This window comes from Hevea brasiliensis, chromosome 10 (genome assembly GCF_030052815.1).
Source record: "Hevea brasiliensis isolate MT/VB/25A 57/8 chromosome 10, ASM3005281v1, whole genome shotgun sequence".
Taxonomy (NCBI): domain Eukaryota; kingdom Viridiplantae; phylum Streptophyta; class Magnoliopsida; order Malpighiales; family Euphorbiaceae; genus Hevea; species Hevea brasiliensis.
The window spans coordinates 10,324,161-10,396,249 of record NC_079502.1 but is presented as its reverse complement, the minus strand read 5'-3'; the positions used below and the strand labels follow the sequence as shown (position 1 = coordinate 10,396,249).

Genomic DNA, 72,089 nt, shown 5'->3' with positions numbered 1-72,089 from the left:
TGTGATGATTTGATGATTTTTACTATCCCAATCCTCAAGACGGTCAGCAAATTTTACATCAGTTTCATCGTTCTCTTTTGTCGGTATAGTGATATCTTCGGTAACAATACGCCAAAGCTTGCGACCTATCAAAACACTTTTCATGCCTTTAACCCAAAGATTATAGTTGGAACCAGTCAGAATCGTTGTAATAGGTTTTGAAATATCATATTTCTCCATTGGTTTTCTAGTTTGTAGCAGAGTGTAGATTGATAACAAGATGAGGAGAAAAAGTCGTATAATAACAGGAATGAAAGAATGAACCAGAACAGGTTGTAGAGAGAGAAGAGAGACCCAAAAAACTAGAAATAAAAGCCTTAAGGCTCTGATACCATATTAGCAGAAAGAATACAAGTGATGATGAAAAAGATTGTGTATATGTATGCTATCTTATTTACAGAGATATTAGATCTATTTATACATGAGAATATGAGCTAATTTTGACAAGAATAATAATTGTTGTAATTATGCTAAACTAATATCCTATAATCATGTTAATTGCTGTAATTATGCTAAATAAATCTCATATAATCATGTAAAGACAGATTTTCCTGTAATCATGCTAACAATCTTATTATAAATCATGCTCGGAAATTGTTTAGCAAAATATGAGGATAGTTTATCAAAGGAGCATGCAAATTCCCAGGGTCATAAATATGTTCGATGGTCTGCTCCTGCTATTGATGCATTTAAAATTAATATTTGTGGTCTTGGAATGGTGGTTCATGGCCACAATGGATAGGTTTTGATGGCTGGGGTGGTCTCTCTTTCAATAGCCATTTTTGTTGATGAAACTAAAATTGAAACAACAATATTTGAATTGGATTAGGCTACTACTATAGGTTTTTATTGGGTCATTCTTGAATTTGATTCATTAATTTTGGTTTGAATGGCTTTGGTTTCTTATTTGTATTTGGTACTCACTTGCACAACCTACGCATGGAGATTCATAAATGTTTTTTTTCATTGTGTGTCCATGCTTTTGGAGAAGCTAACTAAATGGTTCACTCCTTAGCTAAGTTTGCCCTCACTCATCATTCTGCCGAGGCTACTTTGCTGGAGGATGTTCCTATTTTTATTTAGTCTGTTCTAAACTCTGATTTGTCTTCTCTTTGAGTTTCAATAAAACTTCTTTAGTTCTTAAAAAAATGATATGGAATTTCTTTGTAATGTCATAATTCTCATGTGGGTTATCAACAAAATTGTAACATCCTCACTTTACGTAGTCCGTATGTTCCACTATTTCGACGGCTAATGTCTGCCCCAAAAAGTTAGAATGTCTGGAACTACACTTAATTAACAGTGAGGAAGCATAAAATAATGAAATATGTGATGAGAAAAATTAAGAAAAAATAAAAGAGATGAAATATGATTAAATTAATTGAGCCGAAACCCTAGCGATGGGTGACTGCACCGGAAAGTTACGGCGAGGACTGTTGACTAGCCTTGGACCGCGGGGAACTCAAGGAAATATTTTCAAAACCTAATTAAAGGTCTACTGAGGTGTAATTGACATTGAAAATGTTAAAGAAAAATTAGTAAGTCAGTATAAATGAAAATGAAAATTTGAGAAATCGGCGGTATAATGAATTAATCGGTAATACCGAAAAATTCAAAATACAACCCGAAGAGGGGCATTTTGATTAATTGACATCTAGAGTTGACTTTTGACCTCAATTTCCATTAAAAATAAGTGGTATTACAGTTTGAAAATGTCATGAAAAATAAAAATGTGGTACATTATATGAATAGTGGAAGAATGGAGGCAAATGTGCAATTTATGAAACTTTGAATAATTAAACATTAAAATTCACTTAAGTGCTCCACTAATTCAGAAACTTGGACACCTATATAAGCCTTGGGACAGCATAATACTCATCTTCAACCTTGCTCCATAACCAGCCGAATCCTGCATGAAAGAAACCACCATGGCCGAATGAGTTCCATCACCATGCACCATTGATTTAGCAATTATTTTCACTTGGTTTCTTTATTAAAGTTTGCACACTCACCTTGAGGAAGCTATGGGCAGCAAGAAGGAGAGGATTTGGTGAAGATTTACAAGCTAGGGAAGCCCTTGGTTAAAGGTTAGTGCTAGTTTTCTCTTTCTTTCTTAGCTACACTTTGAATTGAGGATGTGATGAGTTGAAATGAAGTGAAATTTGAAGAAAAATATATAAGGAAGAATGAAATTCCAATTTGGCAGCCATGATAATTTGGCGATTTGATTTATTTCATGTGTGAAAATGGTGATTAGTAATGTTAAGTAAGGTAATTACATGAATTAGGATATAATTATATGTGGGTGTTGAGGTTTTATCATGAATTAGGGTTTTGAAGTGATTAAGGGAGACTTGTGCAATTGTTAAAATTTGGCAGCCCCTATTTCCTTGATAATTTGATGAATTTTCTATTTATAATGATGTTTAGGAATGTTGTTTAAGGTGATCATGGGTATTAGGCCTTCATGGCATGTGTATAATTAAAGTTGATAATGTAAATTAGGGTTTGAGTTAATTATTGGAGACTTTGTGTGTAATTACTTGAATTTGGTAAGATTTGTGAAATTATTAAATTTTAGGCCACCTTGGGAAGCAAGAGAGTGTGATCAATTTATACATATAAATAGAAATTAGGGATGTTGATGGATAGGCAATTGAAGTTACATGCACTAGCAAATTATTTCTATGTGTATAATGTTGACTTGATAGTTGACTTAGAGTTTTGAATTACTCAATTGGAAATTTGTGTAACAGCTAGAAATGGATTATATTGAGGTTTGATTGATGATATTAGAAGTACTATGAATGCATACTTGTAGTTTGGGAGTTGGAGAATAAAGATTTGGAAGTGCAATTTTCTGTGCAGGTTTAGTTGTTGAAAACAGTGTATAAATTAGGCCATAACTGATTTTGTGTGATCCCAATTGGTATGATGCTAATTGAAGGTAAAACTAGACCTAAAATAGACAAACTTTCATGTAGAAAACTTGCTAGAATTCTATCCGAAAAATGACCTTAAATTTGAACTAATTCGGAATTGATCATGTGCAAACTTAGATTTTTGACCATATGAATAGTAGTTAATCAAATGGCCATAACTCACTCAAAACAGGTCCAAATGACCTAAAATTTATACCGTTGGAAAGCTTAGACATAGGGCTACAACTTTGGTAAACACCATAGAATCCAGAAATGCCATTTACTAAGTCAAATTGATTGCCCAAGTTGGGTTACAAAAACTGCCAGAATTGAAATTGACCTAAAAGTGACCCAGAATTTGCAATATAAGTGCAACTTGACCAGCATTAGTAAAATGACCATAACTTGGTCCATAGAATCCCAAATGACATGAAATCAGTGCCAAAATTTTAATAAGACATAGACCTACAATATTGGTAATTTGACCAAAACTAAAAAATCAAGGGAACTAGGTCAATTAAATTGATTAAGTTGGCACACCAAATCTGGAAATGGTACAATTGACCATTAAATCCAGCAAATTCAACTAAGCATATCTCCATTAGAAGTTTTCAATTGTAATGAGCCATACCAATCTAGAAAACTAAGAAAGAGACCTAAAACTTTATTTTAGGCAACTTTCCCAAATTATAAATGTATGAAGCCAAATTTTAAGGTCAAAACTACTTACCTAAATAGGAAGCATGTTAATAAGGACCCTTGAGTCCAGCCCAATAATGTGACTATAATTAACTCTACAAGACATGAAAAATTGTAACTAAAAGTTTTGAGTGACCTTGAGACATAGGATAACAAATCCTATGAAGAATGCTAAGCCTAAATATTACTACAAACTGTCCAATTAAATTAGTCAGATTTAGTATCAAATCTGCCTATTAAGGAAACCATAATTCAGATTTGACCTAGTTATGGTTAATTGACCATAACTTGAGTTATATAACTCCAAATGGAGTTATTCAAGAAGAGAATTAAAGAAGACACGATAAGAAACATAATGACTCAATAAATCACATGAATGTGTGAATAGGACATTAGTCATCATCATCAGAGACAGAAAAAATGCTTTGAGTACAATAGTACTTCTGAACAATTGATGTGAAATTTGATCTGTCTGATGATATACTGAATAATTGTGACTCAGAAATCTATTTTCCCACTAGGAACAGAATCAAGTGCGACAACCTGTAATTAAAACTTATAATTAAATAATGACAATGTAATACCTATTAATGTTTAATTGTACTTATGTGCCCATGTATTGTCTAGACACGTGTGTCAGATTGGATAGGTTGACATGCCAATAGGATAATGTTTGAGTAGTACTGCGTAACGCTTTATGCGTAGGGCTTTATGCCTATATTTCACACTTTATGCGTAAGGCTTTATGCCTATATTTCATGCTTTATGCGTAGGGCTTTATACCTGTATTACTGAGGCTTGTATGCCGATTATCTGATTATCTGTCTGATGGCTTTTTAGCCGTATTGTTTGTATCTATTATTATGGCTTTAGCCATAGTGATTACTTACGTCATTGACATTTTGGTGGCTTCTTAGCCATAGTTAACATTATCCAGTTTAGTCAGACTGTCATAAGTTACTTGGGCAGTATAATTTATTGAAATAAATTAAGAATATTAGCAATTAAAAACATTGGAAAGTATTGAATGTAACGAGAAAAAGATTAGCAATGGAAACACAATTATTACTATAAAATTGTAAACCCGGCATTTCCAAAGGGGTGCAAATTAGCATATAAAATGGTTAATACTAGAAACATTCCAGTAAATCAAATTGATTATTGAATATTTAAATTATGCTCTATCCTTTCTTTATTTGTATATATTATTTCTTGTTATATTATTACACCACTAAGCAGAAATGCTTAACGCGATGGAATTGTTTTTCTCACGCAGGTACTTCGATTGAGATTTTAGAGTCCAGATCTGCAGAAGTGTTAGAAGAGTTCAAGATTGTCACCTCCTCAGCAATGCATGTAGATAGAGCTCACATTAAGCATATTATGTATTTTGTATATTTTAATTATTTCTTATATTGTAATTCAAATTAAGAAATTGCATTGAGTAAGTTTGTGATGTAATTAATTTGTATAATATGTAAACTGTGAACTAATGTAATTAGTTGACAAATTATGTTACTTAATGGAATTGAACATTTTGATATATGAGTTGATTTTGAATATGAATAAGATTGAAATTGTGACTATGGAGAATATGTGATATTTACTACACTAGTCAGATTTAATAAACAATGTTAGTGCCTAAACCATTTTTGAATAAATATATCAAGAACTGTAATAAAATAAGATAAAATTAAGTGTTTCGGCACTCCGTGTGACACGCCTTGCTCGGTTACACTGTAGACAGATGAGGGGTGTTACAAAAATGCATGAATATTTACTTAATAATCAAGAGATCAACCCTAAATTTTAAATTTTATCTAATTAAATCAATTAGGAAATTTATATTTTAAATTAGAATGGAAACAAATTAGAAGCGGTAAGAAATTAGATATTAAAGAAATTATAGCTTTTTTTATAGCAAATATTGTGCATAGTTTATTGAGATATACTTATGAAGGATTCAACCCTTCAAAAGATGCCTCATTTCTAGAAATACATCCAAGAACAGGAGAAATTATAGGACTTGTCGGTGGCTTCTTGCCTTCCCGACGACCTATTTTGGCCTTCTTTACCAGGCCACTACCTGGGCATATTAGGAAGCTACAACTAGATGAATGGAAAAATAAAGATGAAGATGTTCAAGTTTATGAGCAACTACCTAAGGTTGATGTGAAAAAAAAAAAGGGGTTCTGCCTATGCCTTAGTTGGATATGAAGTGGCAAGCCCAAGAATTGTGGAAGCCAAGTATATAGAATGTGTTCCTATGCTGATTTCAGATGGTTATTGTTATTTTTATATGGCGTGGATTTTAGATATATCTTCATGGATTCGAATTATGACCTAATCCGACCCAAAAGTTTCGTACTGCTATCCGATTGGAATAAGTGAGGTTTGTGGTGATAGTGAATAGAAGATTTATAATATTGTAATATTGTACTTTTTGTAATAGATTTGTGAGATACTTGAAAAACATAATGCAGTTAGGATTTAAGAATTATAAGTGATTGTATCTTGTTTTTTTTTATCATAGTGGAACTTCTTCTTCTGTCTTTTCCATGGATGTAGATCTTACAGTTGAATCACGTAAATCTTGTGTTATTCTTTTTCTATTTTCTATATTGTGTGATTGTATGATTATGTATCTTAGATTTGCATGTTTTATATAACAGTTATGTACAAACTTTGACGCTTTGACTCTTTGTTTGGATTAAGGGAAATGGAGAGAATAGAATAAAAAAAATTATGATTTTTAAAATTTTTTTATTTGGATAGCAACTAAATGAAAGAAACGATGAAAGATGAAGAGAAATTATATTTCTCAATTTTCCTTCATTAGCTCAAAATATTTCTCTTTAATTGAAATAAAGTGAAAGGAAATTGAAAAAATTTAATACTATTTATATTAAAATTATTTATATATCACTAACATTATATAATAATAAAATCACAAACTTATAACAATTAATTAATATATTAGGAGAGAAATTCCATATATTCAAACAATAGAAAAGACATTAAACTTCTTTTCTTTTCTTCTCATTTTTCCTCATCCAAACAAACATGAATTGGAAGGCATTTTCTGTGCATGTGGAAGTGAAAATTAAGGAGACACTAGCTAATGGCCATATCTCAATGGCAATACTTGAGACTGCAGAGAATAGTAAATTATTAAACCAGGTTTAGATACATTTTCTAGTCATTAATAATGGACCTCCCAAGATTCATCTCATTAATTCAGTAATTAAAATTAACAAATTTTATTAATTTATTAACTTTTTTTTCTTTCTCATCCACATATAATAATTGAAGCATAGTATGAATTGACGACCTATTCATTTAGCAGAATATATAAGAAAAAAAATTATTATCTAAATTCAATTCATCATAAATTTATAATATAATTATATAAAATTCATGTATTTAATAGATAAATTATAGTGTTTAATTCATAGTGAACTGAGTCATATAGAAAAAAGAAAGATGAAAAACATATGCAATACAAAGTCTAGGAAATTTACCTTTTGATTAGTGAAAGAGAAGGATAAGAAAAAGTTTAGCATAAACGATGATCGTATTCAATGAATTTGATTGACTAACATTTACTATTTTTAATTTAAGAATCTGTTTAATATTACTGTGTTATTAAAAAAATATTATTTTAGAAATTATTTATTATATTTTTAAAATTTTATTTTAAATAAAATTAATATATTTTATTTATAAAATTTTAAATTAACTAAATAAATTTTTAAAAATATTTAAAATATTTTTTTAAAAAATAAATTTAACTTTAATTTTAAACAGACTCTAAATATATTATTTAATAAAGGGTTAAAAAGTAAAAATTAATATGTAGGACTTGATATGATGTGATTATATACATTTGTTTAATTCTATATAAGATATAAAAATCTTCATGTCGTTACAAAAATAATTTGTTTTCTTCTCATACTTGGTTTTTTTTTTCTACTGAATATATATATAAATTTATCATATTTATCATATTAAAAATTAACTTTTTATTTAAATATTTTTAATTTCAATTGCTAAAATCTTATCTTATACTTAAAAAAATTATTATAAAAAATATTTATTAATTAAATTTTCAACTAGATTAGAAAAAGGTGAATTATTTTTTTAAAAATTATATTAATATATATATATATATATAATTATTCACTAAAATTATTTTTGAAATTTAAGCATTCATTTTTAAAAATATTTCTTTAAGAATTTTAATAATGATAATTTAAAAATTACCATATGATATATGTGCTTTTTTTATTTTATTTATCATTTTATTGATATATTACAATTAATTTAAAAAATAAAAGAAAATAATCCATTACTAAACTTATTTCAAATTTAAAATTAAATGACTTGTTATCAAATAAAAAATTATATCAATTATACGGAAGCATTAAAGAATAATGCGTTATTTTTTTAAAAATAATTTTTTAAAAAATAATTGATCCATGCATATGAGAGTGAGAGAGTATGTGCTAAAGAAGCACTAAATAATTCCCTAAGAAAAAAAAAAGAAAATATGTAAAAAAAATATGAAAAAGAAAAAAATAATAATAATACTCATTAAAGGTTGATTGAGTGATAACGTACATTTATACTTTGCACTTAGATTTAAATTTAAGTAGTAGAGTTATTATTCATGAAAAGAATTTTAACCTAATCACTCCGATTGAAAGGGATTAATTATTTATCCCAATAAAATAGAAGGTGAAGGATATCTTGAATATTTTTAAATAATAATGATGATGATGAGTCTGTTTCTCATGACAATTGACAATGATACAATTGACAATGAATGAGTAAATTAATATTAGATTAAAAAAAATTAATATTAAAGTGGGGTAGTGATGCTTTGGAAGAAAAATATGGATGAGATCATGCATTAGCATTGCTAGCTTTTAAAACAATGGGCGGTTCAGAGTAAGTCTACGTCCTCGTGCCTCTTGAAGATGACGTCTGAGTAAGAGGAAAATTTTTACACGGATCCTATCAATTGATCGATGCATAATTCCTTTCTTCAGGAGATATTTATTAATCTTTTCTTTTCCTTTGAAAACACAACTTAAGGCCATTATTTTGACAACGGTGTATATGAGTCCAGCCTTTAGAAAACCCTTTTTTTTTTTTAAGTAGATGATGGAGAGGTGACTGAATTTATTGAGTAATATGCATGTATTTAATCATTAAATAAAATCAGCTAGACTTTTAAAGAACGTTAATAGAGAATAAAATTACACAAATAATAAGAAAAATAATATATACAAAATTGCATATTAAATTGTATGGTTTAGAATAGTTAAAGATGGGATATTGATGATAAGAAATTAGATTAAATTCCTGATGGCAACTGAAATTGATAAGACCAATTGAATTATTCAAGTTAAATGGAAACTAACATCAAATCCATTTCAAATTACTTTGACTAAAATTACAAAAAAAAAAAATCGATATTTAAAACCCCATTGAATCCAATTATATAAAAGAAAAAAAATTGCCCATCAAAAAAGGCATAACAGAAGCTGTCAGCCATGTCTACCATGGGGTGAAGGTCGGGAAGAGAGAATAACACCCTTTTCTCTTAGCAGAAAGAGAGGGGGGCCTTTAGGATTTTGTACAAGCGTGGCCACGCCGTGTTCACTGTTCACAACCGGACATCATTAGGCCAATGAACACTGAGGATTGGTACAAGCGTGGCCAAGCCGTGTTCCCTGTTTGTCTACTTTCGCTTCTACAAGCTATATAATTTGTCGAATGATCATCATTGATTGGATTTAATTTTTAACTTTTAATTTTTTATATTGGTATATATTAGGCAAAAATTATTAAGAAAAAGAAAGAAAAACAATGGAGAAAGAAGGTAGGAAGTAGGAGATATGAATAGTTTTGGGTTAAGAATTTTACGATTTGTAAGATAAATTGTAATTAAAAAAATTAATTGATTAAATGATAAAAATTAAAATTTAAACGTTGAATTATAAAATTTTTAAAAAATTTAACACTATATTGATATAATTATCGTAATTTATAAATATAAATTCAAAAATTTTAATTAATTATTCTGAAATTAATTAATGATTTTTTTTTTATCATAAATGAAAAGGTAAATTATAGAAACCCCTTCACATATTGCATCCTCGCTAGTAAGAAAGTAAAAATTTAACACATTTCAAAATTTGAAAAAAAAAATTGTTTTATATAATATTGGAAAGGCAGCTGTTAGCTGCCACTTATTTTGCATTTATTTAGGGCATTTGTTTAGAAATTTTTGTGTGCATATCTGTTCTTGCCTTTTGTTGTATGATTCTGATATAATTTTGGTAGTTTAACTTGAGTAGGAACCTATTTGTTAGTAGTAATTTTTTATATATATCTTTGATTTTTGGGACAATAAACATCAAAATTCTTATTCCAAAATTTCTTAGTTCTTTTACATGGTGTCAGAGCCATGGCTGATGAAAAGAAAAATGAGAGTTCTAGATCAGGGAAGAAAACTTCTAATTCTTACACACTGAATTCGAATGACAACCCAGGTAACTTGATTACCCAAGTTTAGTTGAAGGGCGAGAATTACGAAGAATGGGGGCGAGCTATGTGGACTACATTGAGGGCCAAAAAGAAATATGATTTTATTGATGGATCTGTTAAGCAACCAGCAGATGACTAACTGGAACTCGAAGATTGGTGGACGGTTAACTCTATGCTGGTTTCTTGAGTGTTTAACACCATTGAACCGACGCTTCGCTTGACCATCTCTTACATGGAGAACGTAAAGGATCTGTGGGAGGATATTAAACAGAGGTTCTCGATTGGGAATGGTCCACGAATGCAGCAACTGAGATCGGATCTGGCGAATTGTAGGCAGGAAGGTCAACCGATCGTGTCCTATTTCGGAAGACTCAATACGTTATGGGATGAAATAAACAACTATGATCAGATAACAATGTGTATCTGTGAAGGCTGCAGATGCAATTTTACCATTGAATTGGAAAGAAAGCGTGAAGAAGAGAGAGTTCATCAGTTTTTGATGGGCTTGGATGAAGAAGGATACGGAATAGTGCGCTCTAATATTTTGAGCACTGAACCCTTGCCCAATTTGAATCGTGCCTATGCTATGGTTGTTCAGCAAGAGCGGGTGCGAACTATGACACAAACCAAAGAAGAAAGAGGCAATCCTATGAGTTTTGCAATTCGAGCAGGAAGTCGAAATTCAGGGAGGGATAAAGACAAATCCTCAATTTGTTCTAATTGCAACCGAGAGAGACATGATGCTGAAAGTTGTTTCCAGCTGATATGTTATCTAGAATGGTGGGGTAATAGACCATGTGGAACTTCTGCTAGACGAGGAGGTGGTCAAAAGCGTGGCAATGGAGCAGGACGTAGCAACGGAGGAGTTGCTCGTGCCAACGCCACACAAGCAACTGGAGTTGATGGCGGGCGTGGAATTGTGACAGATTCAGATCAAAAGGGTCTTAGTGGATTAAATGAAGAGCAGTGGGTTGCTTTGCTGGGCATATTGAATTCTTGTCAGAATGGTGGCAATGAGAGGCTGACAGGTATGCAGAGGATATTTCCTTGGATTATTGACACAGGAGCTTCCCATCATATGACAGGAACGTTGGCATTTTTTAGTGAATTGCATGACATTGTGCCATGCTCAGTCGGGTTACCTAATGGAGAAAAGACCTTGGAGGTGAAAGAAGGAACTGTGTTGCTTGGAGCAGACTTGAAATTGCAATGAGTCCTTTATATGCTATATAGGACCTAAATTCGAGGAACCTGATTGGAGCGGGTGAGCAACGCGAGGGGCTATACTTTCTCAAGGGAGTGACATCAGTACATGCTTGCAAGGTAACTGATGTGGGGTCTTTTGAACTTTGGCATAAGAGAATGGGGCATCCTTCTTATAAGGTGGTAGAGTTAATTCCAGAAGCTGGTAGCATAGTTAGGAAAACTAATAAAACTTGTGAAGTTTGTTTTAGAGTAAAGCAAACAAAAGAGATTTTCTTTTCTAGTGACAATAAAGCTGATGGTTGTTTTGAATTGATACATTATGATTTGTGGGGAACTTATAGAGTCCCAACTTCTTGTGGAGCAATTTACTTCTTAATAATTGTTGATGATTACTCTCGTGCTATTTGGATATATTTGCTGAATGGAAAACAAGAAGTAACTTGTGTTCTTAAGAAATTTATTGTGATGGTTAAACGCCAATTTAAAAAAAATGTGAAAATTGTCAGAAGTGATAACGGACTTGAATTTATGTGCTTGAAAGAATATTTTGATGAACAAGGGATGTTGCATCAGACTTCCTGTGTAGGAACACCTCAACAAAATGGCCGAGTGGAAAGAAAACATCTCCATATTCTTAATATGGCAAGAGCCTTGCGTTTTCAAGCAAATTTACCAATAGAATTTTGGGGAGAATGTGTACTTGCAGCCGTGTATTTGATTAATAGGACTCCATCTATGTTATTAAATGGTAAAACCCCATATGAGATGCTCTTTGGGAAAGTACCTTCTTAAAAACACGTTCGGGTTTTCGGTTGTTTGTGCTATGCGCATAATCTAAATCGGGATAAAGATAAATTTGGTAGTAGAAGTCGTAGGTGTGTTTTTGTTGGGTATCCATTTGAAAAGAAGGGATGGAGATTGTATGATTTGGAAACTAAAGAATACTTTGTATCAAGAGACGTAGTATTCGCTAAAACAGAATTTCCATATGCAAATGAGAAAACAATGGGTGATGAACTCAATAAAAATGGAGTTGAGAAGTTGGGTGATGAAGTTGATGGTTTAGAGAACAACTTGGGAAATGAGCACGATGAAAGTGTGTGTAGAGAAAGTGAGGTGAATCCTAAAACGAAAGAATTGATCCATGAAAACAGTAAGGGAGTGGATAGAGGTGAAGTTGTTGAAGAGCAACTAGGTAGGGGACAAAGGGCCAAGCAACCTAGTGTTCGTTTGAAGGATTATATGACAAACGCCATTAAAATAAGCCCCTCGGTATGCTCACCTTCCCAATCTAATTCCTCAGGTACGCCTTACTCTATAGCACATATGTGGCTTATGATAAATTCTCTGCACAACACCGATGTTTTTTGGCAGCCATTACTACAGGACGTGAACCAAGCTCTTATGCAGAAGCAGTTAAGGATGAACGGTGGAGAGCGGCTATGAGAAAAGAAATACAGGCTTTGGAGGATAATGGTACATAGACATTTGAAAATCTGCTATTTGGGAAGAAAGCAATAGGAAGCAAGTGGGTATACAAAATTAAATACAATTCTGATGGAAGTGTTGAAAGATACAAGGCGCGGTTAGTGATATTGGGAAATAATCAAGTTGAAGGCATAGATTATCAGGAGACTTTTGCTCCTACAGCAAAAATGGTTACTGTGCGCACCTTTCTTGCCGTTGCGACTGCAAAGAATTGGGAACTCCATCAGATGGATGTCCAAAATGCTTTATTACACGGTGATTTGGAGGAAGAGGTTTACATGAAGATGCCGCCTGGATTTGCTTCTCAATCACCAGGGAAGGTTTGTAAACTCCGGAAATCTCTATACGGTTTGCGGCAAGCACCTAGATGTTGGTTTGCGAAATTGGCTGCATCTCTAAAAGCTTATGGATTTCAGCAATCATATTCAGATTACTCTTTGTTCACTTTTTGAGCTGGGACTGTTCAATTGAATGTGCTTATTTATGTGGATAACCTTATTATCTCCAGCAATGATGTTTCCTCTGTACAAAAATTCAAAAAATATTTGAGTCGTTGCTTTTATATGAAAGACTTGGGGAAGCTGAAATTTTTCTTAGGGATTGAAGTAGCCAGAAACTCGAATGGTATTTTCTTGTGTCAACGTAAGTATGCGTTGGGTGTAATTTCAGAAGTTGGATTACTGATTGCAAGCTGGCTAAAACTCCTCTTGAACAAAATCACAAGCTGGCCCTTACCGAGAGTAATGATGTGGATGACCCTGCTCAGTATAGGCGTCTGATGGGATGGCTTATTTATCTAACAATAACTCGGCCCGAGTTGTCTTATTGTGTGCATATTCTTGCTCAGTTCATGCAACAATCGAAGAAAGCTCATTGGGAGGCAGCTGTTAGAGTTGTGCATTATTTGAAAGGAAATCCAGGTCAGGGTATACTACTGCATGCCAATTGTGATCTCAAATTGTCTGCTTACTGTGATTCTGATTGGGCTAGCTGTCCTTTGATGAGACAGTCTTTGACCGGTTATTTTGTTCTTTTAGGTGAATCCCCTATCTCGTGGAAGACTAAAAAGCAACAGACAGTGTCTCGCTCATCTGCTGAAGCTGAATATCGGTCTATGAGTACTACAACTTGTGAACTTAAATGGTTGAAAGGATTATTGAATTCTCTTTGTGTGGCGCATACTGAACCTATGAATTTGTATTGTGATAGTCAGGCAGCTCTGCATATAGCTGCTAATCCTGTCTATCATGAACGTACCAAGCATATTGAAGTGGACTGTCATTTTATCCGTGATGAGATATTGAATGGTAACATTCGAATAGATTATGTACGTAGTTCAATGCAACCTGCGGATATCTTCACAAAGTATCAGTTTGCCTTTCTTCTTCGCAAGTTGGGCATTCGAGATCTCCATGCTCCAACTTGAGGGGGGGTATTGGAAAGGCAGCTGTTAGCTGCCACTTATTTTGCATTTATTTAGGGCATTTGTTTAGGAATTTTTATGTGTATATCTATTCTTACCTTTGGTTGTATGATTCTGACACAATTTTGGTAGTTTAGCTTGATTAGGAACCTATTTGTTAGCTATAATTTTTTATATATATCTTTGATTTCTGAGGCAATAAACATCAGAATTCTTATTCCAAAATTTCTTAGTTCTTTTACATATAAATAATTATATTTTAGCCTCTCAAATTTTACGTAATATTATTATTTCATCCTTCACTTTTCAAAGTTCAAGCTCCCAAAGGAAGAACAATAGGAGTTATTAAACTTATATGGGACGAATATCTATGAATTCAATAACAAAAATAGGCTACTCATACTTAGATAGTAAAACTAGAACTTGGACTAATAGAATTGGAACCCTGAGTTATACTAAAAAGCATGATTGAAGAGTGTTGATGCTAAGAAATTTTAGTTCTTCTAAATCAAAATTTATCCCTTTTGAAGAATTTTCACTGCCTGTTGAAATGCCTTTGAGGGTGAAGGCAATTTTTTTTGTCTACATCTTCTTGTTCTGAAAATAGAGATTGAATATCTGTATCCTCAATATTTGAATTAATACTCGGATAGATCTACTGAACAATTTTTGGTTGTCTTCTTTGGATTTTGAGGACATTCTTTGGAAAAATACCTCCTTTCGCAGTAAATAAAACATCTACTAGAATTGAAAGTTTTTCCACGAACATATTTCTTTTTCACGAGTCTGATTGATTTCTTCTTTTTGTTCTTGCAATACTTGAACTTGTAATTCTTTTGATGGAACTTCTTTTTTATTTTGCAAGCACAATTCATGTCCTTGCAATTGATATGAAGATGAAATTTATTACACACTTTTCTTAAAGACTTTGTGTTGTCAACTATTCTCTTGAATATTTTCCTTTGATCACAGTGCTTATCAAATATGGCAAGAGTCATCTAGTGAATTTCGCCTAGAGAGATTTAGGAAATATCTCTTTATATTGCTAATATGGCTCTTTACGATTCAGTCTACAGTGATTCTAGAAGAGACACTATATTTGTTGTCACACCTTACCCCTCTGTAAGGCATAACATGATCCCGTATACTACCTAATGAACTACCGAACTTCACCTACCGATAACTCATTAAGCACCCTACAAGGGATTTTAAAACTGTTTTCTTATATTTTTGAAGTGGTGAGCATTTTGGAAGGAATTAAAATCATTTATTCAAAGCTTAAATACTAGTAAAAATTTTGTCCATTTTTTTTTCTCCGCAAATTTTATAAAAATTTCAGCAGAGTGCCATCTATATTTTGAGAAAACAGTTATTCAAAAACCTGTAAAAAGCACTTCTAATAAATTTTTCATAACTCCCAACATCCAAATATTCTCAAGTCAGCACATCTCAAATCAATTCCATAATTTAATCCAAAATTTGTCATCTCAAAATTCTCAAAACAAACTATTTCATATCATTCCATCAATATTATATGCACAAATTAAATTTACAGATATACAATCCAAAAATAAAATTATTACAATTTATTATACAACTGCTCACTTTACATTGATACATACAACATCACAATATTTACATCAAAATAGCTACAAGGGTATAAAACAATACCCGTACAAAAAGATCAATGGAATCTTCAATATTGATAGCAGCTCATTCTGCTGCTTTTTCCTTGCTCTTATTTGCGACAGCAAAACAAGCTATCGCTGAGTATAAAAAAATACTCAGTGGTGCACAATAAAAATTTTAAATACAATACATAAATCATTCATTGTTAAAACACAATTTAAATATTTCTCAATCACATTTCACAAATTATCAAAACTCATAATAATACAATTTAGTCAAATAATTTAAGAACACAATGTTGCCAATTTATACACAACTTAAGCCATGACACAAAATTTCCGATCACTGTCGCATTGTACACCACGACAAAGCAATCTATAACCCCACTAATCGAAATCAATGAGGAAGGTGGCTAGCCAGTTAATGAGTACTCATCCGATCTACAACCTCAACTGGTAAACCAGAGAGAGAGGAAAGATAACCGATCTCACCCCATAAATGGAGGAGGAATAATACGATACTGTCATGCTAAGTGTAAATAAAAAATCAATTTCAAACATTTTATTCAAATGATTCGTGAGAAATCCAATAAATTTCCAAAGTCATAATTTCATTCACAAGATGGCAACACAATTCATAATTAACTTCAAATTTTCATAAAATCACACTAAATCAATTTTTCAATGACAAAAGGCTCAAATAAGGTTTATTGTGCACAAACCTGACGTAAGTCGCCTCTAGGCCTTGACTCAGTCTCTCAGACCTTCCAAGTCTTTTTTAGCTAAAATACACAGTTTCACAGTGTTTCAGTATCATGACTTAGCATAAATCTGAAAATAAATTTAACTTTACTTTTACTTAGCTCTAATGTACTAAACTCGACGTTCTTTAAAATTTATGTTTCGGGTTTACTATTCACTATACTATTCAAGTCAATTTGTTGACTTTCTAAGGCTTAATAGGTATGGGAGCTCTAACTTCACCCACATACCACATTTTGGTCACCAAACTTGTTGGTTTTGGTCATTTTCTCAAAACTTAGGTCTTTTAGGCAAAATTGCCAAATTTTCAGTTTTGGTGTCTAAGGTTGCACTGTTCCATTGGTCACTTTTCTATTGGAATTTGGCAAAACTTCCTTCATAGAAAATGTTCCCTATTGTCTTAAGTTTATTCTCCTTTTTGAATCACTCCAATTGGAGTTTTATAGCTCAATTTATATCCAAATTACGGTTACTATTCATGCTACAGATTTTAGTTCTAGTAGATTATTGATCCAACTTCGTTCAGTAATGTGATCAAGTTAAGTCCATAATTTGGTCTAATTTTCTTCATATGAAATGTTCTACTATGCCTTATGTTTCCATCGGTTCAAGAATCACCTAAATCGGAGTTTTCTAGAGAGAGTTATAGCCATTGAAACTTTACTGTTCATATGGTAAATCTGCAGTTCTGCAGATTCAGTGATTCAAATTTGCTCAGTAATTTGATTGGGTTAATGGCATAATTTGGGTTTGTGTTCTTCATAAAAGTTTTAGGTCTATATCTAATCTAACCACTGGTAAAATGTCAGGTCATTTTGATTTGCCTAACTCGAGTTATGACCAAATGAACATTGTTCATTTAGTCAGTTTGTACAGGGCAGCCTGCAATTTTCCAACTTTGGTCAATTTGTTCACTAGGTTTTAGTCACTTTTTGGGCATGCTTCCTAAATGAAAATTGTGTTATTTAGTGCCTATTTTCATTCTCAATTGGTCTTATACCAATTGGACTTGTAAAATTTCATTTTTGGTCCCTCAAAGTTGACTTGGTCATGCTGTAATAGCATGACCACACTCCCTCCGAATTTGACTTTAATTCCAACACTTCTAATACACTTAATTAGGTTACAAATGACTATTTCTCACTTCACATTAGGTCAAAGACACCATTTACAAGTTTCTCACATTTTTTGTCTCTAAACTCTAATGTCCAAAACCCTGAGTTTGTCTAATCTTCACAATTCATGTAATCTAAATATACAATTCACATATATAACATCTATTCACCAAGATTTCATGTTTAACCTAACTAAATACCATCAAAACCTTAGGGTTCCATGGCTGCCACATTCTCTCTTCCCTTATTTAAGCATGGTTTCCTTTATTTCTAATGCAATTTCATCACACATAAGCTTAAATTCATGAATTCAATAAGAATCTAAACTTGAAATTGCACTTACCTCAATTTGTAGATTTCCTAATTCTTCAATTGTCCAAGTTTTCTTTTCCTTCTTGCTCCCAAAGTATTTATCTAGGTCTAGGGGTAAGATTTACTTAAGAACTTTAGGGAAATTTATGGTTAAATTGGGGTGTATGAAGCTTAAATTGGGAGCTTCAATGGAGTTTGAGAGAGAGAGCTAAGGGAGAGAGAAGTGGGTGGCTTGTTTGGGATAAGGAAGACAATGATTTTTATTTTTCTTTTCTTTTCTTTTATTTACTTATGCAAGACCCAAAAATTCCAATTAAGTAAATATGTTAAGTATCATTTTTATGGAATCATGCATGAGGTCATGCATGATGTCATCACCTTTTGACTTTTTCATTTTCTTTTTTTTTTCTATTTATTTTTCTATTAGTTCTTTAATTTAATTCTCGATTCTGAAATTTTCTTTTCTCCGATTTTATTTGACAGTTAAGTCAGGAGTCAGCTCTCGGGGTCAATTGACCAAATTGCCCCTCACCGGTTCATCCCGGTTTGCAAATAATTCAGTATTTCTTCTAGATATCTGACCTAATTATTTAACTGGCTTAACAGTTCTTTTTCGTGATTTTCTTTTTTCCACTGTGTTCGTAATGGTCCTAAAGACCGCAGTGTCACATTTTACGGTTCGAAATTTGAGTTTAAAATGGCTTCGCAGTCGTTCCCAAGACGGTCAGCCATCGCTGTGACTCTCGGCTCGTTTAACTTCTTATGTTCTGTTTTTCTTATTTATACTTAACTAATTGGCAATTACTAATTATTTGTATTTATGGCTTCTCTAGTTGTCTTAAGTGTGGTTCTAATCCCCTTAATTGTCCGGACCGACACCGGTTACCGGAACAGTAAAATATACTAGGCTATACAAATAGGGGTGTTACCTTTGTACTCTTCAAAATAGGTTCATTTAGTCCTCCCAACAAGTAATAACACTAAGCTATTCTTTGATAATGAAATACAATCTTCTCTTTTTAATGAGCAACACTTCATTTTCAAGTATTATTGCTACATCTGTTTAACCACCAGAGTAACATTTCCAAGAAATTCAATATGAATAGTAGGGGTGAGCCTTCGATTCAAATCGAACAGAACTGAACCGAATCAAACCAAATCAAATCATAAAACCAAATTACATATTTTATAAATCAAATTGAACTGAAATGGATGAAAAAGTGAATCAAATCGAACTGCTATATTTTAGTTTGGTTTGGTTTAGTTCAAATCGATTGATTTTATTTTTAATTATTTTTTAATTTAGACTTGATTTTCAAGTTACTTGATCTAATTTTGGCCTTGGTTTAAACCTAATAACCATTAATCAATAAAATTAAACAATTTATATATAAAAAATTACATATAATTAATAAATTTCTCATAAAAATAAATCAATTCAAAAATCAATAAACATATTCGGTTCTGTTTGGTTTAACCAATTTTTTCCTTTTCAAAATTGAACCGAATAGAAATAACTTAAATTTTTATAATATAAAATCAAACCAAACTAAATTATATTAAAAACTAAATTGAATTACTGAATTAAGGCGGTTTGATTCTGTTTATTTGGTTTGAACCGAATAATGCTCACCCCCAATGAATAGCTCTGAGAACATTTTTGGTTCTTAGAATTTGAGAGAACTGCAATTGTCTATAATCACCTAAATCCATGAACCAATCTATAAGAGATCTTATCATGTGGGCAACAAATTCTTGAAGAATAGTGGAAAGTTGTGCACATGATTGGTTATTTACAAATCAATCCATGCACCAAATCTAACATTCTATCTCTCGATTTAAATGGCGAGATATCATTAATTGTAAACTAAGGTACATCACAAGGACAAATATAAGCTTTTGCTTGTGAAATCTTGCCAAGATGTAATCCTCCTTCTTCTATTTTTGTAGGATCCTCAATTTCATTTGATCCCGTAGAAGCAGCCATGAGAAAATTTGTTATATTCACCAAATTTGCTTCAGAATTAGAGTCGAAGTTAAAGAAAATTTCTACTTCTTCTGATGATTCCTCAGACTCAGATTGCTAGGCCTGAATAGAAAATTGTGGAGGAGGGTTTGATGGTGATTGCATAAGTTGTTTATCTTTTCTTTTATTGGATAAAGGTTTTCTTCTTCCATTGATTAAGAATAAGAGATGCTTTTTGTGGGTTGTGGTTGGAAAGGTATAGTTTTGGGTTTTTCTTGGAAAAAATTCTTGAGTCATTCCAAAAGTTGGTGAAGGTTTTGATTGATAAGTTTGGGCAAATGGATTATAAGAGTAAAATGGGAATAATTAATTAAACAAGTTGTCTGTAGGAGGTGGTGTCTGTTTTGTTTTTGGTAGGCTAGGTCTACTTCAATTTGAGTAATCTGAGCTTTAACCTCTTAATTTTTTTATTTTTTCTTGAAGAATTCTTGTCCAAAATATTTTTTTATGGACAAGTGCTCGAAGATTTGCATAAAGTTGGTTGATTCTTGATTATAAGTTTCCATAGAGCTTGTTGACTTGAGTTGAAAAAGTATCAACTCTAGTTTCAACCAGCCATGTCTGGCTAATGCCAAGTCAATTTTAGAATCTATCTTTTGGAGGAAGTTTTTTTGAGCTTTTGCATTCAAAGTTTGCAATTCAAAATTTTCTCTGCTTGGCTCAGCGGCTTGATTAACCCTTTAGATTCAATTGTGGTAGGCTGGATGAATGGTCAAGAAGCTAGTTTATTTAACAGTATCAACACAGTATTGTATAAGAGGGAAACCTCCTTATAAGTCTCTTGAGAAAACTAAGAAAACATCATATAGGAAGTTATAAGAGGAAGCACGAGAGGACGAGTAGGAGCAGTTGTCTATTCTCTTTGTTTCTTTTTTTTTTTTTCCTTAGGATTTCCAAGGCCAATTTGTAAATTGGCAAAGACTTCTTTTTAACAGTCTCTTTATGAATGCCTACCCATGGACTTGAATCTGAAGAGGAATCCCTTTTGGGAGTATAACTCTTCCGCGGAGGGAAAAACCTTTTCTCTGTTCTTCTTCCTCTAGAACCTCTTGGAAGAGAGACATCATCATGTTCATGTTTACATCCACACCCTTCATCACATATACCAAAACTAGGGACATCTCAAATAATATGCCCATTTATTTTTCCTGTATAAATAGGAGTTCTATCTAAGAGAAATGCTATAACAAGAATTTTGCCACGCCTTTCTAGGATAGGAGAAATCATATAAGAATGAAAGATGGTTGGAGTTTCTAAGGAAGAGCTTTCAGGATTCCTGAAAACTGTCTTGACAGTTCCATTAGCTTATCTGTAAAAAGTTAGTTATGATGCTTGGACCGCATGAGAATTGTTGTGAAGTTTTTCGTTTAGTAAGCCATTATGTATGAATAAGTTTTCCTAATTCATTCTTGGATAATTGTCTCGGAACTTGTATAGTTATTAGAGTAATTTTTATATTTATAAAGATATTTATACGAGATTATTTATTTTAAAAGCTAAGATTCTTCTGTAGAAAAGAGATAAAAAGAGAAAAGAGATAAGATTAACAAGGTAAGGAGAAAGATGATTCTATAACTAAGGTGGAGGACGGTGGCGGTATCATGTAAACCAATATCAAAGGATTTTTTTTTCTGCTCAATCCCATTAATTTATATAGCTTTCACATCTTGGCTTAAATATACAGTGTTGGACTTTTATTGGTCCCATTTTGATCCCAAAATCCACAACTCTTGACGCCATCATTGACGGTTGACTCCTAATTAAGAGCTTATTAACTAATCCATATTTAAAAAATTTTAATGTATGAATAATAAAAATAATACTTCTTTAATCTTTTATTTTTTTTTATTTTTTAATCCTTATTTTATAAATTAAGGAATCTTTATACCAAGGACTAAAAGTGTTTTCACACCTAAACTATTACAGTAGTCAATTTTCATTCAGTGTTTGAAAGGGATTGACTGATGAGGATGAGTTCTCATGATTCAAAAATAAATGTTCTATCAAAAATCACTTAATCAATATAAAAAAAATAAAGTAAATAAATATAATATTTATATAATTTATTGTCAAAATAATCTTAACATAAAATATATAATAAAAAAAATTAATTTCTTAAAATTAATTATTAAAATTCTAAAAAAATACAATAAAAAGTGAAAAAAATGTATTTAGTGTAATCGTGGGTGCGCGTGTGTGCAGGATTAATTATGATGAGATTTATAAGAGACTCATTATAATCATTATTAATAATAATAATAATAATAATAATAATAATAATTAATAGTGATTTAATGTATTTATAAATTAAAATTATTAAAGAAATATAAAAAAAATGAAAGACGGGAATATATTAATTTATATATAATTCTTATATTTGGAGTTTGATATGAATTTTATGCGATTTGAATTCAATAATTAACAAAAAAATTAAAATTAAATAAAATAATAAATAAATACTATTTTAATCGATTTAACCCTTAACAAACCAACACACCCTAATAATTATAGCTGTGCAACTAGCCAAAGCTTACAAAAATTCAACATTCAAGGTTCGGAAGCATTCCGGAGTCGTTCAATAGACTGTAGAGTAATAATGGAGAAGACTAAGTCAGATGATGACTTGGCCACCAGGGCTGCCTCGCAAAATTTTAATTGACGAACTCATTCTAATATAATAATAAAATATTTTTCATATATATATATATATATATATATATATATATATATATATATATATATATATATATATATGAAACTATAAAAATTATTTATCGATTTAAAAAAATTATAATAAATATAAGTATTATAAAATTGTAGTTAATAATACAAATTATATTATTTAGAAAACAAAAATTAACTGCATGAAAGTATTATGCTAAATTTTTATATAAAACTCGTGTATTTAAAAAAAAATAAATATAAATCCTAAATAATTAGATTATATAGTATAATGTTAAAAAAAATAATACTTATTAAGAGAGATGAAAAATTATAGTTTAGTAAAATAATTAAACAAATATATTATGTAAAAATAAATTTATATTTAAGTTGATTAATTGCTTTAAAAAAGTTGATTAATTCTAAATTTGTATGACTAATTTTATGTACTTGTATTTGAATAAAATAAAATTTTAATTTAAATGAAATAAAATAAAGAAATCAAAATGAGAGGGAATAATAAAAAAATTACATTTATAGAGAATTATTAAAAAATCCCATATAATTTTAAGTTGTGTGATAGGAAACTATTAAATTAACTTTATTTAATTTTCTTTAAATAATAATTACTAATCAAAAAGTTAAATAATTGTTTTTTAATTGAACTTTTGTACATATTTAATGACAATCAAATAATTTTAATTTAAATAATAAAATATAAAATTTAATAAACCAATAAAAAATTTAAGGACACCAACTGAAAAAAATAAAAATTTATTACACATTTATTCAATATTTCTTTTATAAATATTTATAAAGGTTAATAAAATTTTTAGAGATTAATTAAAGAAAACATAAATTTTATGGCTAAAATTACACTAAGCCTCTGTCTCTGTCACTGCTCAGCTAAAAGATATATCTAGAAAAAAAAAAAAGATTGTTTTAGCATAGTATAAAAAATTAATTAATTAATTAATTAATACTATTTTCCAACTACTATGTTCTCTTTCTCTATATTTAAATTATAAATGGACCTAGTCCATGTGCCTTTGGAGGAAGACCACTCTCATATACTTCACTTTCAATGCTTTGGGCGTTCATATTATGAAATTTTCTTTATTTTTTTTTAAATTTTACTGAATTATTAAATAATTAAAATGATATCAATCACATCCAAATCTCAACTTGCAGTAATTTTCTTCATTCATAATTATTTTTATAAAGCTTGCAAGTTGATAATAGAGACGCGCTGACCCGCTAGACGGGGCATGACTCACGTTAATAGCAAGTGGTCTCCATTGCTAGAAAAATTTTTGTACGCACTCAAGTATATATATATATCTAATCAGAAATTAAAATAAAACTTAAAATTATGATAAATTTTATCTAATAATATGGTTGGCTTATTATATATATAAGATTTTAATTTCTAATTTTATTTCTTTTTATATAAATTTTATTTAGAACGTAAATTAATTCTATTAAAATTATTATAATTTTAATAAAAATTTATTTTTGTCCTTGATCCAAATGCGTATGTATTTTACTTCAATAAAAAAATAAATATATTTTATTGATTTCATATTTACAATGTTGTTTGAATTAATATTATTTAATAATTAGTTTTTTTTTACATGTTCTTTATTTAAATTATTATTTATAATTAGCTTTTGTTAGCCTCGCACTAAAATATCTATAAAACAACTAATGTTACGCAGAGTGTTACTAAGGGCATGTTTGGATTAACTGTTGAATACAACTGATAGTTGTTAGCTGATAGCTGTTACTCTTAGCTGATAGCTGATAATTGATAGCTGATGATAGCTGTTTTATATTAAGTGTTTGGTAAAATTATATTTAGCTGTTGCTGTTAATATGTGAAATGACTAATAAGGGTATATATCATATAATTTATTTTATTATTTAAATAAATATAAAATTATAAATTTATTACATTATATTATTTATTTTATTATTAAATTAAATATATAATTATTAAATTAATATATTATATTATTTAAATAAATATATAATTATTAATCTTTTATATTATATCATTTATTTTATTATTGAAATAAGAAAATAATTATTTTTTAAGATAATTAAATAATTTTAAAAATATAGATAAAATAATAAAATAATTATTATTGTTAATATAAAAATTTATAACTAATTTTAAGTTTTTTGATATAAATAAATATTTTATATTTTATGTTATTAATAAAAAATATTTTAACAAAGTTGAAATATATTAATTAAAATATTAAAATTATAAATAAAAAAATAAAAATATTAATAATATTAATTTTCAAGTTAAATAAAAAAAAATAATATGATCAAAATAAAAAATAAAACCAGATCATTATCGGTGATGAAAAAATTTCTAAAAATAGAGTCGATACAACCGCAAGTGATAGTATCGATCAGCCCATCACCTATCTATTTTTTAAATTTATCAAACACCATAATTTAACTATTTAAATGTCTATCACCTATACTCAATAGGTAAACCAAACACCCCCTAAATCAAGCTGCCTTAGCTGATGCACGTAACCGGCACGAGGCTTCTACAGCTATTCCATGTGGGTTCCTAAAAGCTTTGCTCTTTTTAGAGGAAATGATAAGGAAAAAGCAAAGAAAATCCTCTATAAATAGCAGGAGTGCCAAGCACGGCATACCACACTCGAAACCAAGAGAAAATAAACATTCAGACCCTGTCAGCCCCTGCTTCATCAACACCCACAAACCATAACAACAAAACAGAGTATCACAACAACAAATCAACACTATGAAGGTATGAATTTTGAATCAAAGAAACAGTTACTTAATTTCACTTCTATTGATGATTTATGCTTATATTTGAATTGGCTTTTTCTTCCCCTGAATTGCAGCAAAAGGTGGTGATTAATGTTTCCCTGAATGGCGAAAAGTCCCGCTCTAAAGCCCTGAAGATTGCAGTCAGCGTTTCAGGTAAGCAGAAAAAAATGGACCAACTTTTCAATCTCCACTTGCAAAATTCAACAATTTTATTTCATTTCGTTGATGGTTTTCGCTTATGTTGCTTATAGGAGTCGAATCAGCTGCTTTAGGAGGGAAAGACAAGAGCCAGATAGAGGTGGTAGGGGAAATCGACGCTGTATATCTAACAACGCAGCTAAGAAAGAACGTTGGCCATGCAGAGCTTGTAAGTGTAAGCGCTGTGGGAGAAAAGAAAGAGGAGAAGAAAGAAGAGAAAAAAGAGGAGAAAAAAGAGGACGTGAAAGTGCAGCAAATGCCATTGGTCTGGCCTTATGTGGGTAGCGTGCCTCATCATCAATATATCTATGAGGTTACGCACCCAGGAGCGCAGTACCAAGACCCCTACTCTTGTTCCATCATGTAATTGCGAAACAGACACAGAATTCCCAGTTTCCAGTTTCAAGTCTTAAGGAGACGGTTCAGAATTCAGAAATGGGTACTTGGAACCTTGGCTGATGAGTGATGCTCGTGTTAAAATCTTTTTGTTGTAGAAATCCTGAAATTATTGGTTCATGTTTGCCCAGTTGCAATCTAAATTATAACATCTGTATGAATTATTGGATTATATATATATTTTTTAACTGTTCTTCTTCCTAAATTTCTAAATGGGGTGCTGTAGAATTTTCTCACAATTATGAGATTGTTAATCTTGTTTGTATTTTAGAAATTATATGTTTGTTTTGATAGTTAACGAATCATGTTGCCATTGCAGTCAAAAATCACACGTCGTAATCAGTCAATTTCATAAAAAAAAATTATTTTCACAAATATAACTGGTAACTCTCTGAAAATTCCTCCTTTCCTCTTCTGTGATGAATTGCAATTAAATATGGGCGTCGATGTGACGACCTAGTCTTTTCTTTATGTAGAGAGAACGAGAGAGTCAGAGAGAAAAATATTCTTTATCATTAGTATGATTAGATTTTTTTTTACATGAAATTAAAATTTTATTAAAAATTTTAAGGTTACAATGGAAATTTTTGCGGCCTAACTCAATTTAAATGTCTATTGAGTTTAAAAAATTAAAATTATTGTTTTTAATAAAAATATTATTTTATATATTATTAAAAAAATAATTAAAAAATTATTTTATTATTTTAATATTTTTATTATTAAAATTTATTTAATTTAATTTTAAATTATTTTTTAATATTCTCAACCTAATATATTTAGAAAGATGATTTTTTTAACAGTGATACTGAACAGAGTCTATAAGATATACGTCAAAAATATATAAACTCAGAAAAGAATCCGACCTATTAGAGGAGTAGAGAGTCAGAAATGAGATATCAAAAGTAACATAGGGAAGAAACCAGATCCCTCCACAGAACAATGCTGCAAATCACCTTCAGTAGACTGAGAGCAACCCATAGACAACCCACATCCACTAATTGCTCTTCACGACAGAACAGAAGTCAGATGCCAGAGTCTAGCCAATCGAACCAGATAATATCAACACAAATAGACCCAAAACCAAAGAAAATCAGTCCAACAGTTAAATCATCCGCGGGTAGCGTGCAGCAAATGCCAATGGTTTTGTCTTATGCGGGTAGCGTGCCTCATCATCATCAATATATCTATGAGGTTACGCACCCAGTAGCGCAGTACCAAGACCCCTACCCTTGTTCCATCATGTAATTGCGAAACAGACACAGAGTTACCAGTTTCCAGGTTCAAGTCTAAATTAAAGGAGACGGTTCAGAATACAGAACTGGGTAGTTGGGACCTTGGCTGATGAGTGATGCTCGTGTTAAAATATTTTTGTTGTAGAAATCCTGGAATTAATGGGATTAAACTTATTAAATTTTGTTGATAATGAAAATTTTAATTAATTATAATTTTATTCCAAGGTTGATAAATAAATAAGTTATTAATAGATTTTTTTAAATTAAATGACCTAATCATATATCAGTAGAAAAAATTTATGTCATGCAATAATTTTTGAAATATTATTATTAAAATTTTTAAATTTAAATATAATGTTCTGAATTTTTTTTGTAATTTTATAAATAATTATTTAAAATATATAATTTTAAAAAAATAATTTACTTTTTTCTAATCTAAAAAAATTAATTAAGAAATAATTATTTTTATAGATATATAATATAACAATTATAAATTTAAGAATTCTAAAATTTTTAAAAGATGTAAAAAAAAAAAGAATTTCAGGCAATAATTTTTTATGAGAAAAGATTTTAATGATTGAAATTTAAAAATATTAAAATAAAAAGTTAATACTTAATATAATAATTTAATTTTTTTATATAGAATATGCCACAGAGTAATTTTTTAAGTACTCCTCATGAAGCCATTATTAAAATTCTTAGACCTTTTAAATATAAAAAATGTTTTTAAAAATAATTTTTAAAATTTTATGAATAATTTTTTATTGTATATACATATATATAATTATTTAAATAATTCATTTTTATAGATATATATATTATGATAATTATAAACATAAGAATTTAAAAATTGTTTAAAAGGGGTAGAAAAAATAATTTTAGATAATAATTATTTTTTTACAAGATAAGATTTAGTACTTGAAATTACACACCCGAGTCAGTACGGCTGTTGTCCTTGAAATGAGAAACAAGCAACCAAAGCTTATGAGAATTCAACATTTAAGGCTTAGAAGAATTTCGAGTCATGCAATCAAGTGTAGAGAATAATAACGGAGAAGACTAAGTCACACGTTGACTTAGTCAATGGAACGTTGCCTCCGCGTAGTATGCAAAATTAATTAATTAATTAATATTATCATCCAACCACTATATTCTCTTTCTCTGTATTTACATTATAAAAAGAGCTGGCCCATGTGCCCTTGAGGAAGACTCCACTCATATTCTTCACTTTCAATGTTCCATTAATATAATATTTTTTAACTTAAAAAATAAAAATAATATTAATTATATCATTGAATATTAAAAATTTCATTGCATATTATTATTTTTTATTTTATAATTCTTAATATTTAATTTTTTTTAAATAAAAGATAAAAAAATAGAGACTTAAACTTAAATTTATCAAGTAAGTAATATGCTTTTATCAAATCCAAGTTAAGCTTTAATATTGGAAATTTTAGTTATTAAGTTAGCTTCTTTGTATGGAATTTTGAGATTTTTTTTTTATATATTTTGATTGGATAAATTAAGATTTTTTTAAGTTTAAAAATTAATATTTTAAAAATTTAATTATCTCATTTTACTACTAATAATAATAATAATAATAATAATAATAATAATAATAAATTGAATGAAATGTTGATCCAATTGAGTTCCTCCTTTTAATCAATTAGAGCATGAGGAAACATAAAAAAAATTTGCTATATTTGGAGTCATAAATTTTACTTTTATTTATGTTTATTGATTAATGCATGATTAAATTTAAATTTAATTTAAATAGTTAAAGAAATGAATAATTAAAAATTAATTTATTTCCACGCACAATGACTAAATTGCATTTAGTAAAATAAAAATATAATTAATTATTTAAATTAAATTAAAAATAATTTTACTTTTAATTATAAAATTATTGAGAATTTTTAAAATATATTTATTTTATAATATAAAAAAATTAATTTACAAAGTCTAGGACAGATATGATCTCAGTCCCCATCCTTGCATTTACAAATCTGGGGGCCATTCACAAAATTTCAAAGTTGATGCTCGAGAGTGGAGACGTGTTGATCCGCTAGAGGGAGGGTGACTGACATGAGTGGTCCCCACTTTCTCCTCCAAATACATCCTCGAACTTACGTCGCAATATCACATCACCTTCAGCTCCGGCCCTACGGTTCTCGTCGGGTGGCCCTTTCATTCTCTGCTTCTACCAACCCAAATGGAATTTTACTTCTGTATTATTACAATTTTTATCATTTATTATTTTTTAATTTGATATAACGAAAACTCAAATAAGAGACCTTATTGCTCTGGATAGTATTTTAAGGATTGTTTAATTTAATAATTAAATATAATTAATAATTGTTAACTATTATTATTAGTTGATAATTAAAATAATAGTCATTATTATTAATTAATAGTTATTTTATGTTAAGTGTTTAATAAAATTATATTTATTTATTATTGTTAATATGTGAAATAATTAATAATAATATATATTATATAATTTATTTTATTATTTAAATAAATATAAAATTATAAATTTATTATATTATATTATTTATTTTATTATTAAATAAAATATATAATTATTAAATTAATATATTATATTATTTAAATAAATATATAATTATTAATCTATTATATTATATTATTTATTTTATTATTGAAATAATAAAATAATTATTTTTTAAGATAATTAAATAATTTTAAAATTATAGATAAAATAATAAAATAGTTATTGTTGTTAATAAAAAAATTTATAATTAATTTTAAATTTTTAGATATAAATAAATATTTTATATTTTATGTTATTAATAAAAAATATTTTAATAAAGTTGAAATATATTAATTAAAATATTAAAATTATAAATAAAAAAATAAAAATATTAATAATATTAATTTTCAAGTTAAATAAAAAAGAATAATATGATTAAAATAAAAAATAAAATCAAATCAGCTATCAGCTGATAATAAAAACTGCAGTTGATAGGTATCATATCATCAGTTGTCCATCAGCTATTAATATTTTTTAAGTTTATCAAACACTATAATTTATCTGTTTGGATATTTATCAATTATTAGCTACACTCAATAAGTAACCAAACATCTCCTTAATATAATTAAATTAAAAATTATTAATTAACTATTTCTCAATTTAAATGAGTGTATTGAGTTTATTTATCTACTTTAATTTACATTGATTTATTATATTTAATAATAAAAAATACAGCTCAAATTCATACTACTTGAATTAATTTATTAAATTTTCTAATTTTTATAATTATATTTACATTTTATGTTATAAATTATAAGGATAATGATTAGGTTATTTTCTAATAATTATTTTTTTACTCTTGAAAATGATATATATATATATATATATATATATAAACTGGATAACGATGGTTATTTCTTGATGCGCGCAACAGCCACGGGGTTTCTACATCTATTTCCATGTGGGTTCCTTTAAAGCAAAGAAAATCCTCTATAAATATAGCACGAGGGCCAAGCACGGCATACCACACTCGAAACCAAGAAAACATAAGTTCAGGCGCTGCCATCCCCTGCTTCGACAATACTCACAACCCAAAAGAGCAAAACAGAGTATCACAACATCAAACCAACACTATGAAGGTATGAATTTTGAATCAAAGAAACAATTACTTAATTTCACTTCTATTGATGATTTATGCTTAAATTTGAATTTGCTTTTTCTTCCCCTGAATTGCAGCAAAAGGTGGTGATTAATGTTTCCCTGAATGGCGAAAAGTCCCGCTCTAAAGCCTTGAAGATTGCAGTCAGCGTTTCAGGTAAGCAGAAAAAAAAACGACCAACTTTTCAATCTCCACTTGCAAAATTCAACAATTTTGGTTCATTTCGTTGATGGGTTTTGCTTATGTTGCTTGTAGGAGTCGAATCAGCTGCTTTAGGAGGGAAAGACAAGAGCCAGATAGAGGTGGTAGGGGATATCGACGCTGTATATCTAACAACGCAGCTAAGAAAGAACGTTGGCCATGCAGAGCTTGTAAGTGTAAGCGCTGTGGGAGAAAAGAAAGAGGAGAAGAAAGAGGAGAAGAAAGAAGAGAAAAAAGAGGACGTGAAAGTGCAGCAAATGCCATTGGTCTGGCCTTATGTGGGTAGCGTGCCTCATCATCAATATATCTATGAGGTTACGCACCCACGAGCGCAGTACCAAGACCCCTACTCTTGTTCCATCATGTAATTGCGAAATAGACACAGAATTCCCAGTTTCCAGGTTCAAGTCTTAAGGAGACGGTTCAGAATTCAGACATGAGAACTTGGAACCTTGGCTGATGAGTGATGCTCGTGTTAAAATCTTTTTGTTGTAGAAATCCTGAAATTATTGGTTCATGTTTGCCCAGTTGCAATCTAAATTATAACATCTGTATGAATTATTGGATTATATATATATTTTTTATCTGTTCTTCTTCCTAAATTTCTAAAGGGGTGCTGTAGAATTTTCTCACAATTATGAGATTGTTAATCTTGTTTGTATTTTAGAAATTATATGTTTGTTTTGATAGTGAAGGAATCATGTTGCCATTGCGGTTAAAAATCACACGTCGTAATCAGTCAATTTCATAAAAAAAAAATTATTTTCACAAATATAACTGGTAACTCTCTGAAAATTCCTCCTTTCCTGTTCTGTGATGAATTGCAATAAAATATGGGCGTCGATGTGACGACCTAGTCTTTTCTTTATGTAGAGAGAACGAGAGAGTCAGAGAGAAAAATATTCTTTATCATTAGTATGATTAGATTTTTTTTTTACATGAAATTAAAATTTTATTAAAAATTTTAAGGTTACAATGGAAATTTTTGCGGCCTAACTCAATTTAAATGTCTATTGAGTTTAAAAAATTAAAATTATTGTTTTTAATAAAAATATTATTTTATATATTATTAAAAAAATAATTAAAAAAATAATTTTATTATTTTAATATTTTTATTATTAAAATTAATTTAATTTAATTTTAAATTATTTTTTAATATTCTCAACCTAATATATTTAGAAAGATGATTTTTTTAACAGTGATACTGAACAGAGTCTATAAGATATAAGTCAAAAATATATAAACTCAGAAAAGAATCCGACCTATTAGAGGAGTAGAGAGTCAGAAATGAGATATCAAAAGTAACGTAGGGAAGAAACCAGATCCCTCCACAGAACAATGCTGCAAATCACCTTCAGTAGACTGAGAGCAACCCATAGACAACCCACATCCACTAATTGCTCTTCACGACAGAACAGAAGTCAGATGCCAGAGTCTAGCCAATCGAACCAGATAATATCAACACAAATAGACCCAAAACCAAAGAAATCAGTCCAACAGTTAAATCATCCGCTCCTCTATTACCTGAGAAGACTAAACGAGCTAATCAACCACCTGAGCTTCCCATTCTAAGCCACTTAATGAGGACAATAGAGCCGGACTCCAATAGGGTGCTGGATGACACAAGAATATATCACCGACAGCATTTTTAATCCTACTAAATACCATCCTCAACACATAAGGCCATCAATTCTTGATTCCGCTATGGCTACTCCTCAAAACAAATCTATGCCTAAACACCCTCACCGTTTAAGTTCCCAAATTTGCAAAAAGGCTAAACAAATTGGATTATTAATTATGAGACTTAATTAAAAAAAAAATCATGATTATTATGCAAGCTGATCTCATTGACGCAAATGGATTTGACAAAATTTGATTGAATAAAATTCTGATAATGTAAATAGATTTCTTTCGAAGAATGAGAGCAACAAGAAATAGGAATTGTAAAAGTCATCATGGTATGCCCATAGTCAAAAATTGCTACTAAAAGACTTGTAAGAGCCCAAGTCAATGATGATTTTCTGTGTTTTTCTTCGTGGAAACTAGGAAGATATAAGCCAGAAAGCTTCACAAAATTTATATAAAAATTGGAAGGGGAGATGCCGAGATGGGTAAGAAATATCATCAATCGAGACGTTAAGACTCTGCTGAGTGACGGAGTTAAGAGAAGTTGAGGATGTGCCATAGCCCCCTAGCTTGGAATTTTTTTTTTTACTCATATATTTTTAGAAGGGGAGATGTCAAATTGGGTTAATAAATATCTTTGATCGAGACGTCGAGACTTTGTTGAGTGACGAAATTAGGGGAGGCTTAGGCTTAGGCTAAGGCTGAGATTGATGGACTTATGGAGGCTGTGTCGCTGTCGATGACTAAATGGCGAATACTTATCTTGTATAGTTAAAGATCAAGAGAGGCAAGCAGAGAGGGAGAATAAATATTAAAGGCAAAGAGGTGATGGGAGAGAGAGAGAATGAATGAAATAAGAGAGTGAGGAAGAGAACACAGAGGAGCGAGATAAAGAAGGCTAAAATGTAAAGGAACAAAATGTATATAATGTTTTAATATTTTTGATTCGATTTAGTTATTATGATTTTTTTTTTTTACTATGAGAATGGAACTGAAAATATTGAAATTCTTTAAAATAAAAATCGAATTAAATTACGTAATAAATTGAATTAAAATTTTAAATTATGATGATGCTTCAACTTATAATAATAGTGACCACCCCTGTTTACCGTCATGATGAGTACAATCTATTTTATTAAATAAAATATTATATAAAATATAAAACTGAAAACCTAAATCAGAAAGAGATAACTAGAGGGATCTCCCTAAAATTTGCAATCATGATCAATGGCCAGGAACACAAAAATAAGAATATATATATATAATATATATATATAATCTCTTAATTTTTAAAAAATGAGTTCAAACTCTAAATTGAAAATCACTTCACTATTAACGGCGTCTTTGAATCGAATTAATAAATAATTATTGCATATTTTGAGTATTTTTAATTTTGATTTTATAGAAGATTCATAGTTCCCAGTCAACAATGATTGATGGGAAAGTTCTTGCAACTTGTTTATTGGACTTCAGAGACCTTATTGTGTTAAGTCATCACACGTCTCTTGGTCTAAAATAAGGTATTTTCATTTGGACTTTTTTTTTATTAATATTAAAATAAAATTTATTAATATAAGGTCTAAAATAATAATAATAATAATTTTATTAATATAAATTTAAAATTAATGATTTTAATTATGATAAATTAAAATTAAATTCTTATGCTGAATTAAATTAAGAAGTTTAACTCAATTGAGTTAATCTAATTAATAAGAATGTGATTACTCATTAATTATCAATCATGATACGATTTCAATGGAAAATGATTTAAAAATATTTAAAAATTATGAATACATTATATCAATATAGGAAAAAGCATTCGTCTAAAGATACTTAATCTTACTTAACCTTGATGCACACACGTAAGTTATTTAAAGATGTTTTAATTATAAGCATTAAAAAATATTAATAAATTTTAAAATCATAAGTGAAATTAATCTTAATATTTTTTTAATTTCGTAAAAATTTTTTTAATAGATTTTTACTTTAGTTATTAATTTTATTTTAAATATATATAATATCCTTTGATGATAAAAATTTAATTCATAAAATCCAATAATTTTTAGGCCTTAAATCACTAGACCCAAAATAATTAATCCAAATTATTTAGTAGTTAAGATCAAGGATTATATAAACTTCCTTTATCTTTCTATTCCACTCATGTACGATATTACAATATCTCCTATTAATTTTTATAATATTCTCCTTACAATTCATCTCGTCTCTAATTAGCTAAGTGGCTCTGATATCAATTATAAATCTAACTGGTCTAAATAATTTTCAGACCCTAATTTGCTAAACTTAAAATAACAAACTCAAGTTATTTAATAATTAAGGTCAAGAGTTAAATAAATCAGTGAGGTTTAGAATTTAAACTCTAATTAAAATTAAATAAATTATTTTAATTTCATAAAATAAATTTAATTAATCAAATTGCTAAATCGAATCAACACGCTTTGAATAAAAAGAAAATTCAAAACAAAAGGAGCGACAACTAATTGGGTGCAGCCGCGCACGTGGACTTGTAGCTAGTCGAAGTGCTTGGTCGTTTCACCTAACAAGAACAAACCTAGCTAATTAATAATTAGTATTCCGTTGAAACTTTCACTTCATATGAGGAAAGTCGTAAATATAATAAAATTAATTTCTTCCATATTAAATATTTAATTTTAATCAGAGCATAATTAAGGTGTAATCAGTGAGAAGTTTCTGATGATTAGGTAACCAAATTTTGACTTGCAATGAGACTTAATACAAATCTGTGCAACCCACAAAGCCATACTGTTAGTTTTCTCTCAAAGAAACAATCGAGTTACCAGTTTATTAGTTTTCTACACTAAAATAAATAATATAATGTAAGTACTCTTATTAGTAATTGATATATACTCTTATTAGTTAGTGTTTGCAAGCTATTTGTGTTTTGGTCTGTGCAAGTTTGGTGTGTGTTAGCATAATTACAGCAATTAGCATGATTATAGGATATTTGTGTAGCATAATTACAGCAATTAGCATGATTATAGCAATTATTATTCTTGTCCAAATTAGTTCATATTCTCATGTATAAATAGATGTAATATCTCTGTAAATGAGACACAGACAAATACACAATCCTTTCCTTCATTACTTGCATTCTTTCTTCTAACATGGTATCAGAGCCGTAAAGTTTTTATTTCTAGTTTCTGGGGTCTCTCTTCTCTCTCTACAACCTGTTCTGATTCATTCTTTCATTCATGTTATTATACCAAAGAACTGTTTCCAAATCCTGATCCAGGTGATTGTGATGTGCTCAATATTATTCCAACTACACCTGCCTCTGTTGAATCTGCACCAATTGTTGATCCAGTACCTGTGCCTGCATCTGCTCCTAGCACTACTCTTCGTCGTTCCCATCCAGTTTACCTGCCTCTGTTGAATCTGCACCAGTTGTTGATCTAGTACCTGCGCCTGCATCTGCTCCTAGCACTACTCTTCGTTGTTCTTCCCGTCCAGTTTACCTGTCTTTGTTGAATCTGCACCAGTTGTTGATCCAGTACCTGCGCTTGCATCTGCTCCTAGCACTACTCTTCGTTGTTCTACCCATCCAGTTTACCTACCTCTGTTGAATTTGCACCAGTTGTTGATCCAGTACCTGCGCCTGCATCTGCTCCTAGCACTACTCTTCGTCGTTCTACCCGTCCAGTTTGATTCCTGTCTCCTCTATTAGCAAAACCGCTGATATATTCACCAAAACGCATCCTCCCGCTCGCTTTCAGGATCTCTTAAGCAAACTCAAGTTGGCACCTGTGCTACCACTTTGAGTTTGAGGGGGGGGTGTTAGCATAATTACAGCAATTAGCATGATTATAGGAGATTTGTGTAGCATAATTACAGCAATTAGCATGATTATAACAATTATTATTCTTATCCAAATTAGTTCATATTCTCATGTATAAATAAATGTAATATCTCTGTAAATGAGACACAGACAAATACACAATCCTTTCCTTCATTACTTGTATTCTTTCTTCTAACAGTGTGGTTGCTTTGCCTGGCTCTTTCATGTTTCCTCTGTATCTATTCTCTTTGGTTTGTTGCTGTTGGTCCTTTGTATTTTTCGGCCTCCCCTAGAACGCTGCTCTTTTTGGCTACTTGGCTTGTGTTAATGTTTGGGCTTGCTACCTCTAGTTTGTTGTCTTTTGATTGGTGTTTTCACCCCCAATTCTTTTAATAAAATTTGTTTGCATTTTAAGACCATGATCAGCAATAGTTTTTGAGGTAGTGTTTAGTATCTTAATTCTTGTTAAAATACTATTTTTTTTATTTATATTATTCGATAACATAATATTTATCATAGTGTTTAGAGGTTGAGGAAGTAATTTATGAAAAGTCACCCCTTCTAACTTTTAAAAGTGGAGGAAGTGCTTTAACTAGACAAAAAATGATACTAATACTTTTACATTTAACAGCTATTTTCACTGACATTTTTTCTTTAAATCGATATATAAACAGGTAACTACTAATAATTAATATTTAGCAGCTAGTAAAACAGTTGATAGCTACTAAAACAGTTAACAGTTATTAGAATAGTTAATATTGCTAAATAAACTTAAAAAGGAAGTCATTTATGTATCAATAATAATAATTAGATATAATTTTGCTAAATATTTAAAAAATATATATTGCAATTAGTTATCGACTATCAGTAGTAATTGTCAACTATATTCAATATTTAAATTAATGAGGCCGTAATTGTGATTGTGAAAATAGGAATTATTTAAAAAAAATATCTTATTTATAATATAATATTATATAGGATTGAAATATTTTCAATTAAATGAAAAATAAACTCATATATTAACTATATATATGTTAAATTGTAGGGTTAATTATTTTTTGTAACATTTGGAGTGGGAAATGGGGTCAAAATTGTACAATAAAGAAGCAATCAACTAACAAAAGTGTTTTCCCATGAATATAATAATACAAATTGATTAGCAAGACAAAGTCATGTGGAAAACTTTCTTAAAAAACAAAATAAGAAAAAAATTAAAGGAAGAAAAGAGAGAGAAATACCCCCGAAGCCACTCGAAGCTCAACAGTGTCTATTCAAGAGGGCTATAAATTAACGTGCCTCATGACCCCGCTTAACACGTCCCCAAACTAAAATAAAATCACTTCATCTTCTCTCCTCTTGTCTCCTATTCTCCACCACCATCAACACGCTAATCCTCAAAACCTAGACCTCTCTCTTATTCGTTTGGTGAGAACAAAGACCATGACGAAGGTATATAAATTTATTATTATTATTATTATTCCGAAATTCTCATGCAAAAGATTCCTATGTATTTGTGCTCAAGTGATGTTTTTGTGATATCCATTGGTGCAGCAAAAGCTGGTGATCAAGGTGTCCATGGATGGCAGCGACAAGACTCGCTCCAAGGCCCTGCGAATTGTAGTCGGCATTTATGGTAAGTAAATTCTAATCTCAACACCCAAATATTAAGTTTGGTATATGCCCACGAAAGATGACTCAGCGGTTAAGGATTCAGTTCTTGATGTATTTCATCTTGAATTTGAATCCCACTAACTAATTGCTGTAAAAGTTCGTCGTGAGGGTGCAATACCTAAGCTCTACTATAAATCCATCCCCCTACGTCTATACATAGCTTTTCCTCCCTGATATGGGATACCCTCCTACCCCTGAACGTTTTATTACCAAAAGAAAAAGTTGATATTAGGTTTCTAATTATGTTCCTTATAAACTGATTCTGGGGATCATTATAATTAATTTTGTTATGTGGTGGTGGTGGTGGTGGATATGGAGCAGGAGTGCAATCCGCGGCTGTAGGGGAGAAAGATAAGAACGAGCTAGAGGTGATAGGAGAAGGAATAGATCCAGTGAAAGTGACGACTTCATTAAGGAAGAGGTTAGCGAAATGGCCTTTCTTAACTTGTTTGTTACCAAACACTATGGTGTATGCAGAGCTTGTAAGCTTAAGCGATGTAAAGGAGGAAAAAGAAAAGAAAGAAGAGCCTAAACCACAGCCTCCTCCTGAGTGGTCATACACCATTCCTTCATATCCCATGCCTCCTTATTATATCTGCGAGATATAGCACTATGATCGATGCTGAGGAATATACAGTGCACTCCATGCACATGCACCTTATTTCACAGCTATGTAAAATCCATTATCCAAGAGTACTAAATTTATGTACTTTCAGTGCATAGAAGATATATGGATGATCCCCACTCTTTCTTCATGTAACAATATACATATCTTTAAGTGCTTTCTATAATTATCTACTTTGTTTATGCTTTTTGTTCATCATACCACAAAATTGTGTTGCAATAAGAGAATTTAAGCATATATGACAACGGATTTCAACTGCTCCCTTAAGTACGTATGTAGTAGTCTTGTTTGTATCATACCATAAAACTGTGTAATTACACTGTTCCATCTCTACACCGAAATTTCAATATAATTAATTAGTTAGAATATTATATATATATATATATATATATATATATATATATATATATATATATATATATATATATATTCAATAAAATAATCACTTCCCTCTTTTAAATAAGTAAGCAAAACCCAATTAATAGTCTCATTTTCTGTATATGAATATGAATTAATGAAAACAAACTTATGGTAGGTATAGCTTGGCCAAAAGTCACCTTTCATGTCTACTTAATTTACTTTTACTTTTTCTCCTTTTCACAACATAAAGTTTTAAAGATGAAAAATATCAGGATTTTAAATATAATTAATTAATTATTGTTCGAAGTATATATCATGAATTAATGATTTGACCATAAAAGATTAGATATGACCATCCAAATTAATAACACTTTTATTAAATTCTTATTGGTAAGTATTTTCTAATTAAAAAATTAAAATATTAAAAAAAATAATATATATATATTGATAGAGACAAATATTTTTCAAAATTAATAATATTTTGAATCAGATATATATATATATATACGTGTGTGTGTGTGATAAAAAAAATAAAATGAATAATATGTCTTAGTCCATTGACTCAATAGTCAATAGATTAAAATAGAGTATTGCAAAGACTTAGTCCATTGACTCATTAAAATAAGAATATCGTAAAGACTTGGAAAAGTCTGGTTGTAGTGAAATTGGCCTTGGGCCAATCTGTTGGCTCAATTTCAAATATCTTAATAAGGCTTCGCTTTCCTTGTGTAAAATCAATCCAATAATCGAAAATGAATGAATGAGAAATTGATCAACATTATTCTAATTTGAAAAAATAACTGCATAAATCTTCTAATATATATTAATATTTCATAATTCGATGCAACTTTTGATCTCTTTAATTAGATTTTAATTATTTTTATAAATCATATATTTAATTTGTGTTTCACATTGAAATTGAAGAAATAAAATTGCCTTTTAAGAAAAAAATAAAGTAATATAAAAAAAATTATTTAATATTTTTATGATTAAAATTTATTAAATTTAATTTTAAATTATTTTTTCATACTTTCTAAATATTATATTTAAAAAAGTGTTTACTTTTTCTAATAATATTATATTTATATTATTTAAATAAATTTATGTTATGAATAGATTCAACTCACGAGTTTATGTCTATCCGTCCCTTTCTACTGTAATGGGTCCTTCCATGCAGAGTCACTTCCACTATGACTCACATTGGGCTCCATGTTTTCCACACCATCAAAATGGGCTTGAACTTGTATATTAAGCTTTTCTTCCCTTACACACAGCAGCTCAACCCTGGCCTCTAAATCCTTTGGCCATATCACTAAAACTAGGCCCATGCTCCTCCTTATCCTTGCCACATTACTGCATCATAGTCTTTCAATAGATATGACTGCATTAACTTAGACTTTGGACAATATATATAGAATGAAGATTAATTTTGATTACGATTATAAAAATTATTGGATTAAATTAAGAAAAATAATTGTAAAATTAATTTTAAATTTGATTAACTAGAAGTTTTTGGCCTAACTCACTATTAAGGTTTACTTAATTTAGCTATTGGATACTGCTGATAATTAATAGCGGATAGTTAATTATAGTTGTTATATTCTAAGCGTTTAATAAAATTATATCTGACTATTATTATTATATGTAAAATGATTAATGAGAAAATATATTATATTATATTATTTATTTTATTGGAAAAAAAATATAATTATTAAATTTGTTTTACAATGTATTAAAAATATAATTATTTTTAAGCATATATATAAAAATAGCATTATAATTGTTATATTTATAATATTATTTATTTATTTATTATTTATTATAATTTTAAATAATTTATTGGTATAAAAATTATTTTAAAGACAAAAATTTATAATTAATAAATTTTTTAAAATGATAATATAATCTAAATAAAAAATAAAATCGAATCAATTATTAATTGATGAACAATAGCTTTATAGAAAAAGCCATATAAAATGAAAAATGCAAGCATGACTTGGAGAGGAATTTTTTTTTATCTATTTTTTAATAAGAAAAATTTCTACTCTATAATCAGTTCAAAAAGGAAATTTATCCAAATTTTATATATAATATAAATACTTTATCTCAAATCAATGTGAGATAATACACTTTCTCACACCTAAACATAAACATTTGAAGTTTCAATATTGAATTACGATAGGTTCTAACAGTAATGTAAAAAAAATAAAGCAAGCTTAACTTTATTTTTCAAAAGCTAGCTCAAAGGAGGGGCTTAGCTAAAATTTTATATATAATACAAAGATTTATCCCTAACTAACGTGGGACATCAGGTCCATAAAAACTTTTGCTGGTTCGTGGTTTGTAACAAGTTAGCTTACGATTGATGTGCTTCAACCAAGCTAGCGCTACTGCAAGCAAAAATAATTACTGCACATGGATCCACAACCTTACATCTGATAACTAGGTTATTAAAATCGCATCACATACTCCATAAAAGAAGAGTTGCCAACTCAACATCATGCAATGTAGCCAGCCACACAACACCATTTAACCAGGTAACTTCAAGCCACGATTGCCGTCGTCGATGTTGCTATCACTACCCCATCCATATTTACCGCTGAAAGACATTAAAGGGAAGCATCCATGGAGCATCGTAGATGTTATATATCTTGGCCACAAATAATCTTGAAGGTTTTCGTACATTAGTTACTCGCAACTCATTTGGTTTCCTTCTAAATCAAAACTAAAATATATGTAATAATGAGAACTCTTATATAAATCTCAAATATATCATATATATAGTCTTATTAGGTAAAATTTGCTATTTTAATAACTATCAACTGTTTTAGTAGTCGTTGATTATTTTAGTAGCTATCTGCTCTTTTAGTTAGCTATTAAATATTAATTGTTTGTATAATAATTTATAAAGTATAAATATTTGATAAAAATAATTATTAGATAAATAACTAAATGAAAAAATATTAACATATCTTATTAACATAAGTCAAAAAAATTTTTAAATCTCTAAAACTTATAAAGAATAACTTTTAATAAATTACTTTCTTAATATTTAAATATTAATATAAAAATCAAACCTCTAAATAAAAGATAATGTTTCAACTATAATGAAAGTATTAGATGCTAATAATGATCTAAGTCCATTCAATAAGAGAAAGCTCACGATGGCCCTCCCAAGTCTTTTTCCTTTCACTACTTTAATAAAAAATTAATGGAAGTTCCTTTCATATTTGTTGTTATGGCGATGGAAATCTAACACCAATCAAATATGTAATTTGAATAGACTGCGAAATTAATTTATTTATCTCCTAACTAGCAAATTAAATTGTCATTAAAAAAAAAACTAACATAAAACTCTATGAAATTTAAGAAAAACAATGATTTTTTTTATTAGAATTTTGGATTAAATACACCCTAAGTATTTTTCAAAATGTCAGTCTATGATTGCCCAATTACATTTTTTATCCCATTCTCTCTGTGTCTTATTGAGTCTCAGCATCTTCCTAAATCATTTTTTTTTTTATATAAAAAAAAATTTGCTTTCGATCTATAATTGATGTATGACATTTACAACTAATAATATTAATATTAAAAAAATTATGATTCGTTTTTACAAAATAAATTAAATCTTTTAAAACATTATTTATAATCCATTTGTCTCGATTTCTTAAATTTTTTTTTATGTTTTAACACTTTTTTTTATAGAGTTTAATCGTAATTGTCGTAATTTTTTAAAATATGTTTATTTCGTATAATATATTAATAATAATTTGAAACTAACACTATAAAAAATAGGTACTAACAATAGGTTGATAAATCAGTTACTAAATTCATCTTTAATCCGTTGTAAAAATATAGATCGACAATAAATTTATTACTAATCTATCACTAAAACCCATTAACGATTATCATAATTCATCTTTAATCTGTAATTAATTTAAAAAATTAACTTTTATGTAACTGAAACCTTTATTTAGTAAAATATTAATAATGAATTCATCGCTAATCAATATTGCAATGAAATTTTAATCTCTCTGATATTTATGTTTGCTGTAGTGCACATTTTAATAGAAAATATGAAAGCAATAACTACAAAGGAGAAGAAGACGGCCGTATAGAGGATTCAATTTTATACAAAAGGAGGGTGAAAATTCCATAGAATGAAACCAATAATAAAACCAAAAGCAAATATATTATGAAGAGGAAAAACAGAATAAAATGAATTATTAAGTGTCCAAATGAAAACATGATGGAATACTATGAATATGAATTTTTCTTACCTAAATTCAGTCTAATATAGATTTAAGATATTAAATTTATGATGAGGTCTATTTATTAAATACATAGATCTTATATGTTTATATCTTAGGTTTATAATAGATCAAGTTTTGGCGAAAAATTCCCTTGAATACTATTGTAATCCTAAAAAAAGTAAAAACTTTTAGCATTAGAGGGAAATTACCCTTACAAAAGCTCTATACAAACTACATTTATATAAATATTAAAAAAATGAGATTTGAAATAAATTGTGTTATAATAAATATTATCAAGTGTTCATTTTCTTTTTTGTCTTTCATTTAATTCAAATTTCATATTATGTTACAATAACAAATTGCCTCTTTATTGTCAAGAAAGTATCTTCTTGTAATAAATTTCATCTAAGCTTTTATAATGTTTATATAGATAATCACATCTTCATTCTGCACTATAATTGTAAAATCATGTATTTAATTTCTTATAGTAAAAAAATTATAACAATATTTATAGCTTAATTAATGCTAAGAAAACTAATAAGATATAAACTATATAAATCAAATACACCTTTTCATTATTTAATTAACATTAGGAAATTAAAAATTATAGCCATAAACTATGTAAACTAATATCACAAAAATAAAACTAGAGACCTTTTAATACAAATAAAAGGTATAATATCCAAATAAGATTCTCTTAAACTTGCCAAAATGATATTTTAGTAATTAAAATATTAGAAGAAAATGAAAAACAATTTGCACAAATATCACTAAGTAAATCTTTATATCAAAAGAATTTATTTATATACATTTAATTAGCAATTTAGCATTTTATTTTTTATTCTTTATATTTATTTTTAATTTATTATCTAATTTTCTTACTTATTTCGTAATATTTTCAAGATTCTTTTTACAAATATTTTTTAAAATATTTAAAATAAATTAAATATAGATATAAAAAATACTATATTATCATATTTTCATTCGGTAACATATTGACAATGATTATTCCCACACAACACACAGCAAAATTAATTGTATAAAGGGAAGAGAAGGAAAGGCCCCTACGAAAACAGATTAAGCAGCAGAGTGAGCACTATTTACTGTCGCAGCAAGAAATGAGGCTACTAAATCCTACCCTTCTCTTCTTATCATTTATTTTTCTTACTTCACTGCACAGACCCACCTTTGCCTCCAAAAAGGTGAGCACTTAATCTGTCTATTAATTAACAACATTTTTTATGTATTATGTACACGCACCATCCTCTCTCTTGTAACGGGGCAGATATGATTTTGGTTCCTCTGTGGATGATGTTTCTGTAGTCATATGTGGTGTACTTGGGAGCACATTCAGATGGCCAAGAATTGACTTCGATCGATCAAAATCTTGTTTCTGATTCTCACTATGATTTTCTTGGATCATTTCTTGGAAGGTGAATGGATTTTTAAGTTGTACAAAATCTATTTTTCAGTTGTCTGATTTCAAATATGATTTTCTTTCTTTCATTTCGTTCCTGAACAGTCGAGAGTTCGCTCAAGATGCCATATTTTACTCATACACAAGGAACATCAATGGTTTTGCTGCAACTATAGAAGATGAAGTTGCAGCACAAATAGCTAGTTAGAACCATTCCCATTCTCCTCTGTTCTTGCTCTGTTTTATCTATGGTGGTTTTATGCTTAACTTGATAGTTTGCTAATTATCGGGCTAATCTTTGTCCATTGCAGAGCATCCAAAAGTGGTTTCAGTCTTCTTGAACACTGGAAAAAAGTTGCATACAACTCATTCATGGAGCTTCCTTGGACTCGAGCAAAACGGTGTAGTTCCTTCTAACTCAATCTGGAAGAAAGCAAGATATGGTGAAGATATAATTATTGGAAACCTTGATACTGGTAAGAAGTTACATTACACTAGCAATTATCAAGGATGATAATGATGTTCAAGAATTTTTCATAGATCACGAGTGACATGAATTGATGATAGCCTGAAACTTAAATTTGCAGCAAACTATGGACCACCATGAAACATACATCTAGCTAGAACTTGGAAAATTAGTTTACAAGATTACGGGAATAGGACGTGAGGACCAGTAATAAAATGGTCCAAGAAGAATATAATAGAACTTAAAAGCTGTGAACAATATGCATATGCATTTTGTATCGTTCATTGTCTTTGTAATCATGTTGGGACCTTTAACTTTCTGTGAAATTTTAGGTGTCTGGCCTGAATCAAAAAGCTTCAGTGACGAAGGGTTGGGACCGATTCCTTCAAAGTGGAAAGGAATATGTCAAAATGGATCAGATCCCGGTTTTCACTGCAATAGGTCTGCTCTGTTACCAACCTTTTTTTTTTCTTGTTCTCCTTAGATCAGTAGATGCAGCACACTCTGCAAAAGGGCCCTCCTTTTTCGAACTGTGTGATGAGATAAACCTACCTCTATAGTCAACTTCAAATCTTGTTGCATACTGGTTGAGCCGTGATTCCTGAATCCTGAATCTTGATCCTCACTTAGGTATATAACTAAAAAATAAATTCAATACTATAATTTTTCTCGCTGTTGTGATGGGATGTGATAGTGTTCTTCATGTCCTTAATTCCTAGTCAATTAAATCTCCAGAGAAGATTAAATTAAACCGTAAGGAGTTCATTTATGTTGAAAACAGGACGGTACACTTTCCTAAACCAGCCAATCTCGTTCCAAACGGCCGATTTTATGGAATATATGCTGCTATATTTGATTTTCCAGAGTGTTAGTATCCATAAAGCATATTCATTTGGAGTTTTCTCATAAAGGATACAAGAAAATAAAACTTTTGGAGATACCACTAAGTTAGCCTATGGGTTGAAAATGAAAGCCTCCGGATAAACAAGTCTTCTCTCACCCGTGGTTTATGAGTTCATGTTATAATAGTACAAGCATGCAGATTAAGCTGGCAATTGTGCCTAGGGTATTACAACAAGCTATAGAATTCTTAATTTTTTGCGAGGAAAATGGGTGTATAAAAAGGCTGAAAAGAAATATTGCGACTTTCATACCTACCCATAACTAAAAGCACCTCACTGCTCCTATGTCGAGATCAAAATTCAAGATCTTTTATGGATAGAGTTAATTCAATGTAAATATGCCGCCACACCAGAAGGTCAGTGACGGATTTGAACACATTTAGTTTGTTGTCTGAAAGCAGGAGGAAAAGAATGTCTACACAAATTTGGTCATATCCTAGACAGAAATATTGATTTTGCAGTTCCCCAGTGGCCACTCTTTTTGATACAGTGTACTCCAAAGTCAGGATAATAGACTATTTTTTTAACCATTACAAAATGAATTGCTCTAGATCTAACTTTCCCCATCTCCAGCATTTCTCTGTTAGGGCATGCAAGAGTTCAGCACATTAGTTTAAAAAGAAGAAATATTATTTTATTATTATTACAAATTTGTTTGCCGACCAACTCCATGCATTAACATGATGCAAGTTGCTAATTAAGTTGATTAAACTTCTAATATTATATATGGCCATCACTATCAGTTCATTATTTATGTTTCATTAAACAGGCAGCATGTTAGATTATGTAATCTTGTTTGATCATATATATTTTGTTTTGTGTCTTCTTGTAGTATACTCCATCTCCTATTTTAAAAGAAGGATTTTGGGCTGATTCTTGAGCCCTTGCACCCATATTTGTCTAAATCATTTCTAATGATGGAAAATTTTGCTCATTAAACTTTTATTTTTTTTGCAATTAACATACCTAATTGTAGTGAGAAACCCACTACAAATTTGATGTAACATTCAATTTGGAGTAGACTTTTATTACGAAAATAAAAATATTAATGTTTGATTTTTGGTCTACACTATGTCAAACTGTTGTCTGAGTCTTGCCCAGAATCATATAAGAACATCAAATTTAATGACCAAGTTATAATAAATTAGTTTTATAACAACTTGTTCAGTCCCCATTAGAAAAATTACAGAAGTTGTTAGATTAGTTAGCATTTGAGGCATTTTCTTTTGGTTGTGGAATAATTTTCATGGGAAATTTTGTGTGTGTATATATATACATGAAGGAAGCTTATTGGGGCAAGGTACTTCAACAAAGGTTATGCCTCGGCGGTTGGTCCTCTGAATTCCACCTTCGAAACACCTCGAGATAAAGATGGTCATGGAACACATACCCTATCAACAGCAGGCGGTAATTTTGTAGCAGGAGCCAATGTGTTTGGGTTAGGCAATGGAACAGCAAAAGGTGGTTCACCAAAAGCAAGAGTTGCAGCTTACAAGGTCTGCTATCCCCCAGTTGGTGGAAATGAGTGCTTTGATGCAGATATCTTAGCAGGATTTGACACTGCAATAAGCGATGGGGTTGATGTCCTTTCTGTGTCACTGGGAGCAGTTCCTACCCCTTTCTTTAGTGACAGCGTTTCAATTGGCTCTTTCCATGCTGTAAAGCATGGGATTGTCGTGATTTGTTCTGCTGGTAATTCTGGTCCTGATGAAGCTACTGTCTCCAATCTTGCACCCTGGCAGATCACTGTTGGTGCCAGTACCCAGGACAGGGAGTTCCCCAGTTATGTTACCCTTGGCAATAACATTATTTACAAGGTTTGTTTTATTGGTTAATTGTTAATTTCCCTTTCCTGATAATATGTTTTTCTAGTAACTAACAGAAATACGTTTGGTTTTGAAGGGGGAAAGCCTATCAGCAATGGCCTTGCCAAAGAATAAGTTCTTCCCAATTATAAGTGCTGCAGATGCTAGAACAGCTAATGCATCGGTGGAAGATGCGTAAGGATTGAACATATTATGTTATTAATTTTCTTGATTTTCAGTCTCAGACACCGCCTGGCAATGACATGTAATCTTGTTGCAGGCTGCTGTGCGAAGCTGGAACACTTGATCCCAAGAAGGCCAAGGGGAAGATCTTGGTCTGCCTTCGAGGAGTAAATGCAAGAGTGGATAAGGGTGAGCAAGCTTCTCTAGCTGGTGCTGTTGGGATGGTTCTTGCCAATGACAAGGATTCTGGGAATGAAATTCTCGCTGATCCTCATGTCCTTCCTGCTTCTCATGTAAATTACACCATTGGTGTTGCTATCTTCGCTTACATTAACTCCACCAAGTAAGATGAAATTCTCTTTATACGCTCATGTTTCTTGTATTAGGCCCCGTCTATATTTCTCAGTTGCAACTAAATCCACAGGTCTCCTATTGCTCACATTACACCTCCAATAACACAAATAGGCACAAAGCCAGCTCCCTTCATGGCAGCATTTTCATCCAAGGGTCCCAACACAATTGCTCCAGACATCCTCAAAGTATCAGTAGCCACTTTTAGTCTTCTTCTTATTCTTCAGATACTTAACCATTTAATTAGATGCTAAATGAATGATCATTTCTTTATATTCAGCCTGATATCACAGCACCAGGAGTAAGTATCATAGCAGCTTACACAGAAGCAGAAGGACCAACAAATGAAGATTTTGATACACGACGAGTTCTGTTTAACTCTATATCAGGCACTTCAATGTCATGTCCTCATGTTTCAGGCGTTGCTGGCCTTCTTAGAACTCTCTATCCAAACTGGAGTCCTGCAGCAATTAAATCAGCAATTATGACTAGTGGTGAGTAGTGATGTACCGGACCTTAATTACCTTATAAATTCTATGATTTGTTGGCTTCACAGGAGACATTCATTATTTTAATGCCTATATTCTTCTTCCTGTACTTGGCAGCAACAACGCGGGATAACAAGAAGGAGCCAATTCTGAACGCATCCTACTCCAAGGCTACTCCATTCAGTTATGGAGCAGGACATATCAGACCAAACCAAGCTATGGATCCAGGGCTGGTTTATGACCTGACTGTTTACGATTACCTGAAATTTTTATGTGCCTTGGGATACAATGCAACCCAAATTTTATCATTCTCAGAGACTCCTTACAAATGCCCTTCCAAGCCTATTAGTCTTGCCAACTTCAACTACCCTTCCATCACCATCCCAAATTTCAATGGCTGGATGACGGTCACTCGAAGAGTTAAAAATGTTGGCAGTATTCCAAGTACATATAGAGCTCGTATCAGAAAACCAACTGGGATTTCCATTTCTGTTGAGCCAGAGATCTTGAAATTCAATAAAGTTGGCGAAGAGAAGAGCTTTCATGTTACCCTGAAAAGCCAAAAATCCTCTCCAAGAAAGGACTATGTATATGGAGAGCTGATATGGTCAGATAGCAAGCACACTGTGAGGAGTCCTATTGTGGTGAAGTGGTGAAAAGCAGCTAATGCTTCATGAAAATAGAGTTGATTAATTAACTATTACAACTCAATCCTGCTTAGAAGCTATAATTATTCTCAGGAATTGCTGATGTTCCTTTGATAAGAATAATGAATAAGAAAAGTAAAGTATTAGCAATTAGCTACATGAGAATTCTTATTTATTTATTTATTTATTTATTTTCTACCATCACTCAAACATTCTTTAAATAGAGGTGCTGCACGATTGCTTATCAATTATCATGTGTCCAAGGAAAAATAACAGTATGGGAATCTTTTTGGCATTGCCAAATTCACAATCAAATTCTAAAAATAACAGCTTCACTATATTTCATTTACTAATATAGCTAAAATTCTTTCTTTTTCTAATCTTTTCTTCAACCTTTTAAAAATTTGCCTTTTATTCACTGGCTTGTGATGGGAAAAGTAATAGATATATGTCAGTTCCCTCTCAACCTGTGGGTTGCATTTAATTGGGAAATCCCTTCATATATATTGTGTATAAACTAGAAAAATCTATCAATTACGCATGGTGGTACACGAGGTAAAAAAAAATTCAAATTTTGATATTTTTCCTTTCTTTAAGAATTTTCAATTACAAATAAAATGATATATATATATATATATATATATATATATATATATATATATATATATATATATTGCTCATAATCTTTTTGTGCATTTCATTTGATATTTTAACTTTATAAAAGTTTTAATTATATAGATTTTAGGATTGGTGAATGCATATATGTAAATGGTACATACTTTTAATTTTTTATTACATTTTTATAAATTTTTTTTTTATAAAATTTAGTGATAAAAAATACTTTAGATTTGATTAATTACATACTTAAAACACAAGCATATAATCCTTTTATTTTACGGGAATCCTATTAAATATATTATATTTTGAATTCACAATAATTCAGATATAAACAAGAATTTTTCATAAAGTTGTGGAAAGAGAGGGTAGATTACAATCCATTGAAAATTTAGTGAGACTAAAAGAAGGCCTCATCCTTACACATAATTAACGAAAAACCCCTTCTTTCAACGAAAGAAATACTTAAAAAAAAAAAAAGAAAAAGCCGGAATCCATTGCGATGCTAAGTATGATGATGGTCCTTTTCATCAACCTGAGCGCAACCAGGAACCATCTTCAATCTTAAACGAAAGGCTAACGAGGACTAGGGCTTGAAATGGAAGTGTGCTCCAGATGTAACGTTAACCCTCTTTGAAATTCTACATAAGGATATGCCATGGGTTGCTCAACATCCTCTGTTCGCCATCTACAATTAATAAGTTAATTATGAGGATTAATCAAATTCTTTTGTATAGATAAAACAACTAAAGCAAAACCCACCTGAAATTTTGTACAAGATGGTGGAGGAAAAATGCAACCTCAACCTTAGCTAGTTCAGATCCAGGGCAGCATCTAGATCCTCCACCAAAAGGCGTAAATTTCTTGCATGTTTGATCTTGACTCTGCATTGCATGTGCAAAGTGAACAACATAGCCATAATTAAAACATGGCAATTAGGCCTACATCTACACCTTTTCTGCTCAATTAATATGCAATTTTCTTGAAAACCTCTAGTGTAGTGAGCATTTGAGCTACATGCAACTGTGCATAGCAACTATAGATGATGAAACGAAACCAATAGAAAGCAGTTAGCTTGTCCAAATCAAATAGGTCCACTCCAAATGGTACAAGACATTGTAATTGTGAAAATCAAAAGGATGGTCCAATTGTAGGGCAGGTCTTGCTATTAGATATTCTTGTGGTTGATGTAATAATTTAATTATTACCTCCCATCTCCAAGGATAAAACTGGAGGGCACTTGCATGCATAGATGAATCTAAATGTACTGCAGTGAAAACAGGCAGAACCTTCCAACCAGAAGGAATTAGGTAGCCTGAAAAGGAACAAGATTAAAAACAATTAAAAGAAAAAAAAACCATCATTCTTGTTAATACAAATATCAATTAACTAGTATATTCAAGGGAAATTTTTGTCAAATTCTGACCCAAAATATAAAAATAAGATACCATGTATTTTACAAGAGGATTGAATTCACAATAAATCGAATTTAAATAATATTCAATATATTTTAAATATTAATTACCTCTAAATTTGACATCTTTCAGAGCTTTTCGGTGCACAAATTTTACAATGTTGCCATATCTGAGTGCTTCATTGATGATCTAAGAAATAATAATAATAATAACAATAATAATAATTAATTTTTTAATTAATAGATGTAGAGGGGAAAACAAAAGGTGGAAAAATCATGCTCTATATAATCATTGCAAATTAGCATGGCTGAAACTAAAAGGTGTGACAGAAAAAGGAGAATTGTACAAAAATAAATAAATAATAAAAGAGAAATTTTCTCTTACATTTTGAGTGAATTCCATCTTTTTATAATCTTCCCAGTTCAAAAACTCATCATCTTTTCCCTTGATGCTTCTTATTGCTTGATGCTCCAGCTGGGCATTGTGAAAGTTAATGATGTTAAATATTTTAATTTGTTGTAAAATTTATAGTTGATAACATTAACTAATTTAATTAATTACCTTTAGCTGCTCAAATGCTGTTGGTGACTGACCTAGAAAATGCACAGCCATAGCCATCAAGAGTGAGGTGGTTTCATATCCACCCAACAGAGAGTCTAAAACAAAACTAACTTTTTCATCTTCAGATAAGGTATCAACACCAAGAAGTATCTCAAGGAAATCACTAGTCCTTTTTCTAGAACTACTAGCATTTCTTCTTCTTTCCTCTATAATTGCTTTGACAGTAGATGATATCCTGCTTCTAGCCTGTAAAGAGAAGTCAAGGAAAAGTTGATCACATGCCTCCTTTTTGCAACAGGAAAAAAAAAAAAAAGCAGCAGCCTAACTATAATTATTGAAACCCACTGTTAATTTATTTTTGAAATGCTTCTTTTCAGCTTAGTTAAGAGCCAAAATAGAGTGTTTTTTTTTTTAAGCACCTGAACAGCTCTGGCATATGGAGTTCCTGGAATATAGACAGGGAGAGAGATTAGTCCTCTCATAAAAGTGAGAAAATCTTCAAGAATTTTTGTAGTCTCTGGCTCCTCTGGTGTCAAGCCTAGCACTTGCTTTACTATTACATTGAATGTGAACTGTGACAAGAGACAAGAAACAAAAAAGAAAAGAAAATTAAGAAACTTGAATACAAGAAACCATAAAAGGTAGCAAGAAATTGAATATATACCTTTCTGGCCTCCTCGCAGAAAATGACTTGCCGTTTATCCTTCCAGGAGTTAAGTATCTGAATGGCAGTTCTCTCTATGTCATTAAGGAACTCAGGCTTTGATTTGGTAATAGTGACGAGAGAAAGAGCCACATTTCTGAGTCTCTTGTGAGTATCACCAACAGCTACAAGCATAGAGACATTTCCAAGAATGCCATGGATAGGCTTTGGATAACTGCACTGGAACAACTTCCCTTCATTTTGAAGAATGAAGTAGTTCAGCTCTTGGTCACAAGACACCACTGTTGGAGAGAAGAACAAATGGGACTTGAACACTTTCCCATACCTGAAAAATTCCAAAACCATGCATGATTTTCCCGCTTTGATCAAAAGATCATATATATATGCACAGATAATCGTTACCTAGAGCAATGGTCTTGAAGAAATGCCCCAAGAGAATTCGAAGGATGAGGCTGCAAAAAACCAAGTGTTTCGCCTAGTATTGGCCATCCAAAAGACCCTTTGGGGACATGGCCATCCTTCAAGAACATGGGCAAGAAATGATTCAAGATGAGACCCAATAAAGCACCAATAAGACCAACCAAAACACCAAGCCAAAACCCACTAGCCATGGACAAAAGGATGAAGGTCATTATCTTGTAGTAATTTCTTTCAAAATTCCGTAGAAAGTAGTAGATAGAAGAAAAGCTGAGAAAACGAGAGCTTTACAGGAAAAAATTTGGCCTTGAATTTCTATATATAGAGGTGAGAAGGAAAAAGAGAGAGAGAGAGACTAGCTAGCTTTGCACGTTTATCTTCAGCCAGCAGAAAGCAAACAGGCTTTTGCACATATATTTACAGTCGGTAAAAATTTCTTCATAGGAAATGAAGTCCATCGGGCTAGTCTACCACCTACTCCTTTATTGCTAGTACTAGCGGTGCAGAAGATATAAAAGAGAAAGACAGGGAGGAAAAGAATATAATTAATTAAAAAGAAATCAGTAATTAATATAATAATTAATGATCTGCATATAGTATGGTTTTTTTTTTAGACCTGTGTATATAATTAATTTGTCATTAATCATACCATTATGATGATATGCAAGCTTTAAAAATATGGTGAAGCTTAAGAGAATAAAAAGAAAAAGTTATAAGAAATGACTAATCACAAAAAATTCTTTGTAATTATAAAAGTTATATATATGTATACTTAGTAAAAAAATAAATAATCTTTTTACGTATATAGTGATGATAATAATAGAAAAAAAGTGATCATTAATATTTATTTTTATACATAGAAAAGTAATTTTTTTAACATATATACTGCTTCAATATAAACAAGGTGACCAACAAGCTAGAATGGAACGAGAATATTCCTTCTCACTCTATTGGTTAGAGAGAGAATTGTCTCATTTTCCTTAGAGATCAAATTCTCTTTTCTTCTATTACACACAACGATTGTCCCTTACCCCTTCCAAGTAGAGGACTGCTCTATTTTTCGTTTGCCTGAACGTGAGTCTATCCCTCTCCACCTCTAGGTGGAGTTCATAGAAAGGTTTTATTGCTTTATTTACAAGCTTTGTGGCTTGTGAGAGGGATCTATTTCCATAACTTGCTTTTCGTTGAAACTTTGCAAGCCAATGAAACTTTACTATGAGTTGCCATAAGGATGGGTAACTCAGGATTATTTAATTGACATTCTATTGATGGTTGCTTAACCCTAGAAGGTAAAGATGTTGTTAAGCTCTACCCATCCTTGTGAAATCACTGAGCTTGGATCTGTTTGATAGTTGTCTTAAGGCCCTGATTCCGTTTTTGGAAGATTGAGTTTATGGATGGTGATGAACTTTTAAGGCTCTTCTTCCTAGGAAGGTTGGCTCTGTATAGACAGCAATGTTGCTAAGAGGCTTCTTCCTGTTTCTACTTCACCTTGTTAAACCTAAGGTTTGTGTGTTTTGGACTGATGGGCCTTTTATATTGGTTGGGATACATGTGGGAGCCTCTTTTTTTTTTTTTTCTTTTTTTCTCTTTCCTTGTCTCTATAGCTCTGTGGTTGTAGGCTTGTGTATTCAAGCTCGCTGGTTAAGGCCGAGCTTTGTATACACACACACACTAACTACAGGCCTAAGATAAATACAAAGAGAAGAAATTAAGACACCCAAAGGTCAAGCTCAGTACAAAAACAAACAAACACAAAAAGTAGCTCGGCCTAACCCCGTCTCATGAACCTTAGGCATGAAGGAGAAGAACTAGGCACCAAAAGAACACTACACCACTGCTTATCTCTCTACACTAAGCAGGACCACTGATTGGGAAGGGAGAGATGCCATCATCCATAAAAGAGGCTTAGTATGAGTAAGTAAATGAATGCAAGGCCACAGGTGCTCAAACCCAAACAGCTCGATACCTTCATACTTAACAAAACCATAGGGTCGACCTTCCAACAAAGAGGCAAAGGCTTGAAGACCTTAGTGGTACCAATGTCACAGTAAGGATTAAACCGCTCCCATCGAGTAGAGGAAGCTTTTAAAACCACAAGAGGAGCTTTCACAACCCTTCCCTTAGACTAAATCTTTTACATGCCACCCTCACCATGAAAATTCAAGACTTGCAACCCAAAAAACCAAAATATAACCTATATACAACCCAACTCTGGGTGGGGATAGAAACCCACAGCTAAGTTGAAGAAAAAAAAAGCTTCTCCTACCCAGAAAGGCAAGGCAAAGCCTATTTAAGGCAAGAAGCTCAATGGACCAGAGAGAAAATCAAGAAATATAGAAAAAATTTAAGAGAAGATTGAAGTTTCTCTCTCTAAAGAGAGAGAGAGAGAGAGAGAGAGAGAGTCTAATGACCCACCATATTATCATCATTGCAAATGTGTTATTCAAACACCAATCCAATCAAGAACCAAATACCAAACAAAATAAATTTCTCATGCTTTACCAATAGAAAGCACAATGGATAAGATAACATAAAAAATATCTAAATTCAAATATAATTAATAATTTTAATATTAAATATTTTTAAACTTAGTTAAAATTTATTTTAAACTACTTTGACTTATCAAATTTGATTATAATGTTTGTCCTAAAAAATAAATATTATAATATTAGTTAAATCTATTTAATTATATTTATTTTAATTAATAATTTATATTTTAAAAATTTTATAATAATTCTTTGATGTTTTTCAATATTAATTAATCAATCCCTCTGTTTTAAAAACCAAATTAGTAAGTCCCTACATTTTGATTTCAAATACAAATTCATCCCTCCATCCAAAAGTGTACATTTTTCTATTAGTCAAAATAGTCAAATGTGTGAAATATCATAAAAACTCTCTATTATCATAACTTCCCTCCATTGATAAATATAAATATAAAATTATTGTAACACCCCCTACCCGATCTACAGTGAAATCGAGTAACGGAATGCCACATTCTGTGCACGGAGCACCTAAACTTATATTAGAACAATTTTTTTTCTTAATGTTTACTTCTTATTTTTAATAAATTTCAAATGGAAAAACTGCAAGAGTTTCCCCCAAACATTTAACATCTACCTGTTAATAACAATATTTAAAATTTCTAATTGCAACAATGTTGATAATCAATTTTTATCATATTTGTATTCAACTTCATTCTTTCATCATATGCAAATATTAACATATCATATATTCAGACATAAACCTGTAGGTGTAACAAAATATATTTATACTTAAATTTATGGTTATCCAAAATAAATTTACATCATATGTTTTTGATACATGACAAAAGTGCATACAAAAATGAGTGACAAAATACATCTAGTGTTGGTAGTGCATCTACCACAAAGTCCAAGTATGAGATGACTTCGAACTTTCCTGCAAATCCATTCTCTCCTCTCCTGTTTGACTATCTACTCCTTACCTTCTATACCTACGTGAGAAAAAACCAACGCGCTAAACTTTACAGCTTAGTGGTGCACTCTAAATTTAAAAAAAAAATAATGTTTAAAAATAAAGGAACTCAAAACATCAAATCTATAATTATTTCCAAATATAAACATACTGAATCAATTAAATGATACAATGAATTCAAGGTTTAACATAATTCTCATTATATTTGTGTACATTCTCTTAATTAAATCATATTTTAAGATTTGTTATGTGCTCACAGTAACCTATGACAGAATTGTATGGATTGGATATGGGACTCTCGGTACTAAACACTTGGTGTCTCTGACCGATTCAACAATGGGCACTCGGTGCCTCTATATAATTATCAACATGAACCATAATAAAGTTCAACACTATAAAGAACCACTGACTAGGCACTCGATGTCTCTAATAGTCATTCACCAATCCATTAATATAATTAACACAGTACTACTAATAATGTTCCCTATTGACATGCCAATCTATCCAAAACTATAATTCACTATTTAGGTTTACTTGGGCTTAATAAAGTAACTATTATTTTTATTTTCACATGATGTAATTAACAATACTTGTATGCACATAAACTTTTGCCATTACCATATTTTTATATCGCATGCATTTAAGTTTCATATATTTATACAAAATTTACACATATGATGACTATTGTCAAATTTAAACAAAAATCAGACTTTATACATTACATTGCTCAAGCATTTTAACCTAGTAATTGCAGGAATTAAATTCAACTTTCTTCATGAGATTTTTAAATCTATGTCTTAACTTTAATATAGTTTTTGAATCACTTTATTTGGATTCAAAGATAAAAAGTTATGGTCAATTAATCAACAGTTGTCCTTAAGCAAAATTTCAGCCTCACCAGTTACATGGCAGGTTCTGGACAAATTTTGGAGTCCAGATTTGAACAGGTTGCAATCAGTTTTTGTCAATTCGTTCTTCATAAAAGTTATTCCTTTAGATCTGAAATTTCCAACAAAATAAGAATAACCTCATTTGGAGTTTACTAGGGTAAGTTACACTTATTTTACTCCAAAGAGTCCAGAATGCACTCCTACTAAGTTCCAGATTCTGTAACCTATTTTCTAGCCAATTTTAAGGTCACTTACACATAATTTTTTAGTAGCATTCCTTCATAAAAGTTTTAGCCTTATGTCTTAACTTTCATTTGCCATAAATTTCATGTCATTTGAAATTATAGAATGCAAATTATAGACCTATGAATTATTGTTGTCCTAAATTTCCAGTCAATTCAGGTAAATAGGGCAATAAATTTAAAATTCCACCAAAATTTCTAGCAACAAGGGTTTCATAACATCTTTTCCATAATTGAACTTTCATATATCCATTTCAATATCCAATTTGAATTTTTTCAAAATCAAGACTAAAACTCAAGTTATGAATGAAAATGTGCAAACTGTTCTAGACTCCAGTTACAGTTAGAACAATAACAGGAAATGCAAGGATTTCACTAGGCAGCCAAAAAAATCAATTTTCAATCATAACTACAAAGTTTTAGGCTATTCATTTAGCTTTCCAATGGTTCAAGAATCACACTATTTCAATTCTGAAACACAAGTTATGAATTTTCAAAATTAGGTGTTCTGCTTCTAGAAACCATCAGGTCAATTTTCCAGATTTGAGCAGCAAAAAGTTTTAACCTCAAACACCATATTAGCAGGGAAATTAGGTCTAGCACAAAACTACAAAGTTTTAGAGTATTTATCAAGGTTTTCATAGACATAAAGATCATAGAAATCTAACTTTCCTAGCTCAAGTTATGAATTTTTAAATTTGACTGATCTGGCTGCCCACTAACAGTTTTAGATTTTCAGCTCACTTATAAATCCCTAATACTTCTAATTTATCAAGTTCAAGAAGTCTCTATCTTAATATGGTAAAAGAGGGAAGATATAACACTAACCTTAGTTGGAAATCAAGGGTTATCCCCTTCTCTTCAAGCCTCTACTAGACCAAAATTCTTAAGTAAACAGATTTCTTTAAGCTTTAATTGCTAACTCTTCTTGCTCACTTTGCTTGGCTTCTAAAAATTGGCAGGACTTAGGGTTTGAATTTGAGATTTTCTCTTCAAATTTTGAGAGAAATGGTTGTTGGAAGAAAGAAATGAGAAGACAAGAAGGATGAGATAGAGTGGCCGGCTAGTTTGGGAGGATTTTATGTAGAAGTTTCTTAGTTTTTATCCAATGGTCCATCATCCTTTACCCATTTGTCCATAAGATATTTTTCTATTATTTCTAAATTTTTCCTAAAACTTTATAATCTATTCAAGATAGTCCTCCAACCTTTTATTTACCCTTTAACTTATTGATTAATTCACTTTAGTCCTCTAACTCTTAGTGGCCAACTTCCCAGGGGAGTTACTCATCGCCGGAACTTGTGCACATTTAACTGATTTCTAATCCATTTCTTTTATTTTCCTTCAACCTTGCTGGATTTCTATTAAATTAAATTATGACTCCTTACTTTAATTTAAGGGCGGTTCTAGACATTTCAACCGTCCGAATAGATGTTAGTTGCCGGAACAGTAAAATGTACGGAACTACCAAAAGTAAGGGCGTTACAATTCTTCCCTTCTTAATATAAATTTCGTTCTCGAAATTTACCTGGTTCAAATAACTGTGGATGTTGTTGTCTCATAATCTCTTTGCTCTCCCATGTCGCTTCCTCTGCTTTATGGTTTCTCCAAAGCACTTTCACCAATGGAAATATTTTATTCCTCAGTTCCTTAATTTCTCGTGCTAAGATCTTTACTGGTTCCTCCTCATATGTCAAATTAAGTTGTATAACAATGGTCTTCACCGATAAGACATGTAAAGAATCTTATCTGTATCTCCTTAACATCGAAACATAAAATATATTATGAATCTTGTCCAGCTCTAGTGGTAATGCTAGCCTATAGGCTACCAAACCCACTCGTTTGATGATCTCGTATGGACTGATAAACCTAGGGCTCAACTTAGCCTTCTTCCCAAATCTGAGCACTTTCTTCCATGGTGACACCTTCAAGAAGACCTTATCACTAACCTCGTATTCAATATCTTTCCTCTTCAAATCTACATAAGACTTTTGTCTATCTGAGGCGGCTTTCAAACTATTCTTGATGATTTTTACTTTCTCCTCAGTTTGTCTCACCAAGTCTGGTCCTATTAGCTTATCTTCACCAAGCTCAGTTCAACACAGAAGTGTTCTACATTTTCTTCTATATAAAGCCTCATATGGTGTCATCTCTATGCTTGATTGGTAACTATTATTGTATGCAAATTCCATCAATGGGAGGTACCTATTCCAGCTCCTTCCAAAATCAATAATACAATCTAAGTATATCCTCGAGTACTTGGATCACTCTTTCTGACTGACCATTCATTTGTGGATGAAAAGCTGTGCTAAAATTCAACTTGGTACCTAAGGCTTCCTGTAACTTATTCCAAAACTTCGATGTGAACCTCAGGTCTCTATCAGATATGATGGATGTGAGCACTCCATGTAACCGAACTATCTCATTTATGTACAGCTCTGCTAACTGCTCTAATGAATAGTTGATTCTGACAGGTAAAAAGTGAGTAGACTTAGTTAACTTGTTAACTATCACCCATACTGCATCATACTTCTTCTGTGTATGAGGTAGACCAATGATAAAGTCCATTGTGATGTGATACCATTTCCACTCGGGTATTATGATTGGTTATAACAAACTCGATGGAACTTGATGTTCGGCTTTGACTTATTGACATGTCAGGCATTTTGTCATATAATTGGCAATGTCTTTCTTCATACCAGGCCACCAATAATGAGTCTTCAAGTCTCTGTACTTGTTGGTGCTTCCTGGATGCATGGCATAAAAGCTGTTATGTGCCTCTTTAAGAATGCTCCGCTTAAGTTCTTCATCATTTGGAACATATATCTTCCCTTTATAATATAAGTGATTATCTCCTTTGATCTCATACTCACTCTCCTTCCCTTCGTGCATTAGCACACACCTCAATCCATTATGCGAGGCATCACTATAGATCACAAAGTCTTTCCCCGACACTGGTTGTGTAAGAATGGGTGCTTCTGTAAGCATTACCTTCAACTTCTCAAAAGCTTACTTGACATTTATCATTCCATTCAAACTTGACATTCTTATGCAACAATCTAGTCAATAAAGTTGCAATGAGTGAGAACCCCTTCACAAATCTCCTGTAGTGACCTGCCAACCCTAAGAAGCTTCTAACTTCTATCACATGCTTAAGCGGCTTCCACTCCACGATGGCTTTTATCTTTTTGGGATCAACCCTAATCCCATCAGCTGACACTATATGCCCAAGGAAAGAGATCTCATTCAACCAAAATTCACACTTGGATAACTTAGCATATAGTTTTTTCTCCCTCAATGTTTATGGTATAATCCTTAGATGTTCATCATGTTCCTCTCGGTTCTTGGAATACACCAAAATGTCATCAATGAAGACCACAACAAATCGATCCAAGTAAGAATGGAAGATGTGGTTCATAAAGTTCATGAAAGCTGCTGGTACATTAGTTAGTCCAAATGGCATCACCAGGAACTCATAATGCCCATAGCGGGTTCTGAAGGCTGTCTTAGGCACATCAAACTCCTTTACTCTCAACTAGTAATACCAGGATCTAAGATCAATCTTGGAAAAGATGTTTGCTCCCTTCAGCTGATCAAACAAATCATCTATCCTGGGCAAGGGATATTTGTTCTTCATAGTCACCTTATTTAATTGTCTGTAATCAATACATAATCTGAGTGTCCTGTCTTTCTTTTTCACAAATAACACCAGTGCTCCCCAGCGTGATACACTAGGGTATATGAAAACTTTATCAAGTAACTCCTGCAACTATATTTTCAACTCCTTCAACTCAGTGGGTGCCATCCTATAAGGAGCAATAGATATTAGTGTTGTACCAGGCATCACATCAATGGCGAACTCTACCTCTCTCTCTGATGGCAACCTAAGTAATTCCTCCGGAAATACATCTGGGAAATCACACACTGTGGGTATGTCTAAAATACTAGGCCCTGCCTTCCTGGTATCAACCACACTAGCTAAGTAAACTTCATAACCCTTCCTTATCAACTTCCTTGCTATAATTGCTGATATGACATTAGATAGATAATGTGACACCCCTAACCCATCTACAGTGTAGCCGAGCGAGGCATGTCACACTCAGTGCCGAAGCACCCAAACTTATCTTACTTTATTTCTTTAAAAATTTTGAATTCGTTTAATTTAATATCAATTATTTTTCAACGGAGGAACTAACGGAGTTTCTTCTATTTTATTATCGTTTGACGTATTTCACTAGTCACCTGTTTAAAATTTTCAATAATATTTTAAAATAAAAATCTCATCATTTCATGCATCATCTATATATTTCAATTCCATATTCAAATCCATACAATTTCATTCATATCCATTTCAATACATTCCCATTCATGCTCAACTCATATATGAAAATTTTCAATCTTTATTAATTTACATGATATACAATTTAATCACATATGAACTAACCGATTTATTAATTTATATCACATACCTATTAATTACATTTTCATAATCTACATTACAATACTATAACTAAGCATTTTATACAACATACAAATTATGACCTATATGGGCCCTATCTACATGCATTGCTAAGGAGGTGACAACCTTGAATACTTCAGACACTTCTGCAGATCAGAACTCCAAAATCTCTATTTAATATTCATTGGGCTTTACCTTCAGTACCTGCGCGAAGGAAACAAATCCATCGCGCTAAGCATTTCTGCTTAGTGGTGCAATAATATAACAAGAAAATAATATACAATAGAAAAAAAGAAATGGATCAAAATTTGGATACTCTAGAATCATTTCATTCCATGCTTTCTAGGTTATCACAAATTATTTCATAATAATTAAAATTCTCAACTTATTTCATAATAAGTAAATCTTAATATTGGTTCAGTTCATTTTAATTCTTTTTGCTAAATAACTAATCTAATTTATTTTAGGTTCTCTTACTCATTTATTTAATTTCTAATATTTTCAGTTGCTAATATTCTTAACTTATTTTAATAAATTTCACTGCCCAAGTAACCTATGACAGGCTGACTAAACTGGATAATGGGTCGTTGGCACTGGACACCACGGTGCCTCGGGCCATCATACCATGGGACGCGGAATGTCAACCACTTATGCAGTCAATATGGCTAAAAAGTCATGATAACACATAATCGGGCATAAAAACCATGAGTACAGGCATAAAGCCATGTGTGCGAGCATAAAGCCTTTCGCAGTACTGCTAAAATAATACCCTATTAACATGCCAATCTATCCAATCTGATACATGTATCTAGGCAATAAATGGGCACATAGTACCATTAAGTGTTCAGAAGTTTCATTATAGGTTCTAATTATAATTTCTAGCATTTTAATCTTTTTCATAATAGAAACATAAATCTCTAAGTCTAATATTTACATAATTTATGCATTTATCGTAATTTATATATTCATTATGTTATCCATAATGATCACAATTCAAAACAATGGTTCTCATGCACCATTGTACTCAAAATACTTTTTCTTATCCTTTCTCCAATAATGGGAACTAAAGTCTTATTTATACATTCATTTATACATTTCCCTATTTATATAAATTATTATTCATATTCCAAGTAGTCCATGAATATTTTATGGATTTCAAATTTAGCTAAATTTTCCTTAAATCCTAGTGTCACTTAAATTCAAAAATTTAAATCAACTATTTACATTATCTATATCTTAACTATTACAATAACTTTCTAATTTATTATACCCTTTCCTATATCATTGGGGTCACTCAACTTCACCATTTACAATTTACCTACCAACTCCTATATTAACAACTACAATGGTTCTTATAGTTTATTTTTCTATTTCACATAATTTAGTGGTTACTATTCATTTGACCATTTTCATTCAAAGGTTGACTTTTTGATTCATAATAGATTTGTTAAGCCTAAGTTCACCAATATATCACATTTTACATTTTATTTTTGTTGGCATTGATTTCCAATACTATTTCAAAACTTATTTTATGTTATTCAAAACTTTCAGATTTCATACCTTAAATTTACTATACCATTGGTCTAAACTACAGTGAGAATTTGGTAAACTTTTCTTCATCAAAGTTGTTCCTTTATATGTTTTCTTTAATTTTATTTTTGAATCACTCAATTTGGAGTTTTCTAGCTCAAGTTATGGCCATTTTACCATAATTGGCCGGATTGACCTATACCTAAAATTTCTGGGCAATCCTGGTTCTGCCAGATGTGGTATCTTGACTTTGGTGGACAATTCCATTAAGTTCTGATCAAATTTTGGAGTTATATTCTTCATGAAAGTTGTTCTAAATTGTCTAATCTTTCTATTGATATAAAATTTAGGTCATTTGGACATTTCTACACTAAGTTATGACCATTTGAACAAATACTGTTCATTTGGTCAATTTCCAGGACCAGCAGGTTGGTTATCCGGATTTGGTCAATTTTTAGGGTATTCTAAGTTTGTTTTCTGGGTAAGGTTTCTTCATCAAAGTTGTGTCATTATGTGTCTAGTTTCACTTCCAATTGGCCTTGTACCAATTGGAGTTACACAAATCAAATTAGAGCTACCCAAACACACTGGACCAAGGTTCAAAAATTCTGTCACAATTGGGCAGTATACTATTTTAATTCGAATACCACAATGGTCTCCAATTTAAGGTCAAAATTCATCAAATGGTCACTAATTAACCATTAGAACTTAAATTAAACATCTAAACATTAAATCCTCAATTAAATCTCAAAACCCTAACCTTAACAATCCATCACTTCATCTATCATACACAAATCAACATCTAAGTCTAATATAATTATCAAACATCATTCCCAAGCAATTTAATTCAATCAAATAAAAAATTCTCAACCTTCCCCCATAGCTACTAAAAATTAGAATGTTCCTAACATGCAATTTTTTTTCAAATTTTCTCCATTTTCTAACTTAACACAAAGTTCAAATAAAAAATATAAAGAGAGAAGTAAGAGATTTAGCACTAACCTTAATTGAGTTAACTCCAAGAATTTTAATTCTTCTATTTCTCTCTTTCTTTTTGCTCCCAAGCTCTTAATTAAGGTTAGATAACAGATTTTAATGAAGATGGCTAGGAAATAGAGTGAGTTTTCAAGGGAGATTGAAGCTTGGAAGAATGGCTATGGAGGAATGGTGGAAGAGAGGGTTCGGCTGGAAATGGGAAAGAGAAGAAGCATATTGTTTCTTCAATTTTTTTGCCCATTTTATGCTTTTAATTAAGTTTATAGATAAGTGTCGCAATATGATTGGGTGGGGGCATTTTAATAATTCCAAATTTCCTTCATTTTCTTTCCTTTTTTTTTCTACTCATTTTTAATTAAATTTTTAGCAATATTTATTCACATTTTATGTCATAATAATTATTTACTTAACTGGAAAATTTGGCCAAAAATCATCTCTGAAGACGAAATGAGCAAAATGCCATCCATTTGGCTTATTGAGCTAAAATCGTCTATACCGACCTAAAATTTTTTTTAAGCATTTTCTTGGCATTCTAATGCCATCGAAACCTTAATTACTCTTCTTTAGAGTCTCAAAAATTATTTTATGAATTTTCTCCTGGGTTTAGGGCTCCTAACTGTGAAGACCACAACTTCCCACTAGGTTACCCATCGCTAGGGCACCGGCTCATTTAACTTGGTTGTGTTTTATTTCTAAAATTTTTTCTAAATTTTTCTTATTAATATTTAAGTTATTTATGACTCTTCACTCTAGTTTACATATAGTTCCAGTCATTCTAGCTGTCCGAACAGACATTAGTCACCAGAACAGTCAAATGTACGGACTTGCTAAAGTGAGAGTGTTACAAATAATATGTTCTCTCACCCATAACTGTCACTTCTTCATTATGAGAAGTTTTCAATGTGATTCTTTTTAAGCAACAATCCACAATAACTTAGTGTTTTGACAACCAATCCATCCCCAAAATCACATTAAACGCATGAAGAGGTAATGCTATCAAATCAGCAGGGAACTCATATTCTTGATTTCTCAAAAGACAATCCCTATAGACCCTGTTCACTGTCACACTATGGCCTAAAGGGTTTGTGACTAGAATATCTTGCTCAATTGTACATACTCATATACCCCTCTCTTCTAGCATAGTGGTGCAAATATATGAATGTGTAGAACTTAGATCTCTCATGCCTCTATCACCCCTAGTACTAGGGGCATGACTTTGTACCTCCTCCTCAATAGCCCTCTGTGGCTTTGACTTCATTCCTTAACCTAAAATAGACAGAAGAGTAGATCTGCATAAGTGTCACCTCAATTCCCTATAGATGCAATGCATGATCACACACATGTCATATCTTTCTACCTATCTAGGTCTAGGAACGCCTAAACCAAAGCTCTGATACCACTAAATATAACACCCTATACCTGATCTATAGTGAAACTGAGCAAAGGAATGTCACATTCTGTGCATGGAGTATCTAAACTTGTATTAGAATAATTTTCTTTCTTAATGTTTACTTTTTATTTTTAACAAATTTCAAATGGAAAAATTACAATAATTTTCCCTAAACATTTAACATCTACCTGTTAATAACAATATTTAAATTTTCCAATTGCAACAATATTGACAATCAATTCTCATCATATTTGTATTCAACTTCATTCTTTCATCATATGCAAATATTAACATATTATATATTCAGACATAAACCTGTACGTGTAACAAAATATGTTTATACCTAAATTTACAGTCATCCAAAATAAATTTACATCACGTGTTTTTGATACATGACAAAAGGGTATACAAAAATGAGTGACAAAAAGCATCTAGTGTTGATAGTGCATTTACCACAAAGTTCAAATACGAGGTGACTTTGGACTTTCTTACAGATCCGCTCTTTCCTCTCCTGTCTGACTATCTACTCCTTACTTTATGTACTTACGCGAGGAAAAACCTACGCGCTAAGCTTTACAACTTAGTGGCGCACTCTAAATTAAAAAAAAAATGTTTAAAAATAAAAGAACTCAAAATATCAAATCTATAACCATTTCCAAATACAAACATACTGAATCAATTAAATGATACAATGATTATATGAAATCTTTAAAATTCAAGGTTTAACTTAATTCTCATTATATTTGTGCACATTCTCTTAATTAAATCACATTTTAAGATTTGTTACATGTCCACAATAACCTATGATAGAACTATATGGATTGGATATGGGACTTTTGGTACTGAACACTCGGTGTCTCCAACTGGTTCAACAATGAGCACTTGGTACCTCTATATAACTGTTAACACAAACCATAATAAAATTCGGCACTAAAAGCAATGGATAAAGAATCACTTACTGAGCACTCGGTGCCTCTAATAGTTATTCTTAATCCATTAACATAATTAATGCAGTACTACTAATGATGTCCCCTATTGACATGCCAACTTATCCAAAACAACAATTCACTTTCTAGGTTTACCCAGGCTTAATAAGGTAATTATAATTTTTATTTTCTCATGATGTAATCAACAATACTTGTATGCATATAAACTTTTGCTATTATCATATTTTTATATCACATGCATTTAAGTTTCATACATTTGTATAAAATTTACACATATGATGACCATTGTCAAATTCCAATAAAAATCAGACTTTATGCATTACTTTGCTCAAGCATTTTGACCTAGTACTTGTAGGAATTAAATTCAATTTTTTTCATGAGATTTTTAAATCTATGTCTTAACTTTAATATAGTTTTTGAATCACTTAATTTAGATTCAAAGATAAAAAGTTATGGTAAATTAATCAACAGCTATCCTTAAGCAAAATTTCAACTTCACTAGTTATAGGGCAGGTTCTGGACAAATTTTGGAGTCCGAATTTGAATAGGTTGTAATCAGATTTTGCCAATTTATTCTTCATGAAAGTTGTTCCCTTAGATCTTAACTTTTTAACAAAACAAGAATCACCTCATTTGGAGTTTCTTAGCATAAGTTATACCCATTTCACTTCGAATAGTCCAGAATGCACTCCTACTAAGTTCCAAATTTTGTGCCCTATCTTCAAGCCAATTTTAAGGTCACTTACACACAATTTTAGGCAGTATTCCTTCATGAAAGTTTTAGCCTTATGTCTTAACTTTCATTTTCCATAAAATTTCATGTCATTTGGAATTGTAGAATGTAAATTATAGGCCTATGAATCATTACTGTCCTAAATTTTCAGTCAATTCAGGTAAACAGGGCAACAAATTTAAAATTCCACCAAAAATTCTAGTAGCAAGGGTTTTATAGCATCTTTTTTAGAATTGAACTTTCATATTTCCATTTCAATCTTCAATTTGAATCATTTCAAAATCAGGACTACAACTCAAGTTATGAATGAAAATGTACAAACTGTTCCAAACTTTAGTCATACCCAGAGTAATAACAGGAAATGCAAGGATTTCACTAGGCAACCAACAAAATCAATTTTTAGTTATAACTATAAAGTTTTAGGGTATTCATTTATCTTTCCAATGGTTCAAGAATTATACTATTTCAAGTTCTGGAGCACAAGTTATAATTTTTAAAGTTGGGTATTTTGCTTCTGGAAACTATCAGGTCAGTTTTCCATATTTGCGAAGCAAAAAATTTTTGCCCTCAAACACCATCTTAGCAAGGGAATTAGATCTAGCACAAAACTATAAAATTTTAGAGTATTCATCAAGGTTTTCATAGACATAAAGATCACAAAAATCTAACTTTCTTAGCTCAAGTTATGAATTTTTAAAATTGACTAATCCTGCTGCCCTACTAACAATTTTAGATTTTCAACTCACTTACAAATCCCTAATGCTTCTAGTTTATCAAGTTCAAGAAGTCTCTATCTTAATATGATAAAACAGGGAAGATATAGCACTAACCTTAGTTGGAAATCAAGGGTTATCGCCTTCTCTTCAAGCCTCTACCAGACTAGAATTCTCAAGTAAACAGATTTTTTCAAGCTTTAATTGCTAACTCTTCTTACTTCCTTTGCTTGGCTTCTAAAAATTGGTAGGATTTAGGGTTTGAATTTGAGATTTTCTCTTCAAATTTTGAGAGAAATGGCTGTTGGAAGAAAGAAATGAGAAGAGGAGAAGGATGAGATAGGGTGGCTGGCTGGTTTGGGAGGATTTTATTTAGAAGTTTCTTAGTTTTTACCCAATGGTCCATCATCCTTCACCCATTGGTCCATAAGATGTTTTTCTATTATTTCTAAATTTTTTCCAAAACTTTATAATCTATTCAAGGTAGTCCTCTACCCTTTTATTTATCCCTTAGCTTATTGATTAATTTACTTTAGTCCTCTAACTCTTAGTGGTCAACTTCCCAGTGGAGTTACTCATCGCCAGGACTTGTGCACATTTAACTAATTTCTAATGCATTTCTTTTATTTTCTTTCAACCTTACTTGATCTTTATTAAATTAAATTATGACTCCTTACTTTAATTTAAGGGTGGTTCCAGACATTCCAATCATCCGAATAGACATTAGTCACCAGAACAGTAGAATGTACGGAACTACCAAAAGTGAGGGCGTTACAATTGCCTTAATCCACCCACACACCTTTTCACCAACTCGATTTTTCCTCTTCCCTTATGCTTCTTTGCTTTTGTCTAGAGAACCCCCTTCCCCCTTCTCTTCTCACTCCTATCTTTCTCCTTTTACTCCACTAAGAACTTGACCTTAACCCTTCCATCTTCTTTCTTTACCTTTTTGCCAAAACTTTAAAAGATTCTTTATTTGATTTGCTTCATTTTCTTTTCTCATAAATTATGATCTTACTAATGATCTAGATTCATATCAGGATTTGTAAGTAAAAAGCCTAAGAAAAGGAATAATGAAAAGAAAAAAAAAGTCTTTCTATAGCTCCAAATCATACGAGAATGCCATTTAGTTGACATGTGCTTATTTGAACAATCTTGGTTAATCTTGTCTTTCTTTGATAAAAATCAATACGATCTTTATAAGGTTCCTTATTATACTCTATTTTCAGCCATGGAAATACCTTGGAATCACTCTCTATTAGTTTTTTTAGTCATCTTTCCTTTTGAATGCGAAACCCATTTCTTAAGGCCACTTATGGAGCTATAATTTCTTCAATTCGTTGCCACCCCAACTAGTAGCCACTATTACTTTCTTTTTTGACTACCTCTATCTACTTTGGCTAAACTCTAGTGATTTTAAATTCATTTAACATCATAAGGAAGAAATAATGAAAGGCACCTGAGCCACTTTACCACAGTGCCTTCATTTCATCCCTATTCTTATTTTCTCATTACTACTTTCTCTCCAAAATTTTGCCCTAGTACCAATCAAGAACAATTCCACTCCTTGTAATATTAAATGGCTTTTTTTTTCTAATTCAATAAAAATTTAGTATTAGTGAAATTCTCTTTGTTGAGATTATTAGATTGCTTGGGCTTTTTGTACTATTGGTAGTAATTGCTATTGGAGAGTTTAAGGGGTTCTTTGGTAGTTAAAGCAATTATAGCTTATTGTGATTCTGAAAGATAGATTTGAAAACCATTTTCTACTTCAGGGTGTGGGATGGAGAGATGAAAAGAAGTTAGCATGATTTATGGTTTAAGTATGTTCTCAATATGTTTGATACTTGTAATCTTGGTTTATGGATTTATGGTTCGTAATTTATGGATTATTATTTATTATTTGAAGGTTTGACTTTTGATTTTAGATTTGTCCATAAATTTGAACTTTTGCTCACAGTTTGTGCATTTTAAGACCTTTGTGATTTTGGGGAGAAAGAGACTAGAAAAAGCAAAGATAGAGATACAGAGTTTAGGAGGAGAGAGATAAAAGTAAAGGTTTAAAACACAACGGAACCATAAATGACAATTTTAAAATTCAAAACTACCAAATTTGACACATACATCACATGCAATATTAAAGCATCCAACAAGCAATTAAAGGAACCATCACAACTCTTGTGACTCAATTGTCATCAATCCTAATTTTAAATTAGGAAAAAAAATGAAAAGGAAGAAACAATCAAGAAACAAGAGCATCACCTCTTAATGTGCGAAATCAAAATTCACTACCCTTGATGGAATCAAACCAGAGACTTTCAATAGTGAGCCCTCTAATCCGTCCACATGAACCATAGCATCCAAGATCTCTAGCCTTTTAAGTCAATCCATCCTTTAGAAACCCTCTTTAGTCAACCACCGAGAAGCAAGGAAGGATGAATTCAACCTTGGGAGAATACAATGGGTGATGTGTTTTCTTTAGCAAAGAAAGAAACACTTTCTCTCTAAAAGGGAAGCAAAACAAGAGTGAACAACTTCTAATATCTCGTATTAGCTAAGAAGAAAGAAGAAAAAGATGAAAAAGAAAATGGATTGGTTATGTCTTCTTTTGTTATGGAGATTTTACACTAAAATGGCTTCCTCTTATACTTAAGGTAATGGCTTACTAGAAAAGCCACTCAACACTTGGTCAAGAAAGGCCTACATGTCTCTTTCTCAAGGAGACACATGGATGGACCCACTACTTGGTCTTGTCTCACAAGGATAAGGGCCCATGAGAAAGCCCACTGACTTGGCATTTTAAGTCACAAGCCAAAGCCCACATCCTATATTATATGACCAAGGCCCAATGAGTTAGTGGAGAATTATGGGATCTTCCACTAACTATGGAAGAGGCCTACATCTCATTCTTGTTTTACAAGAATAAAGCCCATATCCATTACATGAATATTGTTTTTATCTATCACATGGATCTAATTTATTCTTGTCTTTTCTTCATGTTTAGGACCTACCTATTTATATCTTATATAAACTAAGTCCATAACACATAACATCTATTCAAGTGAACTTACCTTCAAGACATGCTAAAGACTTTGTAATTAGACTGCAAACCAAGCTC

General features: G+C 30.9%; 5 protein-coding genes across 6 annotated transcripts; 4 read left to right on the top strand and 1 right to left on the bottom strand.

Moving 5' to 3' along the window:
* Positions 1–25,467: 25,467 nt before the first annotated feature.
* LOC110654025 (heavy metal-associated isoprenylated plant protein 39) lies at positions 25,468–26,451 on the top strand. The gene is made up of 3 exons (XM_021809882.2): positions 25,468–25,629; positions 25,727–25,805; positions 25,904–26,451. The coding sequence occupies exons 1-3, from the start codon at positions 25,624–25,626 to the stop codon at positions 26,215–26,217; spliced, it is 399 nt and encodes a 132-aa protein (XP_021665574.1). The 5' UTR covers positions 25,468–25,623; the 3' UTR covers positions 26,218–26,451.
* A 4,465-nt stretch (positions 26,452–30,916) lies between these two features.
* LOC110654019 (uncharacterized) lies at positions 30,917–31,934 on the top strand. Its single transcript, XM_021809868.2, has 3 exons — positions 30,917–31,111; positions 31,209–31,287; positions 31,387–31,934. The coding sequence occupies exons 1-3, from the start codon at positions 30,932–30,934 to the stop codon at positions 31,698–31,700; spliced, it is 573 nt and encodes a 190-aa protein (XP_021665560.2). The 5' UTR covers positions 30,917–30,931; the 3' UTR covers positions 31,701–31,934.
* A 6,130-nt stretch (positions 31,935–38,064) lies between these two features.
* On the top strand, positions 38,065–39,329 carry LOC110654037 (heavy metal-associated isoprenylated plant protein 16). Of its 2 annotated transcripts, none has more exons than XM_021809910.2 (3): positions 38,065–38,221; positions 38,324–38,405; positions 38,765–39,329. In XM_021809910.2, exons 1-3 carry the CDS (start codon positions 38,213–38,215, stop codon positions 39,049–39,051), a joined length of 378 nt encoding a protein of 125 aa, XP_021665602.1. In that variant the 5' UTR covers positions 38,065–38,212; the 3' UTR covers positions 39,052–39,329. The 2 variants fall into 2 exon arrangements, with proteins under 2 accessions (XP_021665602.1, XP_021665594.1); XM_021809902.2 differs by having other exon boundaries at positions 38,762–39,329.
* Positions 39,330–44,733: 5,404 nt separating this feature from the next.
* On the top strand, positions 44,734–50,099 carry LOC110654051 (subtilisin-like protease SBT5.3). Its single transcript, XM_021809920.2, has 11 exons — positions 44,734–44,883; positions 45,005–45,114; positions 45,204–45,301; positions 45,410–45,574; positions 45,897–46,005; positions 47,749–48,283; positions 48,369–48,466; positions 48,552–48,797; positions 48,879–48,993; positions 49,086–49,299; positions 49,411–50,099. Exons 1-11 carry the CDS (start codon positions 44,800–44,802, stop codon positions 49,947–49,949), a joined length of 2,313 nt encoding a protein of 770 aa, XP_021665612.2. The 5' UTR covers positions 44,734–44,799; the 3' UTR covers positions 49,950–50,099.
* A 779-nt stretch (positions 50,100–50,878) lies between these two features.
* On the bottom strand, positions 50,879–53,917 carry LOC110654062 (cytochrome P450 724B1). The gene is made up of 9 exons (XM_021809932.2): positions 53,598–53,917; positions 53,196–53,520; positions 52,951–53,103; positions 52,532–52,777; positions 52,355–52,444; positions 52,081–52,159; positions 51,764–51,870; positions 51,318–51,439; positions 50,879–51,243 (listed from the first exon to the last, which is right to left on the bottom strand). The coding sequence occupies exons 1-9, from the start codon at positions 53,825–53,827 to the stop codon at positions 51,132–51,134; spliced, it is 1,464 nt and encodes a 487-aa protein (XP_021665624.2). The 5' UTR covers positions 53,828–53,917; the 3' UTR covers positions 50,879–51,131.
* Positions 53,918–72,089: the final 18,172 nt, after the last annotated feature.

What these genes read in the sequence shown, in the direction of transcription:
- LOC110654025 (XM_021809882.2), top strand. An exon ending in GATTGCAGTCAGCGTTTCAG is followed by an intron (nt 25,806 to 25,903) that starts GTAAGCAGAAAA and finishes TGTTGCTTATAG; the next exon opens with GAGTCGAATCAGCTGCTTTA.
- LOC110654019 (XM_021809868.2), top strand. Translation starts at nt 30,932, where the DNA reads ATGTGGGTTCCTTTAAAGCAAAGAAAATCCTCTATAAATATAGCACGA. An exon ending in ATCAAACCAACACTATGAAG is followed by an intron (nt 31,112 to 31,208) that starts GTATGAATTTTG and finishes CCTGAATTGCAG; the next exon opens with CAAAAGGTGGTGATTAATGT. An exon ending in GATTGCAGTCAGCGTTTCAG is followed by an intron (nt 31,288 to 31,386) that starts GTAAGCAGAAAA and finishes TGTTGCTTGTAG; the next exon opens with GAGTCGAATCAGCTGCTTTA.
- LOC110654037 (XM_021809902.2), top strand. An exon ending in AATTGTAGTCGGCATTTATG is followed by an intron (nt 38,406 to 38,761) that starts GTAAGTAAATTC and finishes GTGGATATGGAG; the next exon opens with CAGGAGTGCAATCCGCGGCT.
- LOC110654051 (XM_021809920.2), top strand. Translation starts at nt 44,800, where the DNA reads ATGAGGCTACTAAATCCTACCCTTCTCTTCTTATCATTTATTTTTCTT. An exon ending in CCACCTTTGCCTCCAAAAAG is followed by an intron (nt 44,884 to 45,004) that starts GTGAGCACTTAA and finishes ATGTTTCTGTAG; the next exon opens with TCATATGTGGTGTACTTGGG. An exon ending in TATTGGAAACCTTGATACTG is followed by an intron (nt 45,575 to 45,896) that starts GTAAGAAGTTAC and finishes GTGAAATTTTAG; the next exon opens with GTGTCTGGCCTGAATCAAAA.
- LOC110654062 (XM_021809932.2), bottom strand. Translation starts at nt 53,827, where the DNA reads ATGACCTTCATCCTTTTGTCCATGGCTAGTGGGTTTTGGCTTGGTGTT. An exon ending in GAAAGATGTCAAATTTAGAG is followed by an intron (nt 51,871 to 52,080) that starts GTAATTAATATT and finishes GTTCCTTTTCAG; the next exon opens with GCTACCTAATTCCTTCTGGT. An exon ending in TTTATCCTTGGAGATGGGAG is followed by an intron (nt 51,440 to 51,763) that starts GTAATAATTAAA and finishes CATGCAATGCAG; the next exon opens with AGTCAAGATCAAACATGCAA.